General features: G+C 42.0%; 1 non-coding gene across 1 annotated transcript; it reads right to left on the bottom strand.

Moving 5' to 3' along the window:
- Positions 1–26,609: 26,609 nt before the first annotated feature.
- On the bottom strand, positions 26,610–26,716 carry LOC122099571. Its single transcript, XR_006145961.1, has one exon. It is a non-coding gene; the product is annotated as a U6 spliceosomal RNA (small nuclear RNA).
- Positions 26,717–72,089: the final 45,373 nt, after the last annotated feature.

Here is a 72,089-nt window from a genome sequence, read left to right as displayed (position 1 = left end):
GAGGAAGGAGCCAATAGGGGGCGGGTTTATCTGGGGAGCAAAGCAGGGCATTGAGAGAGTAGATGTGGGAGGTGGAGAGGCTTGTGGTGGAGCACGGCTGGCTTTCTAGGCAGGACATGGGCTGTGTGAGAATCTTTGGCCAAGCAAGGTAGGGCTTCAAGGGAAGTTATAGGCAGGTGGAGGGTTTCTGGTGTAGTATGATGGGCTTTGTGGGAAGAGGTAGGTTCAGGGCTGTGTTTGAGAGGTTAGGCCACTTAAAAGTAGGCTAGTTAGGGGCTGGGAAGGTGGCTTAGTGGTAGAGTGCTTGCCTTGCATGCATGAGGCCCTGGGTTCGATTCCTCAGCACCACATAAGCAAAAAGAAAAAAAAAGCCGGAAGTGGCGCTGTGGCTCAAGTGGTAGAGTGCTAGCCTTGAGCTGAAGAGCTGAGAGACATCGCCCAGGCCCAGAGTTCAGGCCCCACGACAAGACCCCCCCCCCAAAAAAAAGAAGTAGGCTAGTTATGGGAGGAGTTTCTGATGAAACCAGGAGGGGCTCGAGGGAGAAGGATGATTGGGGGTGGGGTTGAAAGGAAAGGGAGGAGCTTGTAGGTACTAGGATATGGGAGCAATGGGACTATGCAGGAAAAAAGTAGTGAGGGGCATGGTATCTGGTGGATGAGGTGGGGATTCTAGGGAGGATCCCAATGTAGGCGGAGTTCTTGGTGCAGTCAGGTGGGACATAGAAGGAGATATGGATGTGGCCTGGTTTCTGGTGGTGCAGAGCAGGGATTCCAGGAAGGGGTGGAGTGGAAGAGGGATTTCCCTATAGCAGAGAAGGGCTTTCAGGAAGGAGTCTGGTTTCAGTCAGGCCTTTGAAAGTTTATAGCAGGGCTACCAGCGGGTAGGTTATTTAAGGTTGCGCTTTTTAAGGAAGAGGCTGACTGGAAGTGTATTTCCAATGGATCCAGTCAAGTTTTATGGAAAGAGGGGATAGGAAGGGGGCAAGGCTTTGTGAATAGTGGAGCTACAATAAAGTTACTACTAATAAATAAAATATAAGAACACCATTTTCTGTCAGTGTAGAATTATATTACTTTTATGTATGCAAGAGATACTGGAGAAAGTAACCAAGTAATAATTCCTTCCTAGTGAAATTTTTCTTTATTCCAGTTGAGTGAAAATAAACCACAGGTCACATCAGGCTCAGAGGCACACAGGAGACTAAGACACATGTAGCACTGGATTTGATTCCCCATCACCACCATTAAGGACCACAAATAAAAAGTTTAAAATTTCTCACTTGGTCATAATGGACACTATTGTCTTAAAATTGGAAATGAATAGAATTTTTACTCTGACCATTTTAGAAATCCTAAAAGTAAGTAGTAATGTTTTAACTTTATACAATATTGGGAAGTATACTAAAAATAATTAGGAAAATATAAAATTGTATGCAGAATGTTTGTTCTACACCATCAATTCTAATCTAAAAGAATTTAAAACCAGAAAATTGCCATATAGTGAGGTTGCAGCATGGTTTCTTTTCAGTCATCAAAATGGTGACTTAAGCAATGTGTCTTTATCATTGGATGCATCAATGTTAAAACTTCTAAGAATGTGAAGCACTACTATACAGACCCTGAAGAAACTCAGAAGGAGCTGTGAAATGATGTTGGAATAAAATTAATGACTAATTAGTGTAGGCCAATAAATACTTTCCAGAAGAAAAGGCTACATTGAAAAATAAACAGTGAAAAGGAAGCAGGCAGGCAGACCTAGAAGTAAACATTATCCAATAAACAACATCTACGGAGGAATGATTGCAATCTTCTTTTACCTAAGTTACAGTTACTGACCTATGTTCTTCCCTAATGCCAAATAACAAAGACATGAAAATACAGTAATCATTTTCAAGGCATTAGAATTTACAGAAAGAATTCAATGAATGTATTGCTAGAAAGTAAAGATAGATGTCTGAGTTAAAGAGTGAAGAAAATATCTGTAATCTCTGTCCCTCTGCTGTGAGAGGGGTACAAGCTGAAGCACAAGGAGAATGGACAGAAGTATAGTAGGACATACCAGTAGTTCGCAAGATGCAATGATGAATGTAACAGGGGAGAAAATCAACAAGATCATCACTTAGCACAAATGGAATGAGAGAGGAAGAGGGAGAGAAAAAAGGGAATATTAAGAGTTTAAAGTGAACCTGTCTGCCAGGACTATCCTAAGCATATATTAATTAATAAAAATGAGGGAAACCATGGAACCTATGTTTCTTTGAGTCTGGCTTCCTTCACATAATATGATTGTTTTCCAAGTCTTTCCATTTTCTTAAGAAAGGGGCTGTGTCATTCTTTCTGACAGAAGCATAAAATTCCATTGTGTATACATACCACATTTTCTTGATCTTGTCATCTATTGAGGGGCATCTTGATTGGTTCCATATCTTAGCTATAGTAATAATGCTGCAAAAACATAGTTGTATATTTTGTGTGGTTTAGCTTGAGATCATTTCCACAAGTGCCCAGGAATGGGATTGCTGGTTCCAGAGCTATGTATATTTGACCTTACAAAATGATGCTAATTGAAATGAACTCTAAGTCATAGAAACAACAAGCCTTTTTTTTTCAGATATCAACCTTGATGTAGTAAAGTAGTGTATCTAGATCTTATTTTATTTCATTTGTCTTTTTCCACTGGTTTATCCCTGGAAATATCTGTCTTGATTCTGGTACCTTCCATCTGGTATATGCATTTATCTGATTTGGAGAAGGAAAAGGAAAAAATATAGTGATGAAAGAAGTATAAAGAGTGACCCATTGCAACAATCATATTCACATGACACTATATCGGAAGTGAACTTTACAAATTTGGGGTGGGGGGTGTGGAGGGTGGGAAGGGATAAGAGAACAACAATGGAGTGGGTAACACTATTCAACAAGGAATGTACATTACTCATGTAACTGTAACCACTCTGTATAGTATTTTTGAAATAAAATAAAATATAAAAATTGAACCTATCCCAGGAAAAATATCCTTTTCAAAATAATACATCTGTAAGTACTTGTGAGGGATGCTAGAGTCAAACTATTAGACCTGGAAAGGGATAGATTGGGAAGCCATCTCAAACAGCAGTCAAAAGGCTGAGAGCTGTGCTCTGGAAAGGTCAAACAGTCAAGGGAAGACAGGGGTATGAGCTATTACCTCAAGAGTATTTAAGTTAGAGCTGTTGGACAATGAAAGATTAAGACTTTGGAGACAAGATGTATGTCTGTGTTATGGTTGTAATGACTATTGCTCCCTTGTGCTCCCTAACAATAAGGGATTCATTATCACTATGTATACAAACAATATCTCATGTTAATAGTTGTTGTAAACACCAGCAAGATTGATGTGGACATACCTGTAGCCACTGACCACGCCCCCCCCCCCCGTAGTAGAATGAATATAAAGCATGTCAAGCAGGATTTAGGGATCCAGAAGCTGGCAATGAGGCTTTGGGTCCTCTGGTGTCTCCTTTCCTATCACTTCCTATGATTTCTCAGTTCTTTGGCCAGGTATCCCATCATCTTTGCTGTCCCATGGTTGCGGTTAGTGACAGTACTTATATTCTGAAAACCTCAAAACAAAATGGAAAAACACTTCCTCAAAGAAGATTGACGAATGTATAGGAGCACCTGGAAAGATACCAAACATCAGCAGTCATACTGTGATCCTCTAGCAAAAAGGTAAAATTCAGAAGTATCTTAACTTCTGATAATATAAGAGATGGATAATTGTCCCTTTTGTATATTTGGTATTGCATGATTTTTCAGAAACACATATACGTTGTGAAATAATGTTATTTATTTCATAGGTCACAGACCACGTCACTGGAGTGATGACCCTAATGTCTTATCTCAGTTGCCTGATTCAGACTTAGATGATTGTGAATTGCCTAATTATGAACATTTCTTCATGAAACTCAACAACACAGAATGAAGTGTCAGGGTCAGGCCATTCCATACCTGTAAAGATTTTTACGTATATTAGAATAATATACACCTACACTGCTCAGCACTCATGGCACATTGGTATGTTATAATTATCTTCAGATCAGAGAAACGCTAGAGCTTAAAATAGAATGATGGGCTATACATTTTCAGTGAAGAGTGATGATCACCCCCTGCAATTATTCTCATTAAAGAATCCTTCCTATACATTTTACTAACTTAGCTTCTACTCTGTGTTTTACCATTATCAAGGAGTGTCACACTGTCTTGAGCTACAATACTTCATCAACCTTAGCTGCCTTTGAATTTTATCTCCAATATTGATACCAAGGTCAACTCTGCAACTCTAATCACATAGTTAGTTGACACCCGAACTTTTCAAGCCTGGTTAAAAATTCAGCTATCACTGTTCATTGCCAGTGTTGAAGATCTCACCCCTATAGATTTATTGTGTATCTTCTTGTATTTCCAACACTGCCTTAGATGTTGGTTTTTGAAGTAGAGCTTTTAGTTTGCATTTGATTTATGGAGGTACTAGTAATGCCAGTTGAACTGCACATATTATAATGTAAGTAATTTGATGTTTCAACATGTTAATTTAATTTTGACAATTGAATAAGTGAATACACATCACTCACAAAAGTTTCTTTATGATTCTCCTTCCCCCCACCCCCCGCACCAACGTTGTAAAGCTCGTTTTGGACATGACAACTTGTACTTCTCATTGTTGCAAGGGGGGAGGGGGGAGGCTGGGAAGGGATGTGAAGGGTAAACAAAAGAGGAGGCTGCAATGCTTGGTAAGAAATGTACGCATTATCCTGCCCATGTAACTGTAACTCCTCTGTACAGTATGTTCACAAATTAAATTAAATTAAATTTTAAAAAAAGTTTCTTTATGAGTACTGGTATTACTTTATTGTGAACTTGCTAAAAGCCAGCCATGGGAGCACATGTCCCTAATCCCATCACTTCTGTCACTGAGACAAGGCTTGAAAGGTCCAGCCCACTTGGCAATTCATAGTGAGAACCTTTCTACAGAGAAGGGGGAGACAATATCAAAAAGAGCAAATGAATCTTCCAACAGTTTTGTTGCATATTCTTTACACTTAGCCATGAAGACCACTATAATAGTATTGTTCATGACATCTTACCTACTCTTTTCCTATTCTGCGCTGTTTTGTTTATGGATTTCTAAGAAATCATATAAGAATCGCATAAGAAATCTATATAAATAATATAAGAAATCATATAAAATAGTTTTGTTGGGATATATAATCCAAAAGGAATAATTTCAGGAAACTATTAAGCACATACAATGTAATGCAGGGCTGGGAAGGTGGCCCAGTGGTAGAGCGCTTGCCTTGCATGCATGAGGCATTGGGTTCAATTCCTCAGCACCACATAAGCAGGGAAAAAAAGCCAGAAGTGGTGCTATGTCTCAAATTGTAGCACACTAGCCTTGAGCTGAAGAGCTGAGGGACAGTGCACAGGCCCAGAGTTCATGCCCACGACCGGACCCCTCCCCCCCAAGAAATGTAATGCATTGACTCTTTATTGAAAACTTCAGCAGTTGTAGTTTGGTTATTCTGATAACAAAGATTATAAACTAAGTTACAATAGTATGCCAAATGGAACACAGAACTAAAAACATGAAGGGTAGCACTAAAGAATGCTACTGCTACCACTAATAGAGTAAGAATGAAATTTAGGCAAAATTCCCTCACAGTAAAAGCCACAGGACAACCCCTACATTGCTTTCATTGTTTCATATGAAGAAAAGACTTTTTTTAGTAAAGACAATTTTTCAGTTATTAGTATCAATTGGGTATATATTTCTTAAGGCCTTCAGGAAGAATGCTGTGTAAGGCCTTCAGGAAGAATGCTGTGACCATGTTCATGAAAGCTTATTTCTCTGGGACCTACTACACAATGTGCAGAACCATTCCAAGCACTGCACCTGCATTAGGGTAATTTTAGTGCTCATGAGTATTTTTCAAGTTAGGAAATGAATTATGTATTTTATTAAAAACAGAAGTAGGCATAAGGCTAAACAAATTTTCTAAGTACCTAAGACTTATCAGTTGTAGACCCATAATTCAAATCCAGGTTTCCACCAGGCATATGTGAGGATATTCTGTGTCACATTCATTACCTTTCGAGAGCTATGGAGCAGATGAACCCACATTATCTTCCTAATTATGGTAATAATGGCAATGACATTGCTACAAAATACAAATATTTTTAAATGAAAAGGGTGTGGGTAATGACATTGTAAGTGATCTTTATACCAAATAAAGTTCGGTTTAATTTCTAAAGAAATACCTGAGTGAACATCATTAAGCTTCCACTGTTTATTATTCCTGGAGTAATTGCTTAAGGAGAACAAATCCATGTCAAAGACACTTGTGCTGATGAACACAGGCTTTTAGCATTAAGTACCTTGAATACACAGGGAATAGTTTGTTGTGGATATATAATCCAAAAAAAGTAATTTTTGTGGCTACTTACTTCCTTGTTGTACCAAAGAAAATCTATTCCCTATTCTAAAACATATATCAATTTAATGGATATTAGTGATATCAGTATTAATTAGGTGTGCATAATATATGTAATATATGTTATTACATAACGTATAAAGGTTATATTTATAATATATGTATCATTACTGATATTCTATAACTACTATAAATAATATATGTATAAAACTGGTTTTAGTACTATACTGTGAAGGATAGAAGGAATGACAACTTTATTTAAATAAATATATTAAGTTTTAGTCACCTAAGTTATTTTTGTGCCAGTACTGAGACTTGAACTATGGTCTGGGTGTTGTCCCTGAGCCATTTCACTCAGACTGGCTTCATATAGCTCTCTTCAGATCTCAGCCCCTAAATAGCTGGGATTGCAGATATTAGTCTTGTTAAATTTTTTAATTCCATCCTTGGTAGGTTCTTACATAATTATTTTTGAATGTTCAATTATATTATGATATTCCATTTCTAAACCAATTCAGAATAAATAACTACTTATTGGGTAAAACTATATATTGCAATCGAAATTGCAAGGACCCTACTTTACTATCAATTTTCAAAGATATTGCTAGTTTAATTTCTGGACAGACAAGTAGAAAAATTAAATTATGTGTGCATAATACATGTAACATACTATATTGCATAATATATAAATGATATGTTTATAATATATACGTAATTAGGGATATTCTATAATTACTATAAATAATATATGTATAAAACTGGTTTTAATATTATACTGTGAAGAATACAAGGAATGACAACATCCTTATCTTAACTATCTCATTTTCAACAGTATGTAAACTATGCTATAAACATATATCTTCAAGAAAGCACACCTCTGTAATCACATATTCACCTTCAAATATTCTCCTCATCCCTATGAACATCCTCTAAGATTGGCTACACTTATCCACAGCAAACACTTTGTCATACTTTCTGGATAATGTTGCCTGTCTTCATCCTTATCAGCCTTTCAGCAACTTCAGTGAAGAGCATTTTCTCCTGCTTTGCCTGCAGACGATATCATCATTGTTATTTCCCAGCAATGAAATTGTGCCTGGCACTTGAGCACTGGTACATTCAGAGGTTCTTTGGTTGTGTTTTAGTGTAAATGAAAACATACTGATTTGAAAATACTACAAATATTCGTTCTTTAAGTTTATTGTTAATTCAAATATAATAGGGGTGGTTTTAGTGGTGCATGCCTTTAAATCTAGCTATTTAAAAGTCTGGAAACAGAGGATCATAGTTTTAAGCTAGACCAGGGAAATGAACCATGAGACACTTATCTTCAACTAAGAACCAAAAAGCTAAAAGTGGAGCTGTGGAAGACTAGCAGCCTGAGCACATAAGAAAAGTAAAAGAACCTAGGCCCCTAATTTAAGTCACAGTATTAGCACTCATATAATATATATATATATATATATATATATATATATATGTATGTATGTATGTATATGTATATATATATACACACACACACACATATAGGCTCCTAAAATATCCTGAGTTAATTTGTCAAAACCTGGTCATAGATTACATATGAGGTGTGAAAAAGTATGTGTCTGAAATGAACCCAAAGTATTTTGACAAGACAACTGGAAGAGTTATCACTTAATCAAATAGTAATGAGGGATAGGTTTGTAGATAAAGATCAAAGCTCACTTTGGGATCTTTTGAGTTTGTTAAAATCAGTAGCTAGTGGGCTGGGAAGGTGGCTCAGTGGTAGAGCACTTGCCTTGCATGCTCGAGGCCCTGGGTTCAATTCCTCAGCACCACATAAGCAAAAAGAAAAAAAGCCGGAAGTGGCACTGTGGCTCAAGTGGTAGAGCGCCAGCCTTGAGCTGTAAAGCTGAGGGACAGTGCCCAGGCCCAGAGTTCAGGCCCCATGACCGGACCCCCCCCCCCCGAAAAAAAAATCAGTAGCTAGGATTTGTCAGTAGACAGGATGCTATTAAGGACTTGAATTAAAGAAAGAACAGAGCTGGAGAAAAAAAGCCAAATAATTATGTGCACTCAGTGGTAACAATCATGAGAAGGAAGATTACAGAACTAAGCCCTGAGATACACAAATATGTAAAACATGACAAATGAAGAAAAACTAATAAGTATGTAATGCGGACTTATACGGATAGGTATTTTTAATGTTTAAGGGTTATGAAGTGATTGTGTGATGACCTAAAATTTAAGAAATTGGTAAGGTCAACTATTCCTTGGGCCAACCATAGCTGATAGTTTAAGTAAAACGGGGTCACAAGAGTATGTCTTGATATACCAAAGTGAAAACAGGCCAATATTTGGAAAGCCATTTTTTGGACATGTGGTTGGAGTGACAATTACTGCAGTTTGTTCAGTAGAAGGGTACAGTTTTAGCACAATGATAGAAATCTTTCAGGGATCTGGTAGATTTTCCCTCTGTCTTCAATTTCCCTTTTTTTTTCCTGAGAACTAAACTATCATCACTGAAAGCCAGTCCCAAATTGTGCCTTTTGCAAGTTACCAGATATTCAGTCTATCACATGCCCAAATAACAGAGAATGGGAACAGGTAGACATTGAGCACTCAGAGTAGACAGGTCTCTGGTCTTTCTCAGGAAGAGCCTTCTGCAATTGTGGGATAGATAGGGCTGGATAATACACAAAATAACCATCATACGTTGAAAGTATTATGCTAAGTTGACACCTGAGATATTGGATGTTTTAACTGCATTGTATTGATTTTGATGAATCAGTTAATCAGAATGCTTATACAATATGATGTTAGTAGACTGTGAAATGTATGTTTATTGCATTTCCTTTGTATAACATATAGTATGTTTTGAAATTTGGTATAAATCATTCATCTTTTTATTTTTTCAATATGGATTAATCCTAGTTCTCAAGCGTGGGGAAATGCCCTGGAACTTTGTACCTTGAAGTCATATGTTGCCATGTGTCATATCCTATTTTCCTTGTACAGAGTTGGTAATAAATCATATGTAATTTATTTTTTATTTTTATTGATTTTCTATTGCAGAGTTTGAACTTGGGCGCTGGGCACTGTTCCTGAGGTCTTTGGCTCAAGGTTAGCTCTCTAAAATATCAAGCCACAGTATCAATTTTAGTCTTGAGTGATTAGTTGGCGATAAGTGCCTCAAGGGAACTTTTCTTCCCAAGCTGGGTTTGAACTGTGATCCTCAGATATCAGCCTCCGGATTAGCCAAGATTACAGGCATGAGCTACCAGCACCTAGCTATATGTAATCCAAACTGAAGTTTTCTTCAAGTGTTTCATCCTACACTGAAGTTATTTTTCTTACAAACTTTCTAATAAATATGTAATCTATTCAATTTTGAAAAGTAGTGCTGTACCTCCCACTTATTTGTGGCATTTCTGAAATCCAAGTTTCTCTGTGTTTCAGGGTGGATACTTTTGCCTGTATCAAGTATTGTTGTTGAACACATAACATCTGGCTGCTTAGAAAACAAAGGATGTGAAACTACAGTAGCCAGATAAAGAACTTCCAGGACAATTCAAGGGCAACTCATGTACTCTCTGTGTAGGTGAATAGGGACCATAGAAAAGAAATTTTTTTTTTAATATTTTTTTTTAATTTTATTTTATTTTATTTGAGAACATACTGTACAGAGGGGTTACAATTACATGGGCAGGATAATGCATACATTTCTTGCCAAGCATTGCAGCCTCCTCCTTTGTTTACCCTTCACCTCCCTTCCCAGCCTCCCCCCTCCCTCCCACCCAATCATACCCCCCCTCCCCCTCCCCACCGACATTGTGAAGCTGGTTTTGACATGACATTTTGTACTTCTCATTGTTGCAACAGGTCCACCTGAATCCTTAAACGACTTGTTTGTCCCCATCTCCTCCACATGTTATACTGACATCAAATATAGTGAAAGCGGGGGTTACACTGTGGGGGAGGGACATACAAAGCAACAAAGAAATAATCTTATAAATGCGTTAGAAACACATGCATGAAAGAAACAAAAACATTAAAATACATATTTGAGGTTTCGTTTTCCTAACATCACATTATCTGACTTTTTCCGCTTGACTCATACCTATAATAGATATTGCAAATAAGGGAAACCATGGGACCTATGTTTCTTTGGGCCTGGCTTACTTCACTTAATATAATTTTTTCCAAGCCTTTCCATTTCCTAACAAATGGGGCTGGACAAATGGGATTGTATAAGGTTGCAGAGCTTCTGCAGGGCAAATGACATAGCTAGCAAGATCAATAGAAAGCCCACGGACTGGGAGAAGATCTTTACTAGCCATACAACGGACAAGGGTCTCATATCTAAAATATACTTGGAACTCAAAAAATTAAACCACCCAACAACAAATCCTCAAAGAAACAACTGCCCAATAAGTAAGTGGGCGAAAGACTTAAAGAGAAGCTTCTCTGAAGAAGAAAGAAGGATGGCCAATAGACACATGAAGAAATGTTCAACATCCCTAGCCATAAAAGAAATGCAAATCAAAACAACATTGAGATATCACCTCACTCCAGTTAGAACAGCAAAAATCAAGAACTCTAACAACAACAGATGCTGGAGGGGATGTGGACAGAAAGGAACCTTACTTCATTGTTGGTGGGAATGTAAACTTGTTCAACCACTTTGGAAAGCAGTATGGAGGTTCCTCAAAAGACTCCACATAGAGCTCCCCAACGACCCAGCAATCCCACTTTTGGGCATTTACCCAAATGATCACAAACAAGAAAAGAAATTTTTATAAGTGATTGAGTGTGTGCACATAGATGATCATTTGTTTATCTGTTGCTATAGATTTACACATTTACTAGTAAAACAATAATATATATAATATAAATTATATATAAATATATATTATATTTATATATAATTTATTTATATGTAAATTTATATTTTATATAAATTTATATATATATATATATATATATATATATATATATATATATATATATATATATATATATTTGCAGATCACAGTTTCCAAAATCCAGAGAACCACCTTCATGGGCATCACTTTCTTACGTTGCTCTTTGGGTAATAAGAATGAAACCTGGAATTGTTCAGTGGTAGAGAAATTACTCAGAGATTCAAGCATTTGTCTTTCAATATGTTGCTTGTTCCTAACTCTAAAATTAGGAAGACTGTTAATATATAATATATGTTATATTATAATATATTATATATAATGTATAATATATTGTATATTATAATATATGCTATATATAGTACCTGACGGTAGTATATATTTACAAAGAAAAATACAATAAACCTATCAATTTCCATACTTTCCTAGCCTTGATTAAGTTCAGTAGAGTTAGGTGCATTACATCTCAATAGGAAAAGTCTACTGAAGTTCTAATGACCTTGAGCTAGATAAGGAGAATTCTTGTAAAAGAAGCCTCTTCTCAATTATGAGAAAAGGTAAGTTTGGAAATTTTTTTTGTTTTTTTTGGAGGGAGTCGGTCATGGGGCCTAAACTCTGGGCCTGGGTGCTGTCCCTCACCTCTTCACCTCAAGGCTAGTAATCTACCACTCAAGCCATAGCACCACTTCTGGCTGAGGAATCGAACCCAGGGCCTCGTGTATGCAAGGCAAGCACTCTAACAACTGAGCCACCTTCCCAGCCCAAGTTTGGAAGTTTTCAAGAAGAGGAATTTGTCATTTGCTTTGCATCCTTGATTAGTAATGAATAGGTATCATTTTGCTCCAAATTTTGTCTCCTTTTATGTTTCCTAAACAGTTACACAGGATCATCATTCCATCGCATATCTTTAAGTCCTTCTTTTATTTCTTTTTATCATTATTGTTTCGTTGTTGCTGTTTTGCTGATGCTGAATCTTGAACTCAGGAACTAGGCAGTGTCCCTGAGCTCCAAACTGGTGCTCTACCACTTGAGCCACAGCACCACTTCTGGCTTTTTCTTCCTGGGCTTGCTTTGAATCATGATACTCAGATCCCACCCTCCTGGGTAGCTTGGATAACAGATGTGAGCCACCAGGGCCCAGCACGTCCCTCTATTTTAGATATTATTCTAAAAGCCTCCTATCCAACGTCACTCCTAAGATAGTAAAAGGAACTATGCCAATAGTTCCTTCACACTCTCATCTCCTGTTATGGCTATTATGTGTCTTTTCCGTTTTATCTTAAACCTACTTCACTGTTCTCTTCCTAATCCATGGTTCTAGGTGTGTTTCTAATAATAACCTAAATTTAGTGGCTATAAACCCTAAATCACTCAACTATTTTTTTTCAATATGATTGGTTTTCTGTATAAATATGAGCTTATACTCAGCTTCGTGCATCTACCTCATGGCATAAGCAGAGCCTAGGCTTATTCTACCTCAAATGCAAGAGGTTAGCCAAATAATAGCCTACAGTATTCCTGCCTAGGAGTCAGTCAAGTAGTTGAGTGCCTGAAAGAAGCAATGCATTCCTCTCCTGTGGAAGAGACAAGAGCTTAGAGAGCAAACTGGAAGTCACAACATTTAACAACTTCTCCTTTGGGGAAACTGACCTCCTGCAAAGTGGCAGTGAGATAACACCTAGTGAATTTTCATATATGAAGGAAGTTGTCATGTCTCACTACACAACTCACTTGTAGTCAAAGACAGGGTCATTCTCTTGTGTCCTCCATAGGTCCAGTCTCACTTAATCTCCAAAATAGACTTTGCCCAGATGACTCTATTCCTACCAGAAGATCCCTAATGAGGAGAAAAGTGTGATCTCTTGGCTTCTGACTGGCCCGGTGGGAACTGAGGCCACATTTAGTTTTGAACCTGTTCCTCCTGACAAGGCTCCTGGTGGGTGGTAGGAAAACTCATTCTCTGAATTGTGCCCTAGTACCAAATCTCTTCAGAGAAAGTCAAGGAATGACAGATTCTGCCTGGGGTTGGGGGGTGAGTTTCTCCATTTCCAAAGAGTTCAATTAATATCTGATTCTGAGGCCCAGATGTAGGTCCTTCACCAGATCCTCCAAGTTGGAGTGGATGTTAGCTCCGACTCCAGGCCATTCTCATATTTCTCCAGCTCTTTCTCATGAACAAAAAGGTCATAGGAGTCTAGTTCAGAGACAAGAAGAAATGAGAGTAGCAGAAGAATCATAGGCAGGGGGAGGAATTAGAAACTTTGGGTGAAAAAAGGGCTCAGAAAATCTAAGATCACTCACATCATTTGGGAATCACATCATAAGATTAGGGAATAAAAGTAATAAATTACTACCTAAATTAGTAACTCCACTGCTCTGACTGCATTACAAGTATTCTGTCAAACGGTAGCTATCCTAACTCTATTTTGATGAGGAAAATGGAGCATTCTTTCCTCACAAAGTTCTGAGTATATTCAGCCATAGCCAGGTTGTTCTTACTCTATTTTTCTGTTACTTTCCTTTGCTGGATTCTATCAATGACACTTGACAGTGTTATCATCTTCCGACATGTAATTACATTTTCTTTTAATCCATTTGCTATAAAAATAAAACAAATTATGGGGAAAACTTTGTTTATGGTACATTTTCTTCCATGTCATATTTATTTTATGTTAAATATTATTTTAATAATTTCATTTTTAAAACTTGAGGAAAATGTTTTGTTACTATTAGCACTAATTAGTTGTACCTGTTTTTGTATTTTCCTATGTGTGTATGTTTTTTATTAAGCTTCTGAAATATTCTTTTCCCCCAACTGTTGGTCTTCTTAAAATTTCTTCAAATTATAAACTATATATGATGGTCCTGTATGTGTTCATTGATATATTTAAATTTTGATCTAATATTCACATATTATAGATTATCTTCAACCTATTGTAATTGCTCTCAAAATCAATATGGAGGTCCCTCATTAAAGCAAAAACACAATGCCACAAAACCCAGTGAAATTAGGATTAGGTATCTATCCAAAAATATTTACCAATGATACAGTGGAAACATTCACTTCTCACCGGTTGCTGGTGCCTCACGCCTGTAATCCTAGCTACTTAGGAGTCTGAGATCTGAGGATCGAGGTTCAAAGCCAGCCCGGGCAGGAAAGTCTGTGAAATTCTTATCTTCAATAAACCACCAGAAAACCGGAAGTGGCACTGTAGCTCTAGTGGTAAAGCACTCGCCTTGAGCTGAAGAGGTGAGGGAGAGCACTCAGGCCCAGAGTTCAAGCCCATGACAGACCAAAAAAAAAATCTGATAATGAGCTGCTAGAGGTAGTTTCCTTAAAAATCTAACAGCCAAAACTGGACAGGCAAACCCAGAGCTCTGCACAGCATCAGTCCACCATGCCAATTGCTTCTACCATAGTACTGGCTACCCAGTTTACCCACTCATGACCCTGATTGTGCCCCACAATCCCTCACAACTTTTACTCTTTCACTTAGTCTATGCTTTCTTGTCCCTGCTAAACTGTTCTGGATGCCTGTATTAGCTACCCCAACCCTTGCAAAGCGGTTGCTGCTACCCAATTTCCTGCCACTTCAACTAAGTTATGACAGTCACAATTACACTTTCCCTGGTATCCTAGTCTCTGCTACTCTTTTCTGCTACCCATAATTCATAACACCATGGTTCCAGCCACCTGATCCCTGACATCCTTGTCTCTGATAGCACATTCCCAAACAAAACAAGGGAACAGTGGGCACAGACAGTCGACTTGGGTACTCCTCTTGCAGGCACATTGGGACGTTATTCTTCAGGTATTTAACACAGGGGAATTACTGGTGGTGGAAAGAAGTGAGGTTACTCAGAGGTGACCAATATCCACGGATATCAATTGACAATTTGTGGCTAGGAAAAGAAGGCCCTAAGGTGAAAGTTAATGAGAAAAGAAAATTTTACAAAGATATTGGGGATGATGCAATAGGTTTAGATTATACTATTCTACTAGTGATCTGAATTATTTTTTGACATAGATATGTAACTACTTTGCATTTTAAAAATTATATGAAGATGCACATTTATGTGGAACTTATATTAATTTATGAAATAGTTACATAAGATCACATTAATGATATTCAATATTTTATGTTCAATGTTATGCTCATGAGTCTGCTTTTGGCAATATGAATTGAGCTCTCTAACAACAAATGGAATTTCATTGTCAAATACTACAAAGAGATTACTGATGCTAGTACCAAAATGAAAGCTGGAACAAGAAAGCTGAAAGTTTGAAGGGAAGGGGTCAGTGGTAAGGGCGATGATGAAAGAGAAATTTTTCACCATGGAATCTTGGAAGAATAGAATGTGTTTTGTTGAATTACTAGCTTTTTAAACCTTCTTAGAAAGCAGAACGTTATTTTTTATTCTTGCTTTTTGGAAGCTCTTTAATGAATGGTTTAACCAAAAATTATCAAAATTACTATGAAAATTCAATGATGTGAATTATCAGATTAACATTATACTCAAAGTTGCCTTGAGATGCAGGAAGATTGGATTCTTTTCTATTAAATTAATGGAATAAGCTTCCTTTGAATGGTTGGACAGTCCATGACACTTGTTCCAAAACAAGAAAAGATACTGGAGAGAAAAAAAAGAGGAAGGAGACTCAAGGCAGCTGAAATTAGCATGTTCTCATTTGGAGTTTAATGGTTTTTTTCTACAAAGAATAAGAATTTCATCTTAACATAATAATTTCAAAATGGATATGCTACAGGATAGCTTCTAAATGTAATATTTAATGTTGTTGGATTACTTGAAGACAAATGTTTACAGAAAACTTTAAATTCCAGAAAAACTGTAATGTTCCAATAAACACCTAGAAGGAATATAATTTTAAAATTCACGGTTCAAAGCAAACCCTGGCAGGAAACTCTGTGAGTCACTTGTCTCCAAACAGGAAGTGGCACTGTGGCTCAAGTGGAAGAGGGCTTCTCTTGAGCTGAAGAACTCAGGGATATGCTAAAACCGAGTCCCTGAGTTCAAGACCCAGGACTGAAAAAAAGAAATTTAAAAAATTAAAGCATTAGGGCCAGGAAGGAGACTCAGTGGTAGAGTGCTTGTCTTGCATGAATGAGGTCCTGGTTTCAATTCCTCTGCACCACATAAGCAGAAAAAACTGGAAGTGGCGCTATGGCTCAAGTGATAGCCTTGAGCTGAAGAGCTCAGGGACCGTGCCCAGACCCAGAGTTCAGGTCACCCTACCAACAACAACAACAACAAAAATTAAAGCATCAAACAACCTGAAGATGTTGACCAGAATAATGAGTGAGGCATTATCCATTTACATGACTTAGTGACTTGAAACCTAATTTACCAGGGGAGGTGGTGGGCAATTTGTGTGTTTGCCAAAACCTGCGAAATTATTTTGTACTCTCCCAAGGATGGAGAAAGGAGGGAATGGGGGGAGGAGGATAGGTGTTTGGCGGCCTTGCCTTTTGGTTCAGTGATTGTTTTCTGGAGTCAAATTCAGAGAAATACTGCTTGCAATTCTAGTTGCATGGGGAATGAAGAAGCCATGCCCTGGAAGTGGTCTTTGCACTGCCCTTGGCCCGGTTCCAACCACCACTGGATAATCCAAGTCCCATTTGAGGACCAAGATGCATTGAAGACTACTAATCTACTGAGCAGGTGGACTTAACCACAGCCAGCAAAGGCAAAAAATTCAATGCGGAGGGCAGCACTGGAAAAATCCTGTACAGAGGGGGTTCAGTTACATGAGTAGGGTAATGAGTACATTTCCTATCGAGCATTGTTGCCTCCTCCTTGGTTTTTCCCCTACCATCCCTTCCCTCCCCACCTCTCCAACTCCTCCCTCCACAATCCGTGCCTGACATTGTAAATTCATTTTCTACATAGTGTCCTGTACATCTCTTCGTCACAATGGGTCAACCTGCAGCCCCATTTAAGCATTTTGCTACATCCTTTCAACTCCCCAAATTACAAAAGTGAATATACAAGATGCACAACATTGGAATCAAATACAGTGAAAACAGGGGTTATATCATGGGGGGGATGAACCTACAAAAGAAACACATAGTGCCTTATAAGTATATTAAAAACAAAACCAAGACTGACTTGGGGTATATTTCACTTAACATCATCTTATATGATCATATGTACATAAACTTTGATCTTCTCTGCTTGTCCTAGACATGTACTAGTCCTTGCAAATAAGTGAAACCATGAGACCTATGTTTCTCTGGGCCAGGCTTACTTCACTTAATATAATTTTTAACAAGTCTTTCCATTTCCTAACAAATGGGGCAATGCCATTCTTTCTAATGGAGGCATAGAATTCCATTGTGTGTGTGTGTGTGTGTGTGTGTGTGTGTGTGTGTGTGTGTACATTCATATATATATATATATATATATATATATATAATATTTTCTAGATCCATTCATCTACTGAGGGGAATCGGAGTTGGTTCCATATCATAGCTATGGTGAATAATGGTGCAATAAACATGGTTGTGCTGGTAGCTTTGGTGTGATCTTGTTTATGATCATTTGGGTAAATGCCCAAAAGTGGGATTGCTGGGTCATAGGGAACTCTATGTGGAGTCTTTTGAAGAACTTCCATACTGCTTTCCAAAGTGGTTGAACAATTTTACACTCCCACTAACAATGCAGTAGAGTTCCCTCCAGCATCCGTAATTATTACATTTCTTGATTATAGACATTCTAACTGGAATGAGGTGCGATCTCAATGTTGTCTTGATTTGCATTTCTTTTATGGCTAGAAAACTTGAGCATTCCTTCATGTGTCTAACGGGCATTTTTATTTCCTCTTCAGAGAAATCTCTCTTTAAGTCTTTAGCCCACTGAGTTATCAGGCAGTTGTTTCTTTGAGGATTTGTTGTTGGGGAATTTAATTTTTGTGTCCTAAGTATATTTTAGATATAAGACCTTGTCCATTTTATGACTCATGAAGATCTCCCAGTACGTGGGCTTTCTACAGTTCTTGTTAGCTTTTACCTTTGCCTTGCAGAAGCTCTGCTGTTTCATGAAATCCCATTTGCCCAACCTTTCTTTGATTTGTTTTGTTTCTTGTTCTCTATTAAGAAAATTTTCGCTTGAGCTAAAGAGCCCTAGAGTTTCTCCTATTCCTTCATGTAATGTTTTCACAGTGTCTGCTTTTATTTTGAATTCTTTTATCCATTTGCAGTTGATTCTGGTGCAGGGCGATATATACAAATCTAGTTTTAGTTTAATAGGTGTTTAACCAATTTTGCCAACACCATTTACTGAGAAGGCTGTCTTATTCCACTCTATGTTTTTTGGCCCTTGTCAAAGATTAAGTGGCTATAGGTCAGTGGATTCATTTCTGAGTCTTCAGTCCTTTTCCATTTGTCCTCAGGTTTGTTCTTGTGCCATTATCAATCTGTTCTTATTACTATGGCTTTTTAATAGAGTTTGAAATTTGGAACTGATATTGCTCCAGCACTGTTCTTTCTGCTAAGGATTGACAGACCTACAGCCAGCATTAGAGTTAATGGCAAAAAGTTAAAATCATTTCTTACAAATTCAGGAATGAGATAAGGATGTCTTCTCTCTCCACTCCTCTTCAACTTAGTATTCGAATGCCAGCTGGGGCAATAAGACAAGATGCAAACTTAAAGGGGATCTAAATAGGGAAAGATGAAGTAAAACTATCCCTCTTTGCAGATGACATGATCTTGTATTTAAAGAACCCCATGGACTCCACTCCCAAGTTACTTGAGTTGATCAGAAACTTTGTCAAACTAGCAGAATATAAAATTAACCCTCAAAATTCAATGGCTTTCCTGTATTCCAATAACAATAAGAGTGAGGCTGAAAATAAGAACACAATACCTTTTTAATATCCTCCTCCCAAAATACCTAGGAGTTAACTTAAGAGGTGAAAGACCTCTATGATGGAAACTTTAAATACCTGAAAAATAAAATTAAAGCAGAACTAAGGAAGTGGGAAACCTCCCACGCTCCTAGATTGGGAAGAGTAACATCATAAAAATGGCAATACTGCCAAAGGCTATATCCAAATTCAATGTGATACCTATCAATATCCCAATCTCACTTTCAATGAAATAGAAGAAGCAATCCAAAAATTCATATGGAAGAATAAAAGACCCTGAATAGCAGAGAGGATTTATGTGATTCTTATTTGGTATTACCACTTTCATTCTACAAAGTAATCTATGGATTTTAACTTTCTTCCCTCCCTTTGGATAAACCTCACAAAAACCCTGCCTCTAGCTCCCAAGACACCTAACTCTTAGGTCTGGACAATTGTTCCTAGATAGTGAATTATTTAGTTGTATTTTGAATGCATAAAACATGCATATAAAACTAGCACATTTTGATCTCATGAGAAAACTGCCTTTTCCCTCTCTCAAATTCATTTCCTGATAGGCATTTTTAGAAAGAATATATTTTCATTTTTAGATGAAAGTATTGTAGGAAACTATGTTCATAATCTGGCTCCTCCTGCACCTCAACACCTAAACACAAATTTCACAAAGCCTTTATAAGAAACGATACAAAGACAAAACACTGTGAAATGCTCAGATGCAGAAAGTTTTACAAAACCCAGAGTATAACTCTGCTGTCTGAGGCAGGGGCTGTCTGTGTAAATTAACAAACCCCAAAAGAGCAGCCAGGAGTACCGGACATGAGTGTCCCTGGCTGATACTCCATGGATAAGGAGCATGGAAGGGCACCCTGAGCCTACAGGAGAGTGTCTGGAGGAAAGTTTCCTTGCCAGCCTGAGTACAAAAGTTAGCATCAACCCACCTGGGCCTGTATTTCTTGTCTTCTCCCCAGAGCTGAGCACAATCGTCCCCTGCTCCACAGATGATACTGTACAAGCTGATCCCCAGAGTGGCTTCTGTTTTGTCTGCACTCCTTTCTAGGTGGGTGCTCTCCCACTCTGCCGTGTGTGTGTGCTCTCATGGGCTGATCCTTAGGGCCCAGGCCCATGGGGCTGGTCGGTGCTAGATGTGGGTCAGTGGCACTGTGTCATTCACGCAGCAGCTTCCTTAGTCCAACAACAGGTACACCCTGATATCCTCCCCTAGTCTCAGGCGAGATGCCCAGAAGCACCCGAGTTGGGCAGGCTGCCACTAGGATCCTACTTCATCAGAGGGACCAGGATGCCAGATGAAGTGGCTGCTGCCTCAATTAGTAATTATTTTATGGAGCAGTTATAAACAAATTGACACACATTACTGTATGATATATAATGATATATCCTTGAGTCTCTAGTCTACAAAACCATTGAACTTGATACTAGCAAGAATGGATTTTATTGTTTGCGTTTATAAGGCCTAATGGCAAACTGAAATAAAAGTACAACAAAACTCTTTTTTTTTAATTTGATTTTATTTTATTTGTGAACATACAGTACAGAGGGGTTACAATTACATGGGCAGGATAATGCGTACATTTCTTACCAAGCATTGCAGCCTCCTCCTTTGGTTTACCCTTCACATCCCTTCCCAGCCTCCCCCCTCCCACCCCAATCCCAATCCTTCTCCTTCCCCCCCTTCCCCCCCCCCGTACCGACGTTGTAAAGCTCGTTTTGGACATGACAACTTGTACTTCTCATTGTTGCAACAGGTCCACCTGTATCCTTAAACAACTGGTTTTTCCCCATCTCCTCCACAAGTTATACTGACATCAAATATAGTGAAAGCAGGGGTTATACTGTGGGGGAGGGACATACAAAGCAACAAAGAGATAATCTTATAAAAGCGTTAGAAACACATGCATGAAAGAAAAAAACATTAAAATACATATCTAAGGGTTCATTTTCCTGACATCACATTATCTGACCTTTTCCGCTTGACTCATACATATACTAGATATTGCAAATAAGGGAAACCATGGGTCCTATGTTTCTTTGGGCCTGGCTTACTTCACTTAATATAATTTTTTCCAAGTTTTTCCATTTCTTAACAAATGGGGCAATGTCATTCTTTCTGATGGAGGCATAGAATTCCATTGTGTATATATACCACATTTTCTTGATCCATTCATCTACTGAGGGGCATCTGGGTTGGTTCCATATCTTAACCATGGTAAATAATGCTGCAATAAATATTGTTGTGCTGGTAGCTTTAGTGTGGTCTTGTTTGTAAACATTTGGGTAAATGCCCAAAAGTGGGATTGCTGGGTCATAGGGGAGTTCTATGTGAAGTCTTTTGAGGAACCTCCATACTGCTTTCCAAAGTGGTTGAACAAGTTTACATTCCCACCAACAATGAAGTAAGGTTCCTTTCTGTCCACATCCCCTCCAGCATCTGTTGTTGTTAGAGTTCTCCAAAAAACACATTCTTAAATCTCAGAATTAAAAAAAAATTGTATGTAAGTAGTGCAAATAATGTTTACTAGAATAGTAAAATACACACAAAAATATTACATTCGTTACATTCAAAAGTAAAATAAGTAAGTACGGAAAGAATTCCTACTGGATAAAAAATATTACAGTGTTTTAACAGGTAGAAGTGATATAGGTTATATGTTTTGTTTTTATAAAACTTATTTATATCTCCCTTTTCTGTTTAACTTAGTGAAGAAAAACGTTAGAAAGCAGAAATTATATGTGACACCTCTTACTTCCAGTACTACGAAGGGGAGTGGCACTTCCTAATGGGAGTCCTGGGATGACACCAACACCAAGTCTATATAGACCCATCAGAGGTCCCTGTGGTGATCCTGAGGGGGAATCTGGGACACCTCACTGCTGCTGCAGCAGGTTCAGCACTTGTTGTGGTGGGCTGCATCCAACAAGGCTCCATCTGTGACCAAACCAAGCAACCCAGCCTCAGGTGCCAAAGCCAGGAGGTAAGGCAGGGCAGACCCCAAGTCCTGCATTCCATCTGTGTGGCCTACACTGCCAAGGCCAGACCCATGCCTGCTTTGGATCCCAATGAGGGTAGGGGATGAGCCCATTGCTGCCAAACGGAGCATCCCCGGAATGGCACCCAGAGCTGTATCCATGTGGACCAGAAGGACAATGGAGGAGGCTACACAGCAAAGCCAAAGGGGCTTTGGGCCTCCAGTGCTGCAGCTGGTGCACTGCAAGTCCAGGCTCCTCTGGCACTGATGGGCATATGCAAGGATGGCTCCATACCTGAGACCACAAGGAACAGAAAATGGAGGTCTATGGGGATGCTGAAGGGGCTCCAGGGTGCTGAGCTGCCACAGCTGTCACAAGCCCGCTGGCAGAGGGGTCAGCACACGACTCTAGTCTCCAGAATGCCCTAAAGTCTGAACCAAGGCTGGGCTGCCTGGCCCCAAGGGGGTGAACTGTCCACCAAGCCTTCCTTCTCCTGTGGACTGTGCAGTGTACAAACATGGTGTCCTCCACCCTACACCCATGGGGGCAGGCAGTGACCCCAGAACAGTCTCACTGGGATGGCACTTGAACCCAGGACCACCACAGACAAGTACCATCACAGCTGACAGAGGAGAGGGCAGCAGTGGCTCAACTTCAGCCTCATGGCTGCCAGCTCCTGGGTGAAATTGTGCAAGTGAGACTGGGAAGGGAGGTGGGCAGGGTGGGCAGGGCTCATCTGGCAATGCTGGGGACCATGCACACACAATCCCTTCACTGCACATCCACCACAAGGGAGGGGGCCCCACTTGAGGAGGCACCACACCCACAAGCACTACAGAAGTGGAGGTTCACGTGGTAACATAGAAAGGGCTCCAGGGTACAGCCTTGCTGCTGTATTGAACAACTGGCAAAAAAAAAAGGAAAAATGACCACTAAAACTTTTCATCAATGATAATCTATTATACTTTAAAAACAGTTTTACTTTCCTCTTGTCCTATATTTTTGCATGGGTCCCTCTGAATTAACCAGAAATCTCCAGGATTTTTTCATGCACAGTAATACAAATAAATATAGCTTCTATTCTTTTTTGAATTAAGGGACGTTGCATTTAGTTCTTTCCCATGTTTGATTCATGAAAAAGAAATCCTGAAGTGTATCTGTAAAACACAAAGCTCGAGTTACCCAAAGAGAAATAATCACATGATTAGTGGGTCAGATGATATTTCATCTTTGCATTTCTTTAGAAAACTGCATACTACTTTCTACAACGAGAATATTAACCTGTATTTTGACCAAGAGAGTACAAAATTTCCTTTTCTCCACACTCTCACAACATTATTACCTTCTGAGTTTTTTAAAGGGCAGGTTTTTACTATGAGCAGTACCCCAGACTGGCCTTAGAATCAAATCCTCTTACTCCAACCCCCTAAATGCTTGGAATTACAAGCCTTTACCACCACACCTGGCTTCTTTGATTTTTTTGATAAGAGTTATAATAATTATGAAGTAGTATCATAGTAATTTTGAGCTGCATTTCTCTAATGACGTCTGTTCAGAAAGCATTAAGCCAGCATAGAAGTGGTATTACACATAACTTTGTGATTTTCAGGGCTTTTTGGAAAGCATGTCTATTCAGAACTTTTGTCCATTTTAAATCAAGTTTCTTATTTATCTCATCTTTAATGTCTCTATACAAAATCAATACTTAATTCAATGTAGTAGAAAGGAAAAATTAAACAACGCCTAACATTTTTCAATTTTCAATAAAATGATATTGCTTAAATCATTTTCTGTTTATGCTTGAGACTATATAACTCAATTTGGGTAGACCTTTTACAAAACTTTATGTACATTATTTATTTTATGTTGATTGCTCTTTCCAAACCCTGCGTGTCAAATTTTGGTTCTTTCAGTCTCATGTAGTTGATTTCAAACTGAAGAATAAATGGAAGGAAACAAACAAAAAAATAGAGTTCCTCTCATCTGATGATGCCTCTACAAGAATGAGGAAAGAGTTCATCCTGCTAAGGATCTATGATAGGATTTCAAAAAGATAGTTCATTCTTCTAGGTTTTCCCTATCTTTGTGATGTACCTTAAATTATGTAAACCAAAATATACTGTTCAGATACGATTACGTTTTATCAGTTTTGTACATTTTCATATGGACTTCACATCTCTCTACAACATTCCTTCTTTATAATGTCCCTGATATTTTTACACTATCAAAACATAAGATAACCATTTTGATTTACAGCATGAGAAGTTATCCACCTGGGTTCCTTGGAAGCAGAGCATTGTCAATAGGTAACATTACTTCTGGTTGCTCACTACATGTAATGGTTTCTGTAATACATTTTATTTAGTATTTAAAAAACTGTTGGCTAAACTCAAAGCTCATTCATAGAAGTTTATGTTAAATTTTTCACAAGTTTTATTTCTCTTAATTCTTAAGATAACATTTGCTATAATGCTAATGTTATTACCATTTTAGTGTTGGGAAAATTGTAATTAAAGGCACTAAGTGAATGGCCCAAAGACACACAGTGAGGAAGGAAATGAATCAAAGTTTCCAAAAATCTTTCAGCAATTACAGAAAAGGTAGGTAAAATCTCACCATTCTCTTACACTCTAAATTCAATATTCATATTGCCCAAGAAATAATAGCATAGCAATTATTCCCCATGATGATTTTTTCTGTCACAATTTGACTTCAGCACAGACTGTGTTGGCGACATTGCGTTATCATGTACATAATTGAGCTTATAAATTGATTTTCAAAGACAGCCAAATTTCTTCTGTCCTACACTTCCATTTTTCTTTTAAAAAAGTACCAAAACATTTAAATATCATCACTTTCTGTCTTTTAAGAATCCAAAAGAGAAATAAATTCACATTTAATTTAATAAATTCACATTTACTTTTAAAGCAAAGTGCTTTAAAAGTAGGAGATGATAATAACAGGCCCCCATGAAGTAAATTTTCTTCTACTTTTAAAATTATTCTGACAGCCTTGTGCTGGTTGGTCACACCTGTAATCTTGTCTACTTGAGATATCTACTCAGGAGGCTGAGATCTGTGGAGAACAATTGGAAGCCAATCAGGGCAAAAAAATATTTGAGATTACTTTTCAAAAATTTTAATGAACTAGCAAAGAGCCAGGAGTGGAGATGTAGCTCATATAATAGCTCACCAATCTAGAGAGGAAAGGCCTAGCAAGACCTTGAAGCCCTGAATTCAAATTCTGATCACACCAACACGTGTGCACTCATGCACAAACACACAGATTTATTCATAATACCTTCATGTCAGTGTTTTGCATTAATTTATTTGTTAACGATATTATATGGGTAAAATAAGGGAAATGAACTCTTCAATCTCAGAACATTTTTATACATTTTTTTATTTTAAAAATACTGCACAGAGGGGTTACATTTACATGAGCAAGGTAATGAGTACATTTCTTAACAAGCATTGTTACCTCCTCCTTTGTTTTTCCCCCACCATCCCTTCTCTCCCACCTCCACAAGTACACTCCACTCCTCCTCTCCCCCTCCCCCTGCCTAAATTGTACAATTCATTTTTCAACATAGTGTCTTGTGCATCTCATTGTTACCAAGGGTCAAACCCTATCCCTATTTAAGCATTTTGTTTTTTCCTTCCCCTCCCCAAATTAAAGAAACGTATATACAAGATGTAGGCGCACCAACTTCAAATATAGTGAAAAAAGGGGTTATAGCATGGTTGAGGAACATACAAAGAAACAAAAAAATCACATCATATAGTATTTGTATGTTAGAAATAATAACAAGATAGAACCACTTGTGTCCCTATCTTGGGGTTCATTTAGCTTAACATCATCTTATCTGGTCAAATGCACATAGCTTTTGACATTTTATGATAATCCGGGACATATATTAGTTATTGAAAATAAGAGAAACCATGGGACCTATGTTTCTCTGGAGTTGGCTTATTTCACTTAATAAATTTTTTTCCAAGTCTTTCCATTTCCAAACAAATTGGGCGATATCATTCTTTCTGATGGAAGCATAGAATGCAATTGTATGTATTTACCACGTTTTCTTGATCCATTCATCTACTGAGGGGCATAGGGGTTGGTTCCATATCTTAGCTATGGTAAATAATGCTGCAATAAACATAGTTGTGCTGGTAGTTTTAGTATGGTCTTGTTTGTGATCTTTTGGGAAAATGAACAAAAGTGGGGTTGCTGGGTCATAGGGGAGCTTTATGTGGAGTCTTTTGAAGAAACTCCATACTGCTTTCCAAAGTGGTTGAACACGTTTACACTCCCACCAAAAATGGAGTAGGGTTCCCTTGTGGCCACATCCCCTCCAGCATCTGTTGTTGTATAAATATGGATTGCCTCATGAATTTGCGAGTCATCCTTGTTCAGGGGCCATGCTAATCTTCTCTGTATCATTTCAATGTTAGTAAATGGGCTACCAGATTAAGCACAGAACATGTTTTTTTTCCGGGGGGTCCGGTCGTGGGGCCTGTACTCTGGGCCTGGGCGCTGTCCCTCAGCTCTTCAGCTCAAGGCTAGCGATAGCTCTACCACTTGAGCCATAGCGCCACTTCCAGCTTTTTTCTTTTTGTTTATGTGCTGCTGAGAAATTGAACCCAGGGACTCAGGCATGCAAGGCAAGCACTCTACCACTGAGCCACCTTCCCAGCCCCAGAACATTTTTTATATAGAAAGTGTAATTGATTTTCTTAAACTAGACAATTCCACAAAAAGTAAGTTCAAAAGAATTGTCATGAAATTTTAGAATCATGCATTTCTTACATAAGCACACATTTTTGATGTTGGCATCATTTGTGGAGGGGAAAGGAAAAATATTTAAATAGGGATACAGGAAAACCAATTGCAGCAACGAAAGGAACTTTACAACTTTGGCATCTCTACTATGCCATACCTGCAGATTGTAATTTGATTGCTTATTTTGAGGTAGTATCACTATGCTGGGCCTGCTTGGACTGTAGTCCTCCAAACACAAGCAAAACACATTGCACCCAGCAAATGGTTAGAGTTTCTGAAAAGTCTTTTTTTGTCTGGGCTTGCCTGGAAATGCAATACTCTAATCTCTGTTTTCTAAGTAGATAATATTACAGGATTGAGCCACTTTATCCAATAAAAGTATACAATTTCAAGATATCTTGATATTGCCTATATTTGTGCTTAACATATATAGCTAACCTTAATTTTCTCCCTCTTTTGTTGAGTAATCTGAGTTGAAAATATTGATTTTCTTGATATACATGGCTTTGTTTTGGATGGAATCCCCTCACAATTCAAAAAATCTCCCAAAAAGTTTATGTCAAGAATCATGGAAAAGAAGGCTTCAGGTTGGGAAAAACCCCACTGATCCTTAACTTATAATTGCAGTATATTTATAGTGTTAGTCAATGCTTTTGAAGAATGAGAAGAGAAGGAAGGCAGAAATGTGAAAGATGTCAGGTCTCTGTAGAATTTCTGTAGTTGTCACTTCATGTTATCTTCTTCCTTAAAACTTGATTTATTAAGACCCTCTGGGTGGATATTGGTTGGACTGATTGGTAAACTTACCCAAGAAATGAAGCTGATTTTAGAAGGTGATGATTTGGTAAATAAAGGAATGATGAGAATGAGCACAGATATTGTCACAGAATGAGCCGGCAAGGTTCAATTGCTGAACAGCAAAACAAAGCAGCTTCAAGTCCGATGATCGACATTGAAACATATATAGATAGATGCATATATGTATACATATACACACATATGTGAAAAAGTAAATATCCAGTAGAATACAGAGAAACTTGGTGTGACAAGTATTAAACTATATCAAACTGGTTGTAGGAAAGGTACAGTAAAATATCAATTGTTTAGCATAGATTTTGCATAGAGTTGTAAAGGATGAAAAATTTTCCTTCATTTTATACTTTACAAATATCCTTAGTATGTTTTAAGTTTTTTTTTTATATTGTAGTTGGAGCATCTATACAATGTTGAGAATCGGCATTACATAAAGTATGCAACATGAATACAACAGCCTGCATAGGAAAGTTCATTAGATTCTTATTTCCAATTAACCAACAGGAGAAATGGAGTTCCAGGTCAGATTTTATGTAGCGCACTGGCCTTGAACACAAAAGCACCATTCAGGCCGTGAGTTTAAGCTCTAGGATCTACAGAAACAAAAACACAAAATACAACTTGGAGTTAGATATTTTATAATGAAGCATTTTTATATACTTTACCTTGTTAGAAAGACTAGATTTCTGTGTTAGCTTTATAACCTACCATAATAAGTGATATTGTCCATTTAATAAGCAGAAAGGCTTACTCAGATTTATAAGTTTGAAGGTTTGAGTGTATGTTCAATTGGTTTTATGGCTTTGGTGGCCTATGACAAGACAACGTCAAGGTGGGGAGTATATCAAAAAGAAATGTTTTTGACCTAGAATGATTAAAGAGAAAAGAAGAAAGTAGATGACAGTCCATGTTCTCATAGGTTTCACTCTGAAGAACTTAATCTCCAAAAGAACTATTCAGGTATTCTCCACAGTCTGGGAGGAAATGATAAGTCATTTTTCTTTAACACATAGGTCTTTCTGGGGCATTCTAAATTCAAATGGCAACACCTTCACCAATGATAATGACTTGTCCAGGGGTTGAAGCAACTAGATGTGTCTACAAATTCTAATTAGATCTCAGCAGACTAAATATCTTATGGAATTCCTATTAAAATATTTTCTTGCATACTTACTGGGTCTTCATACTACACATGTGTATATCTGTGTATATGTGTGTATGTGTGTGTTTGAATAAACTAATATAGCATTGTAGCAGATAAAATATTAGTGTGGCCTTTTTCTTCTCATACCATGAAAACCTGCCACAATTCCCAATCAAATTCCATCCAAGATCAACATTAATGCTGTTCCAAAAGTTCTGTATGCAAACCCATGTACATCTACTTCATTTAAGACGGCAATGGTGCATGAAAATGTTAAGTCTTCCAATTACATTGTCACCAAGGAAACAACGTACAATATTTCCTTTAAAAATATCTAGATTGGCTGGGCGCTGGTGGCTCACACCTGTAATCCTAGCTACACAGGAGGCTGAGTTCTGAGGATTGCGGTTCAAAGCCAGCCGGGGCAGGAGAGACAGTGAGACTCCTATCTCCAATAAACCACCAAAAAACCGGAAGTGTTGCTGTAGCTCAAGTGGTAGAGCACTCGCCTTGAGCTGAAGAGCTGAGGGACAGTGCCCAGGCCCAGAGTTCAAGCCCCACGCCCGACAATATATATATATATAGATTGTAGAACACTTTAGCCAGAAAATTGAAGGAGTATACTTCATAGGATTTAATTTAAATATTTAGTCACTGAAATGGATATTCAATATCCACAACTTAGAGCCCTTTTAAAATACATAATTGCAAACCTCATCTATTACCATCTTCCGTGAAGACAGTCCTTGCTGAAAACGAACCAAATGTGGTAAACCAATTAAAATGTACGCCATTGTCAAATGCTGTTGTTTTAAATCATGGAAGTGACAGAGCAATTAATGCCAGTGAACAGCTGGTTCTAAGGAGTATGGAAAGTGATTACTTTGTACTCTAGGTGGAAAACTCCACAGATGTTTCAGATTGTGCTTCGTTCTAGGCATTTGTGAGATACATTTTGGAAAGCACAATGAATGAAAGCATGTTGTTTTATAAAGATTTGCTGGCTGACAAACCAAGGAATGAAAAGTTATTGAAATATTTCAAATGAGAAGACTGACAATAGGGTGGATAAGATGTGATATGCAGCTTTAGATACACACTGAAGCAAACCAAAGAATAGGAATTTTTTTCCTTAACTAATGCTTTCTGGGTATATTGTGCTATACACTATAATGATGAAATGATCATTTCTTTGGAAAAGTCAGGAAAAAAAACATTGTCACCTGTTGAATTTCTTTTTAAAGTGAATCTTAAATAAAAAGGATGAAGAAATTTAAATATGTTAATAAAACATTGTCAAGTTTTACTTTAATTTTTCAGTAAAAATTAAAACAAACTAACAGACTATTAGTCCATTAAGATTTATAAGTTTCCTGTCATATTTTATTTTCCTTTTGTTCCTCTTTTTTGGGTGATAAGATTATTTTTTTCAGAAAGGCAACCTAGTCTTAACCATTACCCAAAAAGTTTATGCTGTCATAGAATCAGAGAGTTTTATTTATTAAATTAAGACAAAAGTAGGCTCATTTTATGCCAACTGAAAATATAAACACCAAAAACATTTTTCACTAAAAAACCACTCATAAAAAACCATGAGGATTTGGGGGAAGATGGAAGACGAAAAGCTGGAGGGTAAACAAGCTCTTGCATAGAAAGCAGTTAGTGTGCCATCACAGTACAGAGAATTTGGCAAGAGAGGGAAAATCCAGGCAAGATGACAGACCTGAGCACTTGCCAGTAGCCACAGCTGTGGCATCAGTAGGGACAGCGCCAGTGGCTATAGCCACCATATCTACAGAGAGAGTCCACAACAAAGGCCCCAGACGAGGCCGGTGAGCATATTCTACTCAACACCAGCAAGAACTGACAAGGAGCAGATATCTTCATCCTGCAGATCACAGACCAGAGACGACCCAGGAACCAACAATCCAGCATGAGTAGAATCCTGACATCCTCACTCCTCAGGGAGCAGAGGAGGGAAGGCCTCCCCTCCCCCACCACCAGAGATCTCCATCTATGATACTGTGCTACTCAGGGCTGAGCAGATAGCTCCAACTCAGGCTTTGGAAGAAAACAAAAGAGTCATTTAGCAGGTCATAGGAAGTAGACATGACCTGCCAGGGTCAGCTCCACCCAGGGGAATGTCACCCCACCCAGCCAGTGGTAGCTCTGTCCTCAGAGGAGTGATTTCCTTCACAGGGTAAACAAAACTAAAGGCTGCCCCTCATTAGAGTAGCCTAGACAAACAATTGAAGCTCAGTAAACATAAACCCTGAGAATGGGTTCCATGAGTATTTCAGGAGTTGCGCCTCAGGGAAAAGCTATTGTTTCCTAAAAGGCCTCAACCCTACCCAGAACCTAGACTCATCACAGCATCTTCACACTGGAGGAAACAGCCATCTCCCTCTTTTGTGATACTCAAAGCAGATCTCCCTCCCACTGAAATAGCCTGGGAGGAGGATCACAAAATCCTGAGTAAAGCAGAGCATTTTTCTGCCTGCCCAAAAATACTAACTTAAGAAATCAATCAAGCAAAACGAAAACCAAACACCACAAGCACACAAGCATAAGCAAGCATAACCAAGAGACTGGATATGGACACAGGGGAGATACAGTGTCATCCCATTACCCCCACCCAAAAAAAAAAATCAAAGAACTCTATTTTAACCTTTTTTTCAATTTTTATTTTTTAAAGTGTTTGATGTTAATTTTTTCTCATATTTTTTATTTTTGGTGTGTGTGTGTGTGTGTGTGTGTGTGTGTGTGTGTGTGTGTGTGTGTGTGTGTGTGTGTGTTTAATCTCTTCTGACCTTTTGGTCCTTTTTTATTGTTTTCATTTTTTTCTCTCTTTCTTCTTTTTTTGTTTGAGTTAATTGCCGTTCTGCTCATCCCCAGATATTTACCTGTGGTCGATTATTAGACCTTATTCCCCATTGTGTTCATACTTAATCCAGAAATTTATTACTCTATTCAAAACGTCTTAGGCTTAACTTCTTTAATAGCAGTATTATCTCTTTATACCAATATAATTTTCAAGTAACTAATTTTAAAACTTTTAACTTTTTAGTTTTTCATGTTTCCTTTCTATTCGTCCTCTCATTTCATCCTTTCCTTTTCTTCTCTCAATATCATTTCTTTAAATTTACATAATTTTTAAGTGTTTCACTTCTTAAATTTAAATTTTTGTTTATCCATTTTTTTCTTTAGTTTTTAAAATCTCTCTCCTATCATTCTGTCCAATCCATTTCCCGCTCAGAAATTAGGACTTGGTTAAATTCACTCTTCTCTTACCTCTCCACATCCCTCTAATCCCATTTTTCTCCACATTTCTCCCTAAACCTAATAATTTCTGGTGTGTCAAACCCTTTTTGCATTTAGTAGCCCCTTAGTTCATGGTTGTTTGATGTTGAATAGATTGTATCTGATGAACTAGATTGTATCTGCAGACATTTTGACTGTGCAACTACAGAACTCCAGTTGATGCTTGCCTTAAAATAGTGTTCTAGCACAAATTGGTTTTACCTTCATACCAAATGGGCAAAACAAGCCAAAAAAACAAGAAAAATGGCAAGTCCGGGTATACGAATTCCCACTCATGATAATCAGGAGACCGATTAGTTAATGAATAATGCAGAGAAGAGTTCCCAAAAAGCTCTACAAACACTCCTTGTAAACATGGTGAATGAATAGATTGAAAACTTGCAAAGGACTCTGTGAGTGTGATAGAGAGCAACAGGGGGCGAACCAATGATTAATACAGGAGTCTTATGAACATGAGGAAGCTACTCAAAGATTAATACAGGAATTGCATGAACAGGTAGAGAACAGTGAAAGCGAAATACAGGAATCGCATGAGAAAGCTGAGATCAGTCAAAGAGAAAGACAGGAATTGCATGATTGTGAGGAAGCTAATCAAAGAGTAATACAGGAATTGCGAGAGAGGGATGACAATAGACTAAATCAATAAAGGCATTGATGGAATCTATGAATAGACAGTTGAATGAATTCAGAGGGGGGAATGCCCAATGGAGCCCAATAAAAGGAATGGGAGTCCTAGGAAACCATAAGGAATAATCTAAGTGATTTGAGAATAAAAACTGAACACTAAATTAAGGAAGTAAAGTTCATACAAGACCTAAAACAAAGCTCCAACAAAGAATTTGAATCCATCAAAGCCAAACAATTAGAAGGAAAAGAAATAAAAAACAAAGTAGAAAATCTTGACAGTCAGTTAGACCATGCAGAAGATAGAATCTCAGGGATAAAAGACAGCCTAGATATTATAGAGAAAGAATGTATAACTATCCAAGACAAATCCAAGAAATATGATAGATCTATTCAACATTTGGAAGGCACCATCAGAAGGCCTAACCTGAGGATAATGGGTGTAGAGGAGCACCTAGAGACAGAAGTTAATGGTTTAGAAATTTTATGTAACAGAATCTTAGTAGAGAACTTTCCAAACATGCAAAAAGATAAGCCTATGCAGATACAAGACGCTTTTAGAACCACCAAATCGGACTTACAAAAGATACTTAAAGATGTCCTACACATAGAAAACCAATAAGACCACAATAAAGGCCAAGAAACAGCATCCAAGGGAATAAAATTAGAACTCAACACTAAAAGCCACCAAAGAAAAGTCCTGTAACACATGGAGGCTGAACAACACACTGTTGAATCACCAATGGGTCATAGAAGAGATTAGAAAGGAAATGCAAATGTTCGTGATATTCAACAAAAATGAACACATAAATTGCCAGCTTCTCTGGGACACAGGAAATGCAGTTCTCAGAGGCAATTTTGTACCTCTGAGTTTCTACATCAACAAATTAGAGAGATCTGAAAACAACAATTTAATTAGACATCTGAACCTTCATGAAAAAGAGCAACAAAATAAACACCAATCCAGTAGATTGAAAAAATAATTAAATTTAAATCAGAATTAAACTAATTAGAATCCAAAAAAACCTAGAAAGAATCAACAAAACAAAGAGTTGGTTCTTCAAAAAGTTAACAAAAGTTGACAGACCCTTGGCAAATCTTATCAGAAGAAGAAGAGCACACAAGGAAATAAACTCAGAGATGAGAATGGAAACATCACCACAGAAACAACCAAGATACAGAACATTATAAGGGAATACTTCTCAAAGCTTTTGCTAATAAGTTTGAGAATCTGGTAGAAATAGACCTTTTCCTAGCAAATATTGACATGACAAAACTAAACCAAGATGAGTTAAACCAACTTAACAGACCCATATCAAGCATTGAAATAGAAACATCAATAAGAGTACTCTCATCTAAGAAAAACCCTTGACCAGATGGATTTACAGTGAAATTCTACAAGGACTTCAAAGCAGAGCTCACACCAATACTCCTCCAACTTTTCAATGAATTTGAAAGAGAAAGTGCACTACTGAACTCATTCTATGAAGACATCATAACCCTCATCCCAAAACCAGGCAGGGACTCATCAAAGAAACAGAACTATAGACCCATTTCTTTGATGAACATTGATGCAAAACTTCTCAACAAAATTTTGGCCTACCTACTTCAACAATTCATCCAAAAAATCATACAACACGATCAAACAGGATTCATTTCAAGGTTGCAAAGCTGGTTAAATATATGCAAATCAATTAATATAATTCATCACATCAACAAGAGCAAGGATAAGAACTACATGATTATCTCAATAAATGCAGAAAAAAGCATTTGACAAGTTCCAAAACCCCTTTATGATAAAGGTTCTGGAAAAATTAGGAATCCAGGGAACATTCCTCAAAACAATAAAGGCTGTATATGACAAACCTACAGCCAGCATTATACTTAATGGTGAAAAACTAAAGCCATTTCCTCTTAAGAACGAAACAAGGATGTCCAATCTCTCCACTTCTCTTCAATTTAGTATTAGAATACCTAGCTACAGCAATAAGACAAGAGGCAATCATTAGAGGATCCAAATAGGTAAAGATCATGTAAAACTCTCCCTCTTTTCAGATGATATGATCTTATATTTAAAGATTCCCACAGAATCCACTCCCAAATCACTCATGCTCATTGAAAACTTTGGCAGAGTAGCAGAGTATAATGTTAACCCTCAAAAATCAACGGCTTTACTATACGCCAACAATGAGAATAGCGTGGCTGAAATAAGGAAAACAACTCCATTCGTAATAGCCCCACAAAAAATGAAATGACTAGGAGTTAGTTTAACCAAAGAAGTAAAAATCTCTATGATGAAAACTTAAAAAACCTAAAAAAGGAAATCAAAACAGAACTTAGAAAGTGGAAAAACATCTCTGGATTGGAAAGATCATCATCATGAAAATGGCAACACTTCCCTAGGCTATGTACAAATTCAATGTGATAGTTATGAGTATTCCAACCTCATTCTTCAAGAAAATAGAAGAGGCAATCCAAAAATTCATATGGAACAATAAAAGACCTCGAATAACAAAAACAATCCTTAATAGAATAGTGCTGGAGGAATATCAATACCAAATGTCAAACTCTACTACAGAGCCATAGTAATCAAAACAGCATGGTATTGGTACCAGAACCGATCTCAGGACCAATGGAATAGAAGTGAAAACCCAGAAATTAACCCACAGACATATAGCCATCTAATCTTCGATAAGGGAGCTAAAAAAATAGAATGGAAGAAAGGAAGCCTCTTCAGTAAGTGGCTGGCACAATAGGTCAATCACTCATAGAAAAATAAAGCTAAATCCTTAACTTTCACCCTGCACAAGAATCAACTCCAAATGGATCAAAGACCTGGAGTCACAGCAGACACCCTAGGTCTCCTTGTCACAGGCCAAAATTTTCTTAATAGAGACCCAGAAACACAACAAATCAAAGAAAGGTTAGAGAAATGGGATTGTATGAAATTGCAGAGCTTTGGCATGGCAAAGGATAAATCTAGCAAGATCAGTAGAAAACCCAAGGATTGGGAGAAGACCTTCACTAGCCATACAACGGACAAGGGTTTCATATCCAAAATGTACCAGGAATTCACAAAAGTAAATCTAAGAACAAATCCTCAAACAACTTCCCAATAAATAAGTGGGCTAAAGACTTAAAGAGAAACTTCTCTGAAGAAGAAAGAAGGATGGTCAATAGACACATGAAGAAATACTCAACTTCCCTAACCATAAAAGAAATGCAAATCTAAACAATATTGAGATACCACCTCACCACAGTTAGAATGGCTATAATCAAGAACTCTAATAACATCAGAAGCTGGAGGGGATGTGGACAGAAGGGAACCTTACTGCATTGTTGATGGGAGTGTAAATTTGTTCAACCACTTTGGAAAGCAGTATGGATGTTCCCCAAAAGACTCCACATAGAGCTCCCCTATGATCCAGCAATCCCACTTTTGAGCATTTACCCAAATGATCACAAACATGACGATACTAAAGCTTACCAGCACAACTATGTTTATTGCAGCCTTATTTACCATAGCTAAGATATGGAAACAACCCAGATGCCCCTCAGTAGATGAATGAATCAAGAAAATGTGGTATACTTACACAATGGAATTCTAGGCCTCCATCAGAAAGAATGGCATTGCCCCATTTGTTAGGAAATGGAAGGCCTTGGAAAAAATTATATTAAGTGAAGTAAGCCAGGCCCAAAAAATATAGGTCCCACGGTTTCCCTTATTTGCAATAACTAGTATATTTGTGAGACAAGCAGAAACGGTCAGATAAGTTGATTTTAGATGAAATGAACCCCAAGATAAGGACTCAAATGTTTTTTTTCCCTCTTGGTATTGTTTCTAGCTTATTTATAAGATGATTTCTTTGTTGCTTTGTATGTCCCTCCCCCATGGTATAATCCCTGTTTTCACTGTATTTGATGTTGGTATAATTTGTGGAGGAGAAGGGAAAAACAAATTCTTTAAATAGGGATACAAGTGGACTCATTGCAACAATCAGATGTATAACACGTTATGTCAGAAAACAAACTTTACAACTTTGGTGCATGGGTTGGTTTTGGGTGGGAGGGGATGGGAAGGGATGGGAAGGGGAAACAAAGTAGGGGGCAACAATGCTTGATAAGAAATGTAATCTTTACTTTTCTCATGTAATTGTAACCCCTCTCTATGTATTTTCACAATAAAAATCATGAAATAATAAAGTAAAAATCCATGTCAATTTTTTGTGTTGTTGTTGTTGGTCGTGTGGCTTGAACTCTGGGCCTTGGCGATATCTCTCAGCTCTTCAGCTCATTGATTCCACTGAATCACTTGAGCTACATTGTTGTTTCTACTTTTCAAGTGGGTTATTGGAGATAAGAGTCTTACAGACTTTTCTGCCCAGGCTGGTTTTGAACCACCATCCTCAATCTCAGACTCCTGAGTAGCTAGGATTACAGGCAGGAGCCCCCAAAGCCCAGATTCAAGTCAATTTGTAAAGAGCAAGCTTATTGAAACTTTGGCTTTTTCCAATAAACAATCTTACTTTTTAGCATTAGTTTATAACTATGAGTTATTTTTAGATGTAACTGTAAAGTTTTTAATAGAAACAAACATAATTTTTACTATTGCTCATTATCACAAATCCCTTGTAATTGACTTTCCCCAAAGTCAATTATTATATACTAAATTACTCACTATTACATATCTATACTACATACAGTGTGAAGCAAAAATAGTTTGGACCATTTCATATAAATTATTAGATGGTATTTTAGCATTATAAATTTGCATTTGTGATTTTAAAAGAAGGAAATTGTAAAAGTGTAGTGTGTCCTAATTAATGCAAAATTTATAAGTTCATACAGACAAAATTATTTTCTTTCCACTAAAGGCTTTGAAGTAATACTATTGGAAATAGTGAGGCAAAAGGAGGAAGAATTCCAATCATGTCAAAGAATGTCTCTGTTATTCTGCTACCCCTTCCACTAACAAAACCTACCCGGTACCAGATGTCACAAAACTTCAAGTATCTCTCTTAGAAATCTATTTGGAAAAGTTCTAAATCACTGATTATTTATGTACTTTCTGTTATATGAAACAAAATATAGACATATAACAATTGAAATAAAATGCACACATACGTTGAAGTCACCACAGCTGGAAAAACAACCAACAAAGTAGAACTCCCCCAGGAACAAAAACATGTTGTGTCCGGTTGTTTTGAATCACAAAATCCTCAAATACATGTTACCCTTGAGTAGATCCATAAAGATAACTGTGTCTCAGAAGTACGGTTGTGTTAATTAGTAATTAAATTCATCTAGATGAACCTAATATAGCAAATCACGTGAATGGATCAAATTGTTTAAAACAAATGTGACTGTATGTGGAGTGAAAGCTGCACATATTTAAAAGAATAAAATAAAAATCATCACATACTTAAAAAATTCAGAAATGCAACCAATAAGTCCAATAGTATCCATATTAAGACCTAAATCCTACTGATTTAACAAGAACAAAATATGCAAATAATAGAATCTGAGCAGTGTACCTGAGTGTACATAATTTCAAACTACTCCAAATTACACTTCGTAGAAGACTGAATGTGGGTTAATTAAAGGAAAACATCAACCCATGATATAAATGACATTAAAAATCTCATGAAAAGAGAGAAGTAGTTTCTGGAAAATACTATTTTAATAAGTGGTGGTCAAAATCTTTCTAGTGCAGACAAAATTACATACCTATTTAGTTAGATCCAAAAAAGATCCAAGATACTCAAAGTGATTTGAAACTTTGGCAAAATAGCAGGATACAACTGTAACATTATTATGAATGTTGACTCTGGCATGGAATTAATTTCCTCTTTGATCTGACAAATGATTATATGAAAGAACAGAATTTCAAATAAATATCAAGACCTAACTAAACATATAATCAGAAAAGTCACCATGCAAGCCGTATTGCAACTGGGATAAAAGAAATACCAGTTATGCTGATTCTGTATTTACTGTAAATGTTGATTTTTTCATAAATTATTTCCTTTAGCTTGCATTTTTAAAATACTGTGTTAATAATGTATATCTTGGTGACTAATTTTGGATTCCTCCTTCAATTTAGTTCTGAGTTTAATGTCTAACTTCAGTTCCTAACCCATGAAATGATGTTGATTACAAAACAAATCTAAAAACCCTGTTTTATTTATTTATTTTTTTGGGGGGGTCCAGTCGTGGGGCCTGAACTCTGGGCCTGGGTGCTATCCCTCAGCTCTTCATCTCAAGGCTAACGCTCTACCACTTGAGCCACAGCACCACTTCCGGCTTTTTTTCCTTTTGCTTATGTGGTGCTGAGGAATCAAACCCAGGGCCTCTTGCATGCAAGGCAAGCGCTCTACCATTGAGCCACCTTCCCATCCCACCACTGTTTATAATACACAAAATCTCATAAGCCTGACACCAATAAGCATTGGTTATCATTTTGATATCATGGTCTCATGACTGATGAGGCTTACCTGCATGAGTATAGTTGTACCTAGATTCCTCAGCCTAAATTTAGCCACTGTTAAAAAATGTTTATATCTTTATTTGTCACCCATCGGAGATTAAACCTGAGTATAAACCTAAGAAAAATGATAAGGTGAGAATTTATCTTTTCTAGATATAAAGTAAACAAGATTCAGCATAGAGTAACTCACTAGTTTAAAGTCAACTTATTTCTCCAAAACTTTCTAAGCATTTCCTTACAATGTGTATTATTCTCAAGGGAATGAGGAATGTGAGAAGAGGACTAACCTAGCATTATCTTTAAATGCACATAATTTGGATTTACCTCTTTATTTTGCTATAGGCATGTTTGATTTAAAAAACTGTTTGAATAATTGATTTCCAGGTCAGGTATAATATATCCTTGTTGCATATTCCAAAGTACATTCAGAAAATTCTATATAGCAATTAAGTAAAGAAAGTCCGGGCAGAAAATATGGCATCTCTATACTATGTGACACCCAATATTTAGGTATTTCATTATGCCCCCATTTAATGAATGTGATTGTTTAAATCTTCATCAAGTATTAATTAAACTCAATCAGTGTCCTATAAAATAATTGTGTATAATTTTATCCTAGAATCATTCAAGAACTGCCCATTCAATCATGATATACATCACATTCCATTGGTATTCATATGGATAGGAATGAGTTTCTTAGGATCTCCCACCTGCCATTTGGAGGTGGCAGGACCAGGATTCAAACTGTGGGCTCCAGCTCCCACCACTTCAACCTGAGGATAGGGAACTCACTGGTCTGTCCAAGAACATCAGCAAGAGCAGTGATTAGGCAGGTACCAATGGCTCTCAGCAGTCCTCCTTGATACTTACAAGGCTGTGATAGGAGGATCATGGTCAAAATCACCCTAAGCAGAAAAGTCCTTGAGACCCCTGTCTAACTTCAGTGCCAACAAAGCCAGAAGTAGAGCCGTATGGCTCCACTGGCAGAGGGCTAGCCTTGAGCAAAAGCAGGTCATGGACTGTGCCCAGATCCTGAGTTAAAGTTCTGGGACTGGCAAGAAACAGACATACACAACAATCTGTGCAGCCATCAAGCTAAAGCAGGTCACCCTTTTGTCCCCAACTCAATTGGACAGAGTTCCCTGTGAAAGGGGCTAGGGGGCCATTGTCATCTTGACTCCACCCATTCTGCGTGCATCACAGGATTCCAGCCACACCCCCATTATTTCATGGTTCTTTCTGACCAATGGGATACAAGAATTGTTGCCACGCCCACATTCCATGCTGTCTGATAGATGGACTAGGCTCTGTTAGCACACTTGGAGGCTGAGATCCACAGGGGGAAAATCCGTCAACAGGAGCAGCAGGCCCGCTGTAGGCACCCGGGCCACCAGGCAGCTCAGTGCCAGACTAAGCTGGAGCCACAGGCCCTCTCCCCCATGAGCTGTCACCACAATATGTGTGGGGATGGGATGCGGGACATATGGGTATCTAAGAAGAAAATCTGCTTCATCCATGACCTGCCTGATGAGGTGGACTTCCAGAGTCCAGCAAGTGAGCTCCACCATGGATACAGCCAGCTGTCAGCACACATCTGAACCATCGAAGAGTCCCTTTTGGTGTGTAAAGACCAGATGTTGGTCCTGCATGAGCTGTGCTGGGAGAAAGCCGAGTGTTTGCAGTGGCTGTCCCAGGAGAAGATGGAGGAGAGTGCTGCGGGAGCTGCAGTTGCTCCCAGCAGGGGAAGCCACAGACAGCAGTCTCCAGATGCCAGTACAGGCTGGTCCCCCCCCCCCCAACCAACACTTCTTCAGATGCCTCAGGGCCTGTGGTGGGTGAAATGAGGGAGGAGCAGAAAGGTTTTGAAGAATTGCAACTTGAAGACAGCATGGAAACTGCCAGAGGAGAGGTCAGGGTTCCAGACCCCATAGTGGACTCCCTTAAGGAGCTTATCCTGCCAAAGATGCCCCACATCCAGATCCACCCACAGCTCCCAGGCTCAGGTGAGGAGTGCTCCCTCACTTTCTTCTGTAGATTGATGCAGATAATGACTCTCTATGTGACATACTGACTCTCAAAAGCCTTGGCAGCCACCAGAAGTAAGTGGCCAGGTGCCCTTCTCTCAGGACTCCATCTACCAGGTGATGGGAAAGTTAAACTGGGGGTCGGGTAGGGCATAGGCTGCTGGGAGTTGGCCCAAATTCAAGGGACATCTAATGGCCCATTGGTGGCCAGGAAAGAGGCCCATGTTATGCTTATCGCAATTAATAAATTGTTTACAAAGCAAAAAAAAACCCTCCAAGAACGATTTATTCTTCTAGTCCTGGGGCTTGAACTCAGGGCCTGTCCACTGTAACTGAGCTCTTTTTTTATTATTGTAAAGATACTATAAAGAGGGTTACAGTTACATGAGTGAAGTAATGAGTACACTTCCTCTTGAACATTGTTACGGCCTCGATTGTTTTCCCCCTACCGTCCCCTCCCTCCCTACCTTCCTTGAGGTTCTTTTTTTTTTTGATTGTGATTAAGTGATTACATAATTTCCGGAATTTCACAGTATTGTGGAATAATGATGCTCATTTAAAGTCACAAGTTCATTCTAACTTTCCTGGAGCAATTGTCTATCACAGTCTGTAACATATAACGGTGTTCACATGTTATATACCATATATGTGATCAGCAGCATGGGGATATTTAGTAGTGGTTCAACCAGATGAGTGGGAGTTCTTTGTTTCTTAAGTCCTGTTAGTTTTGTCGTATCACCTAACATTTTGGATTTAGCATCCACTTATCAGGGAGACCATGTACCATTTGTCTCTTCGTTCTTGGCTTATCTTGCTCAACATGATTCCATCTAGCTCCATCCATTTCCCTGCAAATGCCATTATTTTGTCCTTCCTAATGGCTGCATAATATTCCATTGTGTATAGATACAACAATTTTTGGATCCATTCAGCTGAGGTCGAGCATCTGGGTTGTTTCCATATCCTAGCTATTGTAAACAGTGCTGCAATAAACATGGAGGTGCACGTGTCCTTGTATATTGGTTCCTGTTGTTCACGGTAGATGCCTAGAAGTGGTATGACTGGGTCATAAGGGAGGTCAATCTTTAGCTTTCTAAGGACCCTCCAGACTGCTTTCCAAAGTGGTTGTATAAGTGTACATTCCCACCAGCAGTGTAATAGGGTTCCTCTTTCTCCACATCCCCTCCAGCATTTGTCGTTGGCTGATTTGTGGATGTGGGACATTCTGACTGGGGTAAGGTGGTATCTCAGGGTTGTCTTTATTTGCGTTTCCTTCACCACCAGGCATGATGAACATTTCCTCATGTGTCTTTGCCATTTTTATTTCTTCATCTGAGAAGTCCCTCTTTAGTTCCCTTGCCCATTTAGAAATTTGTTTGTTAGGTTTGGGAGGGATTAGTTTCTTGAGTTCCCTGTATATACAGGATGTTAACCCCTAGTCTGATATATAGCTTAGTTGCGATAGATTTAGCTGTGCAGAAGCTTTTTATTTTAAGTTATTCCCATTTGTCGCGTCTCTCTCCAACTTGTTGTGACCCTGGGACTCTGTTCAGGAAGTTCCTTCCTGTGCCTATTAGTTCAAGTATCTCTCCTACTCTATCCTGAAGTAGTTTCAGAGATTCAGGTTTAATGTTTAATCCATTTTGAGTTGATGTTGGTGCATGGTGATAGGCTGGGGTCCACTTTTAGTTTTCTGCATGTGGCAGCCCAGTTTTCCCAGCACCAGTGGTTGAAGAGGCTGTGTTTCTTCCATTGTATGTCTTTGGCTCCTTTGTCGAATATTAGCTGGCTGTAGGCCTGTGGGTTTATTTCTGGATCTTCTATTTTGTTCCATTGGTCTTCGGGTCTGTTTTTGTGCCAGTACCATGCTGTCTTTGTTATTATAGCTCTGTAGTAGAGTTTGAAGTTCGGCATGGATAGCCCTCCCATATTATCTTTATCCCCTAGAATTGATTTGGCTATTCTAGGTCTTTTATTGTTCCATATGAATTTTTGGACTGTTTTCTGTATTTCAGTGATGTACGTCATTGGGATTTTAATAGGAATTGCATTGAATTTGTATATTAGTTTTGGCAGTATTACCATCTTCACTATATTAAGTCGTCCTATCCAAGAGCATGGGAGGTCTTTCCATTTCCTAGTGTCTTCTGCAATTTCTTTCTTTAACTTTTTATAGTTTTCATTAAATAGTTCTTTTACATCTTTGGTTAGGTTAATTCCTAAATATTTTATTTTGGGGGGAAGTTATTGTGAATGGGGTTGCTCCCTTTATTTCCCTCTCTTCTTGTACATTGTCAGTGTACAGGAAGGCAACTGATTTTTGTGGGTTTATTTTGTATCCTGCTATTTTGCCGAAGTGATTTATGATTTCTAAGAGTTTTGGGATGGAGTTTTTGGGATCGTTAAGGTTTAGTATCATGTCATCTGCCAAAAGGGATAGTTTAACTTCTTCTTTCCCTATGCGGATCCCTTTAATGTCTTTTTCTTGCCTTATTGCCCTGGCTAAGGTTTCCAGGACTATATTGAAGAGGAGTGGAGACAGTGAGCCTCCTTGCCTTGTTCCTGATTTTAGGAGAATTGGTTGTAGCATTTCCCCATTAAGTATAATATTGGCTATTGGTCTGTCATAAATGGCTTTTATTGTTTTTAGAAATGTTCCTTCTATTCCTATTTTCTCCAGAGCTTTTAGCATGAATGAATGTTGAATTTTATCAAAGGCCTTTTCTGCATCTGTGGTGATAATCATGTGATTCTTGACCTTGGCTCTGTTGATATGTTGGATTACATTTATTGACTAACGTATGTTAAACCATCCCTGTGTCTCTGGGATGAAGCCTACCTGGTCATAGTGTATAATTTTTTTATGTGTTTCTGGATTCTGTTAGCTAGAATCTTGTTAAGGATCTTTGCATCTGTGTTCATCAAGGAAATTGACCTGTAATTCTCCTTTTTGGTTGGGTCTTTGCCTGGTTTGGGGATGAGTGTGATATTGGCTTCGTAGAATGAGTTTGGGATAGCTCCCTCCTTCTCTGTTTCTCTGAAGAGCTTGAGGAGTATGGGTATTAGTTCTTATTTAAAGGTCTTATAGAATTCTGCTGTGAATCCATCTGATCCTGGGCTTTTTTGTTGGAAGACTTTTGATAGCTTCCTGTATGTCGGTACAGGATATTGACTTATTTAATTGGTTAACTTCTTCTTTGCTCAGTTTGGGGAACTTGTATTTCTCTAAAAATGCATCCATTTCTGCCGGGTTTTCTTCCTTTAGAGAGTATAACTTTTGTATTTCTCTAAAAATGCATCCATTTCTGCCAGATTTTCTTCCTTTAGAGAGTGTAACTTTTGAAAGTAGTCTGTTAGAATTGTTTGGATATCATGGGTTCTGATGTTTCCCGTGGCATTCCTAATCCTGTTAATATGGGTTTCCTCCCTTCTTTTTTTAATTAATCTTGCCAATGGGCCATCAATTTTGTTTATTTTTTCAAAGAACCAGCTTTTTGTTTGATTTATTTTGGTTATGATTTTCTGATTTTCTAATTGGTTAATCTCTGCTCTTAATTTGGTTATCTGGCTTCGTCTAGTAACTTTTGGTCCCATTTTTTCTTGTTTTTCTAGCTGTTTTAATTGCAACATGAGATTATTTACTTGGTCTGTCTCCATTCTCTTGATGTGGGCACTGAGGGCAATAAATTTGCCCCTCAGGATTGCTTTTGCTGTGTCCCACAAGTTTCTTTGTGAGGTGTTTTCATTTACATTGAGTTGTAGGAAATGTTTTACTTCTTCTCTGATCTCTTCCATTACCCAGGCATTGTTGAGGAGTGTTCTGTTCAATTTCCATGTATTAGAGAAATTTCTGCGGTATGCTTTGTTATTGAAAGCTAGCTTGATTCCACTGTGGTCAGATAGGATACAGGGGATTATGTTGATCCCTTTGTATTTGCTTAAGTTCCTTGCATGTACTATGATATGGTCTATTTTGGAAAACGTTCCATGAGCTGCTGAGAAGAATGTGTACTGTGTTGTTTTTGGGTGAAATACTTGGTAGATGTCAGTTTATTCCCCTTGAAGTATGGCCTCACTTAATTCGGTATCTTCTTTGCCAATCCTCTGGTTGGTAGACCTGTCCTTTGGTGAGAGTGGTGTGTTAAAGTCTCCTAGTATTATCGTATTGGGATCCATTTTATTCTGTAAGTTTGAGAGCATTTGTTTAACATATCTGGGTGCACCAATATTTGGGGCATATAAGTTGATGATGGTTATATCCTCCTCTTGGATTGTTCCCTTTATTAATATGTAGTGTCCGTCCTTGTCTTTCTGTACTGATTTTAATGAAATGTTTATTTTGTCAGATATCAGGATAGCTACACCTGCTTTCTTACTGGGGGCATTTGATTGGTAGATCCTTTTCCACCCCTTCACACTGAGTTTGTATATTTGGCCTAGAGGTGGGACTCCTGAAGGCAACAGATGGATGGGTCTTGTTTTCTGATCCAGTCCTCAGTTCGTTTTCTTTTAGTTGGCGAATTCAGCCCATTTATATTAAGAGAAAGTATAGAGAGATGCATTGTTGTCCCTGCCATTCCGTTTTCCTAAGTTTTTCTTCTTTCCTTTCCTCTTGTGCTTGCTCAGTTAGACTTTGAGTAATGCCTGTTTGGGGCAGGTCCCAGTTCCCGGTTGCTTTCTTCAGGTTGTGTCCCCCCTCTTAGAATTCTTTGTAATGCTGGCTTAATGTTTATGTATTCATTTAGTTTTTCTTCGCATTAAAAGTTTTCAGTTCTCCATCGAATGTGAATGCTAGCTTTGCTGGATATATCAGTCTCGGTTGGCAGTTATTGGCTTTCAGGGCTCGTATGGTGCTTTCCCAGGCTTTTCTTGCATTCATTGTTTGTGTGGAGAGATCTGCAGTGATTCTAATTTTTTTCCCGTTGTAGAATAGCTCCTTCTTCATTTTCATGCAGGATTGTTTCCTTATGATTCAGATCTATCATTTTTACTATAATGTGTCTAGAAGTGTTTCTCCTGGGATCTTGCTTGTTGGGTGTTCTATACTCTTCTGTAATGTAGGTAAGATGCCCTTTTTTGAGGTGGGGAAATTTTTCATTGATTATCTTGTTGAATAGGTGTTGCTTTCCCTTGCTCTGGAATTCTTCATCTTCGTCCACTCCGATTATATGAAGGTTAAGTTTCTTGGCATTATCTGCTTGCTCTTGAATTTCCTTTTGGTTTAATTTGAGTGATCTTTCCATATCTGTCACTTTTTGGTCCAGTTGGTGTATTCTGTCTTCTGTATCTCACACTCTACCTTCCATTTCATTCACTCTGTTGACCGTGGCTTCTATTGTGGTTTGCATGGAGGAAATGGATCCCTTTATGGATTCAATGTTGGTTCTCATAGTACTGATCTCAGTATGTATTACCTCTAATTTGGCGTTTATCTCACTTCTTACTGAGGTTTGTGCAGCTTCCCTTTTTGCATCCAACTCTTGTTTGATATCCTGTATCTCTTTTGATAGTTCATCCTTGTGCTCTTTCAATTTCTGATCAATTTCTCGCTTTATTTCTTGAGTCATTGCCTCCAGCACCCCTTGGATATAGCTTTTGTCTTCCATTCCTGCTTTGCTCCCACTCGGGCTCTCCCCTGCGTGGCTGCTGGCTTTTGAGGTGAGTTGCTGTCCTGGGTGGTGGTAAACCTTATGATTTTTCTCTGTGATTTTCGCATGGGTGTTCAGGAGACTGATCTGCAATTTTGTTTTGGTGTGTCTGTCTTTGCTTGGTTGCTGATTCTGTATTGGTAGAGAGAGTCTGTGCCTGATCTGGGTTCTGTTGAGAGCCTATTTCCAGCTGCTGTTCTGACCTACTTAGGATTCTTGGCTCTCTGCTGTAGATTGCTGGCAATTCCCGCCTTTGGAAGGGTTGAGCAGCCTAGACTGCTTGTGTTTGCTCCTACGGGTGCTCTTGGGAAGATCAGATGCTCTGGATGCACTCTCCCAAATACTGGAGTCTGCTATGGGCTCCTGATGTGTTTTTGTTTGTTTGTTTGTTTTGGGCTGGTTGTGGGCTTGAACTCTAGGTTTGGGTGCTGTCCCTCAGCTCTTCAGCTCAAGGCTGGCACCCTACCATTTGAGCCACAGCACCACTTCTGACCCTTTTTGCTTTTGTGATGCTGAGGAATCAGATCCAGGGCCTCATACATCCAAGACTATCATTCTACTGCTGAGCCGCCTTATCAGCCTGAGCTCCTGCTTACTATCAGGTGCTGGCAGCCTGTGTTGCCCAATTCCCAGCCTAGGGTATATGGGTGGAGTTTTGGTGGGGTTTGGGCTTCTCTTGTCCTGAGCCTCCAGGTCTTTTGTTGTCACAGGCGTGCTTCCCGGGGAGTGCTGTTTCCTGATTTTCTCCCCTCTGTTGAGGCGTATGCTCAGCTTTTGGCTTCAGTTGGGAGGAGTTAGTTGTGTTGTTCAGGCACCGGATCCCCAGGCCTGGTTCAGGCCCCTGCCTGGAGAGTGCTCGTTAGACCTGTGCTGATGTGTATACCACCTAGGTTATGCAGCCTGGAGGACACAGTTCAATTTTCTACTGTTGGTAGTCTTGACCCAGGGGCGCTGTTCCTGGCTTGGGCATTTAAGCTCCCTTCCAGGGGCACTCTTGCTCTGGCCTGGCCCGCGGAGTGTGCTCCACAGGCTGGTGGAGTTCTCAAACAGTTCCCAGTTTTAGTGGGTCTTGTGGTCTGGGTGTTGGTGTAAGGAGTCTAGGTCAGCATCTGCGGATTCCCTCCAGCTCTGGTCTCCCTTGAGGGATACACTGTCCCCTGTGGAATACTCACTCTGGAGCTGGTTGTTTCTGTGTGGTGTAGGTCTTCAGTTGCTGTTGCAATCCGAGTTCAGTTGGGGTGGTTGTGGGCTGGGCTGGGCGGTGGTGGCTCTGTGTGATTCTTTTCTGTCTCTGCCTCCATCGAAGCTGTCGGGTCCACAGTGTCCATGCTCAGGTGCGGGTGATCTGCAGGCAGCCCCCTGTGCCTCTGGGACCTGGGCGGCCCCTGCCAGATCGTTGCGATCGTGATCGGGAGGGTCTAGTGCCTCAGGTGGCTTTCGCGCGGGTGGTCTGCAGACAGGTCCCTTTGTCGCGCTGCCGGTGCCAGGCGGCGTTGGCCGGATGGAGCCTCTCTGCTCGGGTGGAGACTGAGGGGTGGAGGTGGGATCCTCATGGAGACTCCCGGCTGGTAGGTTTCTCTGTTTCTGGCTATCAGCTGTTCTGCAAACCGGTACCTCAGGCGGCTTCTGCACCGGTGATCTGCAGGCGGCCCCTGTGTCTCTGGGGCTCCGGCAGCCCCTGCCAGGTCGGCTGGCCACGGCTTGGCACACTGCCGCTCGGCCAGTAAAGGTTGGGGGAGGGGTCTTCGCTCTTCTCTGTTCTGAAATTCTTCTTTTCTTCTCTTTCTTTTTTGTTATTTTCCATCTCCTGTTTTTCTCTGAGTGTTCGTCTTTTTGTTGTTGTCAGTCTCTTGGGGAGATTAAGCGTTGGAACTCAAACTCTCTTTTTGGTTGGGGAGAGCTGTGGAGTTTCCCTACTGCCCCATCACCATCTTGGTCCCCGCCCCTGAGCTCTTTTTTATCAATGCTGGCCCTCTACCAGTTGAGCCCCACCTCTCCTTCAACATTTTCTGTGTGGAATCGAACCCAGGGCTTCAGGCATGGTAGGCGACCACTATAACACTGAGCCACATGTTCCGCTAAGATGATTTTCCCCCCCCTCCCAAACCCATATGGCCATTCCTCAGATAAATAGGAAGTAGGGGCTAGGATGAATATGAAGCACAAGTCTGGTTCACAACAAAATACTTCCCCGCCCCCTCTTCCCACACCCTTAGTTGAAGTTTCTCTTCTAACATTGAGGGATGAGAAAGGGAGAGGGGAGTCCTGAGAGAGTACCAACAACAGTGGCCCCCTGAGTCCTACATCCTCTCCCACACGTGGTCCTCCAGATTCTGATCTTACCTGACTCAATGTGGAGTCTACACTGTCTCCCCACCACTGCAAGGCTCAGGATGAACTAAATGTCAGCCCTGGCCTCAGCCCACACCCAGGGTGGAAGCTCCTAGTCCCAGACCCACTTCCACCTCTGACTGCTCCGAGTTAGACCAGACCCACCACTCACCACTATGTTGGCAGTGATGACCTCATGCATGGATTACAGGAAGACGGTCTATGGCAAAGAGCAGAAGCAGCAGGGTGAGAAGGGCAGAAGGAGGTGGGACCTTCCTTGGAGCCCTCCCATCTAGCCAGAGCCATGCTGACCCAAAGCATGGACAAGGCCAAGGGGTGAGACCATATGGAGGAGCACGGGACTAAAGCAGGTACTGTTTTGTCTTGGAGCACTTGAAAATTCCAATTATATTTGCCCCATGCCAATCCCAAAGCCAACATGCAATGCCTCTCCTTGTTGTTGTTGGCCATGAGCGCTGTCCCTGAGCTCTTTTTCTCAAGGCTGGCACTCTACCACTTGAGCCACAGTGCCACTTTTGTTTACTGATGGTTCATCAAGGATAAGAGTCTCATACATTGTCCTCTCCAGACTCACTTGGCACCATGATCCTCCAGATCTCAGCTTCCTGAGTAGCAACGATGCCAGGCATGAGCTACCAGTGCCCAGTATATGATGCTTTTGAAGGCATCTTGGCAAGTCTGTAAAGGAGCCCCAAAGGGCCTGGATAGACCATGACCCACTCAAGGAGCTGGGATGGGGGAAGGCTGACCTCCTAGCAATTCTGTTCCCCCAAAATTAAAGATGTCAGGTGGTATATGCATCAAACACCTAGGCCAGCAGCCACCAGGCTTAGTGGGGAAAAAGTAGACAATACCCAAAGATTGTAGTGTAGAAATTTCTGATTTTGTATGCATGAGGTGTGTGTGTGTGTGTGTGTGTGTGTGTGTGTGTGTGTGTGTGTGTGTGTGTGTGTGAACTCAGGGCCTAGGCTCTATCCCTGAGTTTTCTTGCTCAAGGCTAGTGCTCTGCCCCTTGAGCCACAGCCCCATTTGCTTTTCGATGGTTAATTGTAGGTAAGAGTCTCAAGGACTTTTCTGTCTAGGGTGGTTGAAGCATGATGGGGGCCCCAGGGAAGCAAGAGTAAACACAACTCTTAGGTACAATCTCTATGGTGGGCGACTCCTGCTCCCTGGTGGCCAGACGCTGAACATGCGGCCCCATGCCATCATCCTCAAGAGTTCAATTTGGGGAAGTGACCAGGGCCAAGCTGAGTTTTGCTCACCCTGATTGCTGATGCCAGAGCAGGTCTGTTCCACCCTAGGCCAAGAGAGTTCCAGGAGGCCCGGCTTACCAGGGACACAAGGAAGGGAGAGGTCAGCTCCAGGCTGAGCTAAGAACCTTTGCCCACGGATACCCCAACTTGGTCTTACCACCATAAGACCTGTCAAAGAACAACCCCACAAAACAAAATGGGAGCTGTGCCTCCAAGTGGTAGAGCTCTAGCATTGAACCAAAGAGCTCAGGGACAGGGCCGCCAAGCTTTGAGTTCAAGACTCCCAGCTGACCTTTCCCCATAAAACACAGGTTGGCTAAATGTGAACTAGTAGGATTTGTGAAGTGTTTCTGAAGAATGTTGATACTGAAGAAAGCACCCTAATTCTAATGACAGCTGAACTTGTGACATACAGCTATGTGGTGAGTCCTTCAAAAGGCACAATTTCTGGGTCCTTCCTGCATGGGGGTTTTGTGCTGAGTCCTCAAAATGGTGCTGTTTGCTGAGTCATCCCAAAGGGTGCTATGTGCTGAGTCCCTGAGAAGAGTGGGCTGTCCTGGGTTTTTCAAAGGGTGCTGTGTGCTGAGTCCATCACACAACGTACTGTAAGTTGAGTCCTTCAAAAGGTGTGGTATGCTAATTCATCCCAAAGGGTCGTGCTATGTGCTGAGCCCTTGAGAATAGAGGGATGAGTTGACCTTTTTGAGTGCAGTGTGCTGAGTCCTTTACACAGGGTGCTCTGTACTGTCCTTCAAATGTTGCTGTGTGCTGATTTCTTCCACAGTGTGGTATGTGTTGAGTCCCTCAAAATTATTCTATGTGCTGAGTTTTTTTGTTTTTTGTTTGTTTGTTTTCTGGGGGTCCGGTCATGGGGCCTGAACTCTGGGCCTGGGCTCTCTCCCTCAGCTCTTCAGCTCAAGGCTAGCACTCTACCACTTGAGCCACAGCGCCACTTCTGGCTTTTTGCCTGTTTGCTTATGTGGTGCTGGGAAATCGAACCCAGGGCCACCTGCATGCAAGGCAAGTGCTCTACCACTGACCCACCTTCCCAGTCAATGTACTGAGTTTTTGAAGTGTGCTGTGCACTTGGTATTTTACACAGGGTGCTTCATACTCAGCCCTTCAAAGGTTGCTGTGTGTGGAGTCTTAACATGGTGTGATGTGTGGAGTCTTAACATGATGTCCCTGGGAAACAATGTTACGTGCTGAGTTTTTCAAAGCATACCATGCAGTGAGTCCTTTACACTGTGGGCTATGGACTCCCTCCTTCAAAAGGTGCTGTGTGCTGAGTACTCTACCCAGCGTACTGCATATTGAGTCCTTCAAAGGGAGCTGTGTGCTGAGTCCTTTACACAGGGTGCTTTGTGCTGTTTTTGGAAGTGGGCTGTGTGCTGAGTCATCCCAGAGGGTGCTATGTTCTGAGTCCTTGAGAGGTAGTTATCCCCAACAATCACACACACACAAACACAAACACACATACATGCATGAGTGTCACCATGCAACTGCTTGGTGTGTGAAGTGGAGGAGGATGGAGGAGAGTCTCCTCCAGGGATGGGGCTGAGGGGAGATTCAATCCCCCTGGCAGGTACTGGGGTTGGGGGGAGTGCTGAGCTGAGGTAAGGCTGCAATTGCTATGGTCTGGAAGCCTCAGGGCCCAGTCAGGTCTGCAACTGTGGGTGGGGGACGGGGCCCAGGGGAGGAGGCCGGGCCCAGGTGCCCACTTTGGTGGCAGCAATGGCCAGGGACCCAAAGGGTCAGGGTCATGTGTGCAACAGGGATGGGGTGGCCCAGGAGAGGATTGTTTGGCCAAGAGAGAGCAGAAAGAAGAGTGAGCATGAGCACAAGCACCAGTGGAAATGGCTTCAGTGGTGGTGGCCGCCCAGATCATAGCGTGGGATGCTGAGCCTGCATGGCAGGCACTTTGCTGGGTGCAGCCCCTCAGAGGCACGGCAGCCATGGCGGCATGGAACACAGCAGAGCAGAGGCTACAGAGGTGGAGATGGAGACGGTGGCGGAAGCCACCTTCACAGGGCAGGAGGCCACTGAGGCATTGGTGGCGGCTGAGGAAAAGGAGCAGAGGCTGTACACAGCCCCACCATGCGCCTGCAGATGCCTCCTCCTCCTCCCAGCAGCACCGTGTTTCAAACATGGCGCTGACAGCTCCAAAACTCGGAGCCTCTTGCAGGCACTTAGGGGAGATGGTGTGCCCCTGGATTGCTTGTGGCCCTGACTTGGTCCAGGCCTGTGGTCCTCATACTCGGGGCACGCACCCAGAGTCACAGCCTACAGCTTCTCCCAGCAGCACATGTGAGTGGCTACCCTGCATGCCTGCACCCCACGACCCCTGCACCCTGCAACCCCCCTACTCTACCCTTCCACCCACCTGTGAGGACCCGGACCCGTTCCTCTCACCTCCCCTCTCCATCCACCCCTGGATATCCCCAGCGCCCCACAGTTCACACTGGCTCTGCCACAAATGAACTCCAGGGGTGGAGGGTGGATGTGGGTGTCTACCCAGGGATCCCACCCTCATCCCTAGTGGCCAGTGTCCCAGGAAAAGGGAAGCTGCAGGGATGGGTGGAGAGGGGGCACCACAGAACCCCTGGCCTGGAGCAGTGGGAGCCACACAGCCACGCATCTGCACCCTTCCCTGGTGAGAACCTGGTGGCTTTAGTCAGAGGTGGGAAGCAGCACCTCTACACCTGCTTTCTAAGGTCTTTTCATTTTCACTGGGAGGGGGGTGTTAGATGCAGAACATAGGCTCCTTTGATGTGTGAACCCTTGTCTTCTGTGCTCAGTCACCCTTTCACCTGAGGACATTCCCAGAAGAGCCCACTAGAGAGGTGAGGGCACTGGGGTCAGATAGAAGGTGGATATTTGGAAGAAAAACACACCCTCTCTGACAAACATACACCTGGCCTGTACCCCCAACCCCAGTTGTCAACAGTTCTGACTGGGTGATCACATTTCCCAGCTCTGCCAACCTCTGCTAGTGTTCCCAGGCCATCTAGTCTCCTTGTCCTACCCAAGAATCCACCAAGTCACCCAGAAGTATCTAAGCTGGAAGTAGGGAGTCCATCCATATATATAGCCTTTAGGACCCCAACAAAGTCCCCAACAACGACCCCACCCCAGGCCAGACACTTTTGTGTAGGCACCATGACCCCCTACTTTGTTTTCTGTCCAGGCTCTGAGGAGCCACCTGTCTCCAGACTCCTTCACCCAGCGTCCTGGCCTAGGGTTTTGGTGAATGGGAAGTCAAGGCTGGTTGTTGCCAAGGGGAAGGGTCTGGCCCTAGAAAAAGGGGGAGGCAGGGTGGTTCTGCATTATTAGAGCATTGATTCCCTTGGGTGGGAGCCCCTGGTTCTGACAAGGGAACCCCTGTGCTCGAGCTGGTACATGCCAAGATGAGAAACCAACAAACTCAGGAGAGAGGCACTGCTCTGAGTCTGTATGCTTATGTGTGTGAGTGAAAGAGAGAGAGAGAGAGAGAGAGAGAGAGAGAGAGAGAGAGAGAGAGAGATCATCTTTCTCATGGTACAGCCTGTCTGTGCTCAGGTGAATAATCAGTTGGCAAATTCCAAGTGCTGCATGGATAAGTCTTCTGTCACTAGTTTGGATTTTTGTGTGTTTGTGTTTCTGTGTGTGTGTGTGTGTGTGTGTGTGTGTGTGTGTGTGTGTGTGTGTGTGTTGGGATAGCAGGGTGATGAGAACAATGAAAATATATTTGTCACCGTGTCTAAAAAGAGCAAGAGCATTTTATTTGTTGTTCATTAATCATTAATGTCCAGTATGAGCCCAGCCACAATTTTTGTATTCTCTTTCACCATTTCATGGCTCCTTTAGGGAAGGTTTCAGTAGATGTTCCTTTCCACCTCTTTCTTCCCCTTTCTTGCAGCCCACAGTAGCTGCTGGACCTGTGTGGGTCTCCCTTAGGAGGCATGTGTGAACTGCCGACCAGAGTGGACACCTGCCCATCTGTCTTCAGCCAGAAGGCTCATGAGGCTACTGTGACCACAGCTGCACCCTTCCAGCCAGACAATATGCTCTGGTGTGTATAATTGGAGCTAATTCAAAGTTGGGAATGTGTCTGCCAAACATAAATAGGGAATGAGATGGGGGGGGGAGTAGGGCAGTGGCTGTGAAGCTAAGAGGGTCTGGGAAGTGTCAAACGGTGTGACATGGCAGATGGTTCACTGTGACCGAGAATGAGAGGGGAATCTTACCCAAGCATTGGCAGTGTCTGTGGGCATCAGGGAAGGGGGCTCCGGGCACCCAATGGTGGTGTGGATACCCTCCCTGGGCAGTGCACTGGTGGGCAGTCCTCTCTGGAGTTCTGCAGACTCCAATCTGTGCCCTCCTGGGCTGTTTCCAGCTGGGCAATGGTAAGCAAGTGTGTTCCCCATGCTGGAGCGTGCTTGGGATCAGGACATGGCAGTTAGCTAAGGCTCTCTGAATGTCATTTTCTGTAACCTGCTGTAGGCTGTCTGCAAGGAAAAGGGGTCTACTGACTTTGGAACCCTTTAAGTTTGATTGGGACAAGTGAAATGCCAAATTTTCCAGAGTTGTTTTTCTTGAAGCTGGCAATTTCTACTAATGCCTGGGATTCTGGGACGGTCAAATTAGATGGACCATTTCAGCCACCAAACAATGACGTTCAAAGTGGCACAAGCAGAGTTCCCAAGCCAGATGGTCTCCTGCTATGAAGGTCATGCCTTGACTGCCTTTCTCTGGCAGCTGCTGATTCTCCTCTGGCTCTCTCTAGGGTGACCACTACAGTTGAGGATGTCATGGGGAGCACAGACTGTGACCTCCCCATCCGCAGCCTGCCAGCTGTGAACAGAGACAATACCCAAAACCTGTACTGGACTCTGGGAGATTCAGAGACCCGGGATGCCTCAAGGATCCTTTCTCTGCAACATGAAATTTGGGGACCGGATATGGTGGACCATCCTTTATGGCCCCAGAGAGTGGAGAAGAGGGCTCTTGAGCCTGGCATTCACTTCACAGCAACCTTGTTCACACCTGAGTAGGGAATTGAGTTCCACAGAGCTGGTCAGTGGCTGGATAGAGATCTTTGAGAAAATAGGCATCCCAGAGACCCCGGAATCCAGTGAGTACATCACGGCTCACATCCTTGGAAACAAAACAGTTAAGTGGGTGGCACCAGGAGGGTGGGAATGGAGGAGAACAGTGGGAAAGCTACATCAGGCTTTTCCCCCACCCAGGATGCTTACCTGAATTGCATGGGACTTTTCTGTAGTATTGTTGTAGGCAGATGCTCATTTATTTATACAACAAACAGTTACAGTGTGCGCCAGGGCCGGGAGGGAAGGGGGCGGCATAGACAATGAAAGGTTCCAGTGCTGGTTCCACAGCACATGAAGAAATCTTGGTTTGAGTTGGATGCTGGTGCTTCACACCTGACATCCTAGCTACTTAGGAGGCTGAGATGGGAGGATTGAGGCTTAAGGCCCAGGCAGGAATGCTCGTAAGACTCTTATTGCCAAGTAACTACCAAAAAGAAAACGCCAGAAGTGGATGAGTGGCTCAAGTAAAAAGTGGATGAGTGGCTTTGAGTAAAAAGGCTCAGGGACAACACCCAGGCTCTGAGTTCAAGGCCTAGGAGTGACACAAAGAGAGGAAAGAGAAAGAGAGGAGGAAACGATGGAGGGAGAAAAGGAGGAAAGGAAGGAAGAAGGGAGCATGCAAGCCTTGGTTTGGAGTCCCTGGATCAAGGGAGCCAAACATTCACAATCTCTGTGGGGTCAGTTTCAGAGCCAAAATCCAGTATGTAGGACCAAGTCACAGACCCCTCTGTGACTTCATGACATCCAGAATCTGTGTGGTCGCTGACTGCAGAGGGAAACAACCTCGGGTAGACCATAGGGTTCAGGGTGGGTCACAGAGTTTCAATCTCCCCTGTCTCACCGAGTTTGTTTTCTTGTCAGATAAGAAGAAAGTGTCCAATGGCTAGGGAGGTATAGAGTGAAAGAGTGTCAAGAGGCGTTGTCAAGGGATAAGCATGAAGATGAAGAGGGAGGACGAACCCAGATCAGGCGTGTCAGGCCATTGGAGCCATGACCTCACCTGACAACCTAGACCATCAGTGATAGAGCTTTCGACACAGCCACATGGCTATTAAAATCCTGGCACTCTGGGTTCACCATTGACCTGGTTGTCGTTGGCTACAGGATGCCTGTGCAGTACATCCTTGGGGACTGGGACTTTTGCTGGCTCAATCTGAAAATGACACCCGCAGTGTTCATTCCTGGTCAAGAGACAGAGGTAGACGTGCCACTGGCACAGGACAGCCAGGAAATGAGGGCGGGAGTCAGACCCGTGTTGCTCTAAGACTTCTTCTAGGGAACTCTAGGGCCCCGTGACTGCCATTATCAGAGGTAGAGGTGGGTCACTTTGCTGGCTCAGCCTTTATTCTAGAAGACAGATGTGGGATTCAGAGAGGGCTGACTGAAGGTCGAGGCTGGTTGGAAAACCAGAGGCACTGGGTTCTGAGCAGGGTTGTTTCTTTGAGGATACTCAAAACCCAAGAACATTCCTGGGATGGACCAGCCCGTTTCTCCTTCTCAAGAGAGAGGGACCTAGAGCTCTCCAGTCTGCATCCCTTGGCTGAGAAATCTAGTCATTCCCATATCCTTGGTTGGATAACTAGACCTCAACTGACTGCCCAGTGTCGAGGCAGGACAGGGAGAGATCTTGAGTCCTTGATGAGGTCATGGTCAATATGAGATTCTACTTGAACGTCCTGTCTTGGTGCATGGTCAGTCCCATCTAAGACTGTCATGATCTAGGACATAGAATCTAGAGAATCAGAGCAGGATGGGGTCTATTCTGTGAGTCTTGAGTATTATGTGTGAACTTTGAGCTCCCGTGTGCTCACCTGCTTTCTTTCTTGGGTGGGTCTATGCTAGAAAAAGCTTATAACTAGGACCTGTGTCCCATCCCTTGTTTTATGCTCAAAGCTATCCCTCTACCATTTGAGCAACAGCTCCACTTGCAACATTTTTGGGTGTTTAATTGGAGATAATAGTTAATGACTTTGCTGCCAAGGGTGGCATGCAACTGCAGTCCTCAGATCTGTCTCCTGAAAGGATAGGATGACAGGCATGGAAAACCATCTTTGGCTGGGTGCCAGTGGCTTATGGCTGTCATCCTAAGCTGAGATCTTAGGATCATGGTTCAAAACCAGCTTGGGCAGGAAAGACCCTCAGACTCTTCTCTCTAATAAAGCACCAGAAAACCCAAAGTGGTGCTGTGGCTCAAGTAGTAGAGTGCTGGATTTGAGCTGAAGAACTCAGGGACAGCACCCAAGCCCAGAGTTCAAGCCCCACAACCAAGAAAAAGAAAGTAAAACATAAGGTTGAGGTATGTTTGTGTGTGTGTGTGGGGGGGGGGGTGGTAGACATTTACCACCCCGCTGAGTCATCTTGTAGATGGATTGTCCCAAACTCTTAGTCAAGGGCAGCTGATTCTTGACCACAGGTGAAGCTCTGTGTTGGATATCGACCATCGGACCTCAGTCTCCTCACGGGACAATTGTGAGGAAACAAGGGACTAATACAGAGGGATCTCTGGAGCAGGGCCAGGCATAGAGGGAGAATCTGTCAGATATGGTTCTCAACAATTCTGTGAGCTATGACTGGAAGTTACCCTGAATGGGCTCAGATGAGGTCTGCTATTTATCAGGCAACAGGTGTGGGATTATGAAACAAAACATGACTGTCTTTCATCATTACCCTATCCCCATGAGGAAGGGGATCCTTCACTGTATTCACTTTTGCAGCTGAGGAAAACAAGGCATGAGGAAGCCAGGTGACCTACTCATGACCCCAGCTGACAGGAAGCTCGGCCTGACTTCTCTGCCATGCTTCCTAGGATAGTGGGTGTTATTCAGTCCACTTGTTGTCGTGGGACATCCACTTCCTGTCATTCGTGGGGCTTCAATTCTGGGCCTGGATGCTGTCCCTGAGTTCCTCAGGTCAAGGTTAGGGCTCTACCACATAAGCCACAGCATCACTTCCGGTTTTCTGTTGGTACTTTGAGGATGAGTCTCACCGATGTTCCTGCCAGGGGCAACTATGAACCATGATCTTCACATCTCAGCTTCCTGTTTAGTTAGGATTATAGGCCTGAGACACCAGCACATGTCTTAAGTGTAATCTGGACCTCTTTCTCTCCCTTTCTCTCTCTCTCTCCCTCTTTCTCTCTCTCTCCCCCCCCTCTCTTTCTCTCTCAGGAACTGGTTGAATGGGTACTGTAGGAGGTGGGCCAGCATCCCCATGTGGCTGGAACCCAAGGTGGCACTCTCATTCTGGAGGTGGGCTGTGGGTCAGGAGCTTTTTTGCTCAGTCTGTTGAACCAGCTTCATGAGGTAAGCCCCTCTGTGCCCCAGCTAGACTCATTGTAAATCCCGTGAATTCTTCCCCACATCCCTCTGCTACACCGTTGAAGGAAAGTGGATGAGGAGGTGTTGCCTTGTCCCCCTGCGCAGCCCAATCCCGGGCCTCTGACACATACCCCACCTATCTGGCTAGACCCTGGCTATAAGACAATGAAATTTCTCGGTGTCTACTACCCTTTTCTGGGGAGTGTCATTTCGGTTAGGGGAGCGAGGTGAAGAGGAAAAGCCCCAGACGTGACACCTCCCAGGGGACATTTGTTCTTGTGACAGAGCCCAGTCATTGCTGTGGATAAAGAGGAAGCCACCATCAGAATCACCCGGAACAATGCTCAAAGATAGGTAGGCTGTTGAAGTATCAAACTCACTCATGTCTGCTTCCTACTCCCAACAAGGTGGTGCAGTGTGGGTGGCCCAGCTCTGGGCCGAAGGGATTATAAATGGATGGTGGCGGTCAGGAGCTCATGGCTCCCACCCATCATCCTGGCTGTCCTGGAGGCTGAGGTCTGATGGTCATGACTCAGAGCCAACCCGGGCAGGAAAGTCTGTGAGATTCTTATCTACCATAAACCACCTCCCTCCCCAAGCCCACACACAAAAATGCCAGATCTGGTGCTATGACTCAAGTGGTAGAGACTCAGCCTTGAACAAATGAAGCTCAGGGATAACACCCAGGGGCCCCAAATCCAAGCCCTAGGACTAACACAATCATAAAATAAATGAACAGTGTACACCTTTTATCTGACTAGCAAGAAAGATGGATTCAGTCTTCTCGCTGGTAGTTGTAGCCAAAGATAAGGGGCTCCCCTTGATGTTTCCCTAAACCTCTTCTTCTCTCCTTTATCTGTCCAGGCTTCAGTTGCAAGACAGAATTCGGATCATCCCCCTGGATGTGACCTTAAGTACCCTCCCCCACCCACCTTCCTTGGGGTCAGGATCCTGGATGCACTCCTTGCTGGGAGGATGAGGCACCACAGAGATGAGGGTAGGTATCCCTGACACATACACACACACACACACACACACACACACACACACACACACACACACACACACACACACACACACCTAGGCCAATTCAGACTAGGCTTTTCCAAAGACACTATCTCCTTGGATTAACTGACCTAGGTGAGGAATCTGATCCCCTGTAACTGATTATTTTAACTTGGGCTTGTTAGTTGACAGGAGATAAACGGGAGAAAAAAAAAATAAAGCCTTTGGTGCCCATCACCTGGGGCTCAGGCTCATGCCTATCATCCTGTCTACTCAGGATGCTGAGATCTGAGGATCACAGTTTGAAGCCAGCCATAAGCTGGAAAGCCTGTGAGACTCTACTCTTCATGGAACCACCAAAAATCTAGAAGTGGAGCTGTGGCTCAAGTGGTAGAGCACCACTCTTGAGCAATAAAACTCAGAGAGACAGCTCCCAGATTCACAGTTCAAGCCTACACACAAAAAAAAATGGCTCCATCTTTTTCCCCAGAGATTGCCCAGGCCTCGAGCCCACTGTCACGGAGTGTGATACAACACCTATCCCTGGGTGGTGTATCAGGAACTTCCAAACTCGGTGGTGGAATCCAGACCTTCCCCTTCGTGCACTCTCAACCCACACTGGCTGGAAGGCAGAGCGTGACAAGGCCAGCAGCTTACAGAGTGGAGAGGCTCCAGCTCTGCCAAGGTGATCGGAACGGGCTTCTTGGAGGCAGCACTTGAAAAGGGGGTCTTGCTTACCAAGGAGGATCTGATAGGAACCAAAGAGAGCAAAGGTGCTGCAGATGATGGACAACATAGCAGAGTATGTTCGTTTCCAGGCAGGGCTGCTGGTGAGAGACTCAGTATAGATGTGTGAGACTTGGTATAGGTGTGTGAGAATTGGTATAGATGTGCGAGACTGTCCCAAGGCAGGCCTGAGGGGATACAGAAGAACAGCTATCCAGGGCTGGGATTGAGTCTTAGAGGTAGAGGGCTCTCCTACCATGCAGAAAAGCACTGGTTCGATTCCTAGGTCCTGCATACACAGAAAAAGCTGGAAGTGGCACTGTGGCTCAGGTGAAAGAGCACTCCCCTGGAGACAAAGAAAGTCGGGGACAGTGCCAGGGCCCCGAGGTCAGGCCCCAGGGCTGTCACTATAAAACAGTTCGCTCAGGGACGTTGGTGACAAGTTGATGGCTATGCCCTGAAGCTCTTAGTAGAGCCATCCATGATTTGTGTTTCCTTTGGCAGAGGGGAGCTGGAGACTCCTTTTGCCCTGGGCACTCCTTTACCTGGCTTTCAGCAACCCTCCCAACGTCTTCCACCGGGACTTGGAGCAGCTGGCCCCAGAAATCCTCAGGTAACGGTTGGGTGGGTAAGGGTGATATAGGGCAGGCCCCAAAACTCCTAGTGGGTCTGATCTGCCCTGGATGAAAAGGAAATCTGGAGGAGGCAGATGGGAGGTTAGAGAGGCCTAGTGATGTGGAGGGGGCCCTTTAATCCACACGGCCCCACCCAGATTCAGAGCTAACCTCTGCTCTCCCTGAGGGAGGTAGAGGGGGTGTCCAAGTGGTAGAATCTAGAGGACTAGGTGGAAATTCTGAAGGACTAGACACCTTAAGCCATGAGCTGGTGGTTCACACCTGTCATCCCACACCTGTCATCCTGGCCACTCGGGAGGCTGAGATCCAGAGGATCTCATTTCCCAGCACAGGCAGGAAAGTCCCACGAGAACCTCATCTCCAATCTCCAACCAGAAGTGGCATTGTGGCTCAAGTGGTAGAGGACTGGCCTTGAGGAAAAATTGACGTCAGGCACAGTACCCAAGCCCTGAGTTCAAGCCCCTCAACCAAAAAAAGAAAAAAAGAAAGAAAGAAAGACACCCCTTCCTTGCTTGCAAGAGATGGTGAAATAGTGAGGTTGCTGTGGTTGGGAGACCAGATGATGGTCTCACTGTACAGACATTTCTAAGTACTCCCCAAATTTGCACCAGTGTGGAGCCATAACAGGGTGGGTGGTGCCTTACCAAGAATTCCAGAGGTCGTGGTCTGTGGCAGGCAGGGAGTGGGTGAATGGGAGCAGGGGTGGGATGGTAGTGTCAATTATATGCTCTCCATCCATGGAAGAATGGTTTTGGATGCTGGTGACAAAGTCTGAATTGAAGGGTTGCACGTGGTTTGTGGCCTGACGAGTTGGGTTTCCCCTGTGTCTAAGAAGGAGGCTGAAGCCGGTTGCTGCCAGTGGCTCACAACTGTCATCGTTGTTACTCAGGAGGCTGAGATCTGAGGATCGCGGTTCAAAGCCAGCTTGGGCAGGGAAATTTCAGAGACTTTATCTCCAGTGAACCACCAGAAAGCCAGAAGTGGTGGTAGAGCGCCCACCTTCAGCTGAAGAGCTGAGGGACTGCGTGCAAGCCCAGAGTTCAATCCCCATGACTAACAACCAAAAATAATGTAGCTGAGTTTTCTGCATAGTGGTGTGTACGTTTAGGAAATGCCAAGATGTGTTATGAGCCATTCCAGATGTGTGAGATGTCCTTAGTTTTGTCTACACTTGGTCTGAGGACGGTGGTACCATCTTCTTAGGGGTGGGATATTCAGGGTGCTCAGGGACTGCTGAGGCCTTGGGCTACCCGTGTGTGTGTGTGTGTGTGTGTGTGTGTGTGTGTGTGTGTGTGTGTGTGTGTGTGTGTGTGTTTATTTTTCTTTCATCTTTCTCTGTCCCCTTCCTGGGTGCCTGTCTGCCTCTTTCTGACCTTGGATGGTGCCCCTCCTCCACACTGACCTTGCCCTTTAGCCCCCTATCAAAGTCTACAATGAGTCCTAAATTGCCAGATGCCTACATTCCAGCTTTTGTTTGGGACCCAAGTCGGGCCTGTCCAAATATTTGGGCGCCTCCAGGGGATTCTGGGTCAGCATGGCCAGCTGGCATAGGGTCTCCCCTGCCTCTGGGGGAGCTCAGTCATGCGATGTCCTGTCCTTTTCCTCACCTGGGTCTCTGGCTGCATGTCCCTCCCTGGATGCTTGCAGTGGAGTGGAGGAGGGAGGGTTTCCGGTGGCCCTAACCAACTCAAGCTTGATAGCTGTCTGAAGGCCGCCCAAGCAAGGAGGATCCGGGGATACATGCGAGGTGAGACCAAGGTGGCTTGGAAGTATCCTTCGGTGTCTAGGAAATGTCAACATACCTTGTCCCAGGAAAGTCTGTCTCCTCCACCACCGCCCTCCACCCCCAGCTTGGCTGCTCATGTCCTTCTAGATGATTCTGGATGCCCAGAATCCAGATGCACACACTTTAGATTCTAGGTCCAGGGAACTAGGGGATGTATGGCCAATACCTCAATGTTCTGGGTCATTAGCCTTGACTTGGCTATGCCCCATTGTTGTACGTTCACTTCTTAATCCAGTGCTGGCCACACACCGGCCACTTGTGGCAGTGCTGTGAAAGTGGCAGGAGTGGAAGTGAGATCCAGGGTGACCAAAATCTGGATTTATGGCCTGATTGGGGGTGAGGTGGGTCAAAGGGTGTCAAAAAAATCTTAGAGCTGGAACTCAGGGCCTAGGCACTGTCCCTAAGCTTCCATTGCTCAAAGCTAACACTCTACCACTTGAATCACAGCTCACCTTTCATCTTTTTTAGTAGTTTAGTGGAGACAAGAGTCTCATGGACTTTCCTTCCTGGCCTGGCTTCAAGCGGCCATCCTAAGAGCTTAGCCTCTTACGTAGCTAGGATTGCTTGTGTAAGCCATTGGGACCTGCTAAGGATGTTTTTGTATGTGCTTGTTTGTGTGTGTGTGTGTGTGTGTGTGTGTGTGTGTGTGTGTGTGTGTGTATGTGTGTGCGTGCGTGTACGTGTGTGCGTGCCTGTGTGTGTGTGTTTGTGTGAATTTACCAGGGCTTGAACTCAGAGCCTAGGTGGTATCTTTTAGCTTGTTTACATAAGGTTGGTGCTCTATCACTTGAACTACAGTACACTTCAGCTCCCAGCAGCCCCTTACTGTGTGGAGAACATAAAGCTCAAACCTGGTCCTATTTCTTTGTCCTCAGGGAGGGTATGATTCCTCTGAAGCCTGGAGGAGTAAGGATGTGGTAGGAGGGGTAACTGTAGATGGGTGCTAGTCTGGGAGAGAGGTACTCTGTCTTTAGCCAAGAAGGATAGCAATAGCTCAAGCTCTCATATCCCTAGCTACTCAGGAGGCTGAGATCTGAGGATTGCCATTCAGAGGCAGAGCTAGAAAAGTGTTTGAGACTCTACTCTCCCAATAATCATCTGAAAGCTGGAAGAAAAGCTATGGCTCAAGTGGTGGAGTGCTAGCCTTGAATGAAAAAATCTGAGGGACAGAGCCCAGGACCTGAGTTCAAGACCTAGTACGAAGATGCGCCCATACACACAGGAAGGTGGTAATGATGAGCTGAGCCAGAACTGGGAGCAGTCCTGAGGCATAGTCATAGTAATCTCTCAAGCCAGATCAAGTGATTTCTCCCCAAGTCCTTCTTGGGCTGAGGGGTCTGCGCCATGGCAGTAAGTTCCAGGGAACCTGCCCCTCCATCCATGCATGGGGCCACAGGGCCAAGGGAAAGAACACTAAGGATGCTCCTTTGTAATTGGCCCACGATTGCAGACCTTCATTTATCCCCAAGACCTGGTGAGGAAAGAAGGGCTCTGAGCCCTGGGACTCCAGGGATAGAGACTGCTAGAAGCAGCAGTCAGCTGGCTGTGATTTTGTGAGCCCACAAGTCTTTCATGAGCCCAACTCAATACCTGCCCGAGGTGTGCTTGACAGATTAGCACTCTTCTGATACCTGCGTGAGTGGGCATTACCTGCCATGCCATCTTGCAGCTTCTGCCCCTCCTGGCCCAGAACTGTGGTCTGAGACATTGATTTACTGCTCAGATTCACATTGCATCCATGACAGATGCCATTCAGATGATCGGGCCAATGACCTCCATGCCCCAAGGCTCGACACTTCTCTGATAATGTGGCCTGCTCTATAGGAAATGGCCTCCCCTGAGCTACTCTCAAGACTTGTAGAACACCTAGACATTGGGAGAAACTCAGGGGCCCACTGGAAAGTACTCTGCCTAGAGCCAAAGGGTGAGTTCCAAACTGGCCAGGGGAGTTGGTCATGGGAATGGAACTCTGGGCCTGGGCACCGTCCCCTCAGCTCTTCAGCTTACTGCTTGAGCCACAGCACCATTTCCGGTTTTCTGGTGGTTCCTTGGATATCAGCGTCTCCTGGACTTTCCTGACTGGGCTGCCTTTGAACCACGATCCTCAGATCTCAACCTCCTGAGGAGCTTGGGGGACAGGCATGAGCCACCGGCACCCAGCTGCTCTGGCCTTTCACCACAGTGGACTAGGAGCTCCTGAAAGCTTTTCTTTATTATTTTCTATGGCAATACTGGCCTTGAACTCAGGGTCTGGGCTCTGGTCTCAACTTTTTCCCTCAAGCCTGGCACTCTACCACTTGAGCCACAGTGCCATTTCTGGCTTTTGGTAGTTCATTGGCAAGAAGAGTCCCACTAACTTTCCTCCCCTGAACTGGCTTTGACCCAAGATCTCTGATCCCAGTCTCCTGAGTAGCTAGGATTTAAAGGGGTAGAGCCACTGGTGGCATTGGACTAAAGGGTTTTCTTAAGCAAGAGTTCTTCCCTGCATTTGCGCTGGCTCCTCAATGCAAAGGAGGCCTGAGGGTCAGGAGCTGTGAAAAATATGCTTCCAGACACAGAAAATGGCTGGGTCCATGGTGAAAAGTCAAGCTAATCTTCCCCCTGGGGCCCATTCTGGGACCCCAACCTCTTCCCTACCTGTGACTCAAATACAAACCTTGACCCAGCCTTGAATGTACTGCTAGACTAGTCTGAAGCCACAAAACCTTCATTCCACCCACATCACCTGCTCTACACCACACCTCAGGACATTTGCCCATGCTGGACCTTCTGCCTGAGGCTCTCTGTCCTTTTCCACATTTTAGAACTCCTGTGGAATTTTGGCACTGCTTTTATCACTTCCTGTAGCAAGTCTTTCCTTCCTTCTTTCTCTAGAGATGGAACTTGTGCAGGCTAACTGGAAAATGCTCTATCTTGGTGTGTGTGTGTGTATGTGTGTGTGTGTGTGTGTGTGTGTGTGTGTGTGTGTGTGTGTGTGTGTGTGTGTACCATTCCTGGGTTTTGAATTCATAGCCTGGACGCTATCCCTGAGCTTTTGTGCTCAAGGCTAGCATCTACTATTTGAATCACAGCTCTACTTCTGGCATTTTGGGTGTTTAATTGGACAAAAGTTCTCATATAGAGTTTCCTGCTTGTAATTGTGATCCTCAGATCTCAGCCTCCTGAGTAGCTGAGATTACAGGGGTGGGCCATCAGCACCTGCCCTCTACCTCTTACCTCTAACCTTGGCCCTCCTGAGTCCCAGAAGAATATGTCTCACCAGGCTCACTTTTTTTTGCCAGACTTGGGGCTTGAACTCAGGGTCTGGGCATTTTCCTGAGCTTCTTTTGTTCAAGGCTAGCCACAGTGCCACTTTTGGCTTTCTCTGTTTCTGTGGTACTGAGGAATCGAACCCAGGGCCTCGTGCATACTAGGTAAGCACTCTACTGCTAAGCCACATTTGCAGCCCAAGACTGACTTGTAACAGGAGTTATGAGGGTGGGATTTCTAGGTTTACCCCATTCGACATAGAAATCACTGACTATTTCATATCTTTGCCAAGATTTGGGACCAGTCTGTGACTCGGCAATGAGGATGGATGAATAAGTGAGAGCTACCAGGCCCTAGAGGTCTAGGCTCACATACTACAGAGGGATAGAGAATATGGATCCAGAACCTTCGACCCTCCTACAGCCTAGGAACTCTGAGGGCTTGTCCCAGCTTGCCCAGGTTGGGTGGGCTGAGCATGGGCAACCTGCTGAATGCCCATCATTCACATATCATCCCTCCATACACAGAGACATGGAGTTATTGCTGCCTTTTTGTTGGAGGAGGGGGCAGGTCTGGGGTTGAACTATGAACCTAGGCCCTGTCCCTGAGCTCCTTTTGCTCAAGGTCAGTACTCTGCAACTTGAGCTATGATCCCACTCATGGTTTTTTGTTTTCTTTTTTTCCTGTGATCTCTTAGAAATAAGTGTCTCCGACTTTCCTGTCCTGGCTGAATTAAAATTGGCATTCTCTACATCTTAACCTCCTGAGGAGCTAGGATTACAGGCAGGAGCCGCTGACACTTGGCTTTCTTTTCTTCTTGTTCTTTTTATAACTGTGACAATCTGAAATCTTCACAGTGTCATTTCAATGGTTTGTATTCGAAGTAAACTACCTTGGAGTTCGATTGCTAGGATTGCCCCCCACAAATGGAGGAAGATCCTGACAAACTCATTCCTATTTGTGTGAATTCTAATAAAATATTATAAAAGTAATCATTAAATTTGCAGTTAATTCATGGTTCTACTTAAGAATGCCACAGAATATTATTGGATTTATATCTTCAATTCTAGCACCATGGTATGATTCCCCTAATGGAAGGATATTGGCTAATTTTTAATTAATACTTTTGTATGTATTCAACCATGCTACTTCATTAAATGGTGGCATAATGTAATAACCAATAATTGGTAATAATATATATAATTTAATATTCTCACATTCCACCTCTCTCAGTATATATATGCGTATATATACACATATATACATACATATACATATCTATCAATGTATATATTGGGCACTACTGTGGCTTGATCAAAGGTCTTCAGAACTTCCTGGCAGCTCAGTTTTCTGGAGGCTGGTGTGCTAAGACTGTGACCCCATTTATGGATTGGGCATTGTAGGCCATGGGTTGAAATCCTAGCATGGCCAAAAATTTAATCGTGGAGTAAAAAGCGAACTTTGACACATTTTTTTCCTTCTGTGTGAAAGTCCTGGGTCTCAGTACAATGTATAATCCATATGCAAATATAATCTAGGTGATATGATGTAATAAATGAAGTTTTATATGTGTAATAATACTAAATAAATAAGGGTAGTAAATGTCATGCTCAGTAAACCCATGTATGTAAATAGATCTCATATATGAATATTATTTTTTCCAGTGCTGAGGCTTGAATTCAGGCCCTGAGAATTGGTTTGAATTTCTTGTCTTCAAGGATGGTGAGCTTCCTCTTCACCCACAATGCCACAGAGTTACCCAGACCCTGAGTTCAAATCCCAGGCCTGCCAGAAAAAATGGTGCGAATTCCAAGCCAGGGCCTTATTATTATTTTTTTTTTTTGGCCAAGCACGGGGCTGAACTTAGGTGTTGGCACCTCTGAGACAGCCAGTCCTGGGATCCTAGAACCCGAGTCCAAATCTCGGGGCTGGCAAAAAAAAAAATTAGGAGAAGGAGAAGGATAAAACTGAGAAGTTCAAGGAGGTGGTTTTACTATTTTTTTCCTTTGTGTTGTGACCATCCTGGGTCTAAATGACAAGGCCTAGAAAGTGCACATGACCTTGCATTGCTGATGTTTGGTGGGCTATTAGCGAAGCCATAGCCAAAACTGGTAACTTAGCCTTGGAGGTCAAATCCAAGGACTGCCACTAACGAATGGTGGGAGGTTCTAAGAGACTTATTCTGATGATACATCTGTACAAATGGAATGTTATAAAAATAACAATTAAATTAGTAGTTAGTGTATGATTTTCATACTATAAAATTATACACAATTATACTACATTGAGTAATTTTCAATTAATACTTTATAATGTATTCAATCATGATACTTAAAAAAGGAAGAAATAATTTAGTTGCCAATAGTTAGTAGTAATATCGTATATGCAATTTCATAATATACAGACATCTCTCTTGCTTTATACATATACATCTATCTATCTATCTGCCTATCTATTTATCTATCAATCTACACATTTATCAGGTTATACAGTTGTCACTCCTGGGGCTCAGTGGTAGAGTGCTCCCCTAGTACGTATAAAGCTCTGGTTTCTATTTCTTACTACCACATGCACAGAAAAATCTGGAAGTCGTGCTGTCGCTCAAGCAGTCGAGCACTAGCTTTGAACATAAAAGCTTAGGGACTGTGTCTAGACCCTTACTCAAGACCCAAGACTGGCACCAAAAAAAAAAAGAATGTCTGAGCACAATGATATAAGGATAGGACTGTAAATATCACACAGCAAGCTGGGAGTCTGGTCCTGACAGCTGCCATCTAACCTGACTTAGCCAGAGGTAAACCATTTCAACCCAGCTCCATGGAACCAGATGCTGCTGGCTCATTCACCCCTGTCATCCAAAATACTCGGGAGCTGAGATCTGACACTTGTGGGTTTAAAACCCAGTCCTGGCAGGAAGTCTGAGAAACTGAGCTGTGGCTCAAAGTGTTAGAGCTCCAGCCTTGAGCTAAAGATCTTAGGACAGTAGCCCCAACCCTTGAGTGCAATACCCATGGCTAACTCCGCCCTCCAAAAAAAACCCACTCCTCTAAACCATTAGATGTGAACTTTGTGCAGTTTGTGACATGTTTCTGAAAGAATGGTGATACTGATGAAAACACCCTAATTCTAACGATAGCTTGTGGGATACAGCTATGTGGTGAGTCCTTCATGAGGTGTTGTGTGATGAATCCTTCATGGGTGCATTCTTTCATCTGGTCCTTGTAAGAGCTCCACAAGTAAGATGATTGTGCACATGAGAAAGTTGAGGCTCAAATATGTCCCCATGTCAGGACCAACATTATGTATGTATTGAATTCTAATGAGTTGTCTCCTGGTTTATTTTTTTCGGATGTGAATGTTGAACTCAGGGCCAAGGCACTGATCCTTCCCTGTTGGGCTCATGGCTAGTGCCCTATCATGTGGAGCCAAAGACCCTAGGCATCTGTAGCTGAGGTCTGTCATCCTGCCTACTCAGGAAGCTGAGATCTGAGGATCTGGGTTCAAAACTATCCTAGACACAAAAGGTCCCATGATACTATTATCTCTTACTCACCACTTAGAAACTTGTAGTGGAAGCCAGTGCCGCTGACTCGAGCCTGTCATCCTAGCTACTCAGGAGGCAGAGAGCTGAGGATCACATTCCTAACCAGCCTGGCAGGAAATTCCTTGAGATGGTTATCTCCAGTGAACCACCAGAAAGCCTGAAGGGATGCTGTAGCTCAAGTGGTAGAGCTTGAGCTGAAGAGCTCAGAGACATCACCCAGGCCTGCCATGGGAGGTGGCACAAATGAAGGCTTCCTGTCAAAACAGAGCACCGGGGAGAGAAAGAGCTTGGGGTACAAAGAGGCCTTTTTCTCCTGGAATTCAGAGCCCACCCACATTCATCCTCAAAAATTGCCCCCGGATGAATTATTACAAAGCTGTACAGGAGTGAGGCTTTTTGTCTGCCTGTTCCAACAATGAGGCAGACTTACTCCAGCAGCCTGGCGTGCACAGAAACACTCAGGCTACACTGGGAACAGTGAAGGGAGCCCCGGACATGCACTGTCTTGAAAGCACTCTCTATGCTATGAAATCATTCTATTCAAAGCAAATTTCCTAGCTGGGTGCTTTTCTTCATAGAGAATCTGGATGTTCACCAATAGAAATACATGCATACATACACAGACACATGGAATTACTGGCTCTTTTTGTGTGTGGCAGGTCCTAAGGCTTGAACCGTGAGCCTAGACATATTCCCTGAGCTCTTTTTGCTCAAGAAAGCATTTTATTGTGTCTTAAACCATGATTACTCTAGGCTGGGGTTTAGCCTTTACACCCACAGATGATCCAGGGATCCTAGGAACCAAGTTCAATTCCCAGCACTGGCAAAAAAAAACCATGAAACCAACACAAATGGAGGAGGAAAAAAACCAGGAAGTTTTTTTTTTCTTTTGTCTGATCGTGAGGCCTGAACTCTGGGCCTGGGCGCTGTCCCTCAGCTCTTCAGCTCAAGGCTAGCGCTCTACCACTTGAGCCACAGCACCACTTCTGGCTTTTTCTTTTTGCTTATGTGGTGCTGAGGAATCGAACCCAGGGCCTCTTGCCTGCAAGGAAAGTGCTCTACCACTGAGCCACCTTCCTAACCCAAAACCAATAAGTTTTACACAACCGTTTTACCTTTGCACTGTGACCATCCTGGGTCTCAGTGACTCAGCTTGAAGATTGAAAGTGACCTTGCATGGCTGAAGGCTGGCAGGCTGTTAGTGAAGCCCAGCTCACACACCTAGGCCCTGAGTTGGATTCTGGGACTGGCACCTACACACTGTTGAAGATCCTAGGAAACTCGTTCCTATGTATAGGAACACTAATAGAATGTTTGAAATGTACTAATTGAATTACTAATTAGCTGGTCATTCTATAAGTTTGTATGCAATAAATACAGGTCACTGATTAATATTTATGAAGCCTTGTACTGAGATTAATTAATGGAGGCATAATTTTAGACCAAATAATTGGTAGTATTAGAATATATTAAAGTAAGATATAGACATTACTTTGTTTTTTGTAGTTGCCCTTTATTTTATTTTATTTATTTTTTATTGTAAAAATACTGTACAGAGGGATTACAATTACATGGGCAAGATAATGAGTACATTTCTTATCAAGCATTGTAGCCTCCTCCTTGTTTCCCTTTCCCATCCCTTCCCATCCTTCCCCTGTCTCCCCACCCAATCCTCTCCACTCCCCCTGCCGCCCTCCCCGCACCAAACTTGTAAAGTTCGTTTTCGACATAACAACTTGTACATCTCATTGTTGCAATGGGTCCACCTGTATCCCTATTTAAATGATTTGTTTTTCCCCTTCCCCTCCACAAATTACACCGAAATCAAATACAGTGAAAGCAGAGGATATTACTTTTTATATAGAGATATACACTAGAATCTACATAAATGTCTATCTGTCTCTGCATACATTTATGGATGCATATACATACGTAAATACACACACACACTGCAATCTACATATCTATGTGTTTATATATTGGCCACTCCTAGGGCTTGATCTCAGGTCCTCAAATTTGCCTGAAAACTTCACTTGCATCTGACTGGGGTG

Source organism: Dipodomys spectabilis, unplaced genomic scaffold, assembly GCF_019054845.1.
Source record: "Dipodomys spectabilis isolate Male_0828 unplaced genomic scaffold, ASM1905484v1 ptg000520l, whole genome shotgun sequence".
NCBI lineage: Eukaryota > Metazoa > Chordata > Mammalia > Rodentia > Heteromyidae > Dipodomys > Dipodomys spectabilis.
This window is presented reverse-complemented; position numbering and strand designations above follow the sequence as displayed.